General features: G+C 32.2%; 3 protein-coding genes across 4 annotated transcripts; 2 read left to right on the top strand and 1 right to left on the bottom strand.

Moving 5' to 3' along the window:
- The first annotated feature begins 26453 nt into the window (after positions 1 to 26453).
- LOC134723054 (uncharacterized) lies at positions 26454 to 30472 on the top strand. The gene is made up of 3 exons (XM_063586690.1): positions 26454 to 26460; positions 27550 to 27627; positions 29124 to 30472. The coding sequence occupies exons 1-3, from the start codon at positions 26454 to 26456 to the stop codon at positions 30470 to 30472; spliced, it is 1434 nt and encodes a 477-aa protein (XP_063442760.1).
- A 9287-nt stretch (positions 30473 to 39759) lies between these two features.
- On the top strand, positions 39760 to 46226 carry LOC134722015 (ADP-ribosylation factor-like protein 2-binding protein). 2 transcript variants are annotated; one of them, XM_063585425.1, is made up of 7 exons: positions 39760 to 39832; positions 41276 to 41330; positions 41978 to 42039; positions 42807 to 42913; positions 43509 to 43594; positions 44313 to 44409; positions 45162 to 46226. In XM_063585425.1, the coding sequence occupies exons 1-7, from the start codon at positions 39802 to 39804 to the stop codon at positions 45294 to 45296; spliced, it is 573 nt and encodes a 190-aa protein (XP_063441495.1). In that variant the 5' UTR covers positions 39760 to 39801; the 3' UTR covers positions 45297 to 46226. The 2 variants fall into 2 exon arrangements, with proteins under 2 accessions (XP_063441495.1, XP_063441496.1); XM_063585426.1 differs by lacking the exon at positions 39760 to 39832 and adding an exon at positions 40129 to 40364.
- A 4221-nt stretch (positions 46227 to 50447) lies between these two features.
- On the bottom strand, positions 50448 to 59861 carry LOC134722014 (equistatin-like). Its single transcript, XM_063585424.1, has 4 exons — positions 59695 to 59861; positions 52917 to 53034; positions 52377 to 52456; positions 50448 to 50653 (listed from the first exon to the last, which is right to left on the bottom strand). The coding sequence occupies exons 1-4, from the start codon at positions 59771 to 59773 to the stop codon at positions 50466 to 50468; spliced, it is 465 nt and encodes a 154-aa protein (XP_063441494.1). The 5' UTR covers positions 59774 to 59861; the 3' UTR covers positions 50448 to 50465.
- Between the last annotated feature and the right edge of the window lie 12228 nt (positions 59862 to 72089).

Raw genomic sequence — 72089 nt, 5'->3', positions numbered from 1 at the left:
TATATGTTAAGTATACTATTTTGAGAATATATCATGATATATATAATATAATAGTATTTAGTATGATTAGAGAATATTCAAAATACACCAAATTACTTAACAACCAAAGTCAATACAGATCAACAAACCATGATAGTTAAAGTACAAAACCTGAATGTGAAAACGACACATTTTTAAAATAAGTTCAACATTTCTGAATGGTAATATCAAAATGAAGTTAGGGTTTCGTGTTTACTTTGTAGGAAATAATTTCTTGCTGCTGTTTTAAGCAACTATCCCAAATTCATAAATTGATATATTGGAAATATTTACCCGTACATATATTTTATAGGAAACTCATCCCTTACTTATATATTTCCTAGCTATCATGACATACAACTGACATCTGAACTAAAAAGATGTTATAAACGACATGAATCTTTTAAAATGTAACATAAAAAAAAACAGGTAAAATGTATGCATAGTTTTTGCAGACAACTTAATAGAGCATTTATGACCCATTGACATATATTTTACTCGTATGATATGTTATCGCCTTTAAGTCGCAACCCATTGACATTTTCGACTTAAGAAAAAGTGACCTTAATGTCGGAAGAGATATTTTATTAGCATTAATTATTTATCAAAATTAACTACCTGATAAAATTGAGAATGGAAATGGGGAATATGTCAAAGAGACAACAACCCGACCAAATATAAGATAACCGACACGGCATTATATATAGCCAGGTAAACCTGTAACAGGGCAATTTTTTCTTTGATCTAGTATCGTTATGATATTGAATATCCATACTGTAATGTTGTCCATATTGGATATAATCTGCTGTCTTGGACATGTCCAAACTCTGTGTCTTATTCTAGCAAATACAATCTTTCTAGCATCAATAGGGAATCAATTAGAGCCGATATTTGTGAAGTTATTATTTCCGTAACATTACCTATGTAATTTTCTTGTAATCTTCTACATGAGACATAAGTTCTGACAAATTAAATAAAGTGATTCGGAATCGTTGTAACCAATAGTCGACATCGACTGTCAATGATCTCTCTACATATTTAAAACAAGGACACATCAATCAATATAAATTCATAGAGCAATGTGGATAATTAAAAAAAATTACCGCCACTGTAAATAAGTTGTGTTTGGATCATAAATAAATGCAGGGGCTTTGTAAACAACATATTAACCGTAAAAATTAGGATCTGATATCCCGTTTATAATCAGAATCCTACAGAAAATGTTAAGTTACAAAAACAAACCCTGACATAGCCAACGAGTTGGGACATGTATACACAACGAAAGCGGAGAAGAAAGTTACATTATCGTCAAAAAAGGAAAACTAACAATAGGGAACGAAAAATCATCTCCTATAATCCGAGCAAAAACAATCCAACATTTCAATCTTACACATTTAAGTTCCTTTGAATATTATACATTTGTAGTTGATTTGCAGGTTAAAGTGAGCAGTTCATCAATCAGTGTCCTGCATCGTCATCGTCTTCGCCAGTCGTTTTAGTTAAATAATGTGTCCGATGAGGCAAGTTTTGTCTATTATTTTGAAAAATGTTATGAATAGACATATGAAATGTTGTTCAGAATGATGAGCTACATGTACACTAATTGGCCATGCACGTTAAAATTGTCAGACGACTTATAGAAGAAATGCGATTTTTATCAATTTTGCCGATTATTTTGAAATACTATAATAGATGCAGGGAATCATTTAAAAGCAAAAATGATAAAAGCTGATTTACGTAGTGGACTGTCACTCTTTATAGGAAAAATAGCCCTTCAATTAGGATTTGTGTTGCCCTATTTTGTCTTTTGAGTAAAAACTAATGAAGAAAGTGAGACATAAACAGACTAAATGATCAGCAATTCAAGATTTTTGTCGTCTTCAATTGTGGAGAGCATCTTTGTTGAATATGCACTTAGACCAAGATGAGCGACACATACTCTTTTTAAAAAGCCTCTAGTATATCGCTGCTGCTAAAAAAAAATCGATTCAATTCACACCCAATCAAGTTCAAATGTTACCGATCGATCTTCAGTCGTTCAAGGTTCAACTTGTCTCGTTCCTACAGGTTGATACATACATTGTCATCAATTTTTATATGTTTTCTGAATTGATTTATTACAAGAAAGATGAATGATACTCCAAGGTAAAAGAATTCTAACCGTCATTACATACTCTTATTATTTCGTTACACTGGACGTTGGCTATGAAAACCTGGGAATAATATATATGTTCCTGTGAAAACATATGAATAATTTTACAGTAGTCATTCAAATCCCCAACGTGTGTATATTTGACCTATCAGAATTGTAAGCAAAGTTAAAGTACGTTGCTGTTTGACATTGATTGTAGTGTTTTGTTGACTTGTATTTCGTATTTTGGTTTTTGCCATGGGATGTCGTCTCTCACCAACTTAGGACCTTTGAAGGTCATCTTGATATCAACATGTGAATTTTGCAACATTCAGAATAATAATGTTTGAACTACACAATGTGCATGTACATACTAAATTTTTTATTAAATACAAAAGTGGAAAAAAAAGAGACTAACTTAAACAATAGATGTTACGTAAAAAGACAAGTAGACAACAATAAAAATGTGTCTATTCCATACAAGAGCCACTTTTAAGAATAATGAGAGACTATCGAAAATGTATATGCATATGTCGTATCTTATTTATTTGGGTCAAAACATTAAATTAAGGAATGCCTGTAATTAATAAAGTCACTTGCATTTTTGTAGAAGAGATATTTGTAATGAGACATGTGATGAAGATACATTTGTACTAAACGTTAGCTGTTCTTCGGTTTGGAATAAATTATCATTGATCCCTTAATATCTTACTATAAGTTTAAGAGTACGTCTATTGTCTCAGGCCTTATGATGAACTCTTCCTATTTCTTATATTTGTGCTTTCTATGGAAAGTTGCTTCATTGATAGTCGTACCACGTCTTCTTTGTTATTGCATATAGTAACACATTTAATTGATCTTGAAGAAGACAATTACTGTTACAGATGCGAGCAAGTTGAAGGTTATATTTCGTCTGAACAAATCTGCTTTTTTAGGCTGATCTTAGCAAGCAATACAATAAATCAATTATTTGGTTGTAATTACTAATAAATGTTGATTAACAATAGATAATTAGAACAGTTATCAATCCAGAGGTAGTTAACATGCATATGTATAATTATGACATCATTTCCCTGAGAGAGAAAAATCTGAGACAAGCTTCGTAAGGTGTGTTGAAAGCCTGCAAAACACTCATTTGAATGACAACTACCATCGAACAGCAGTGTCATGACATAAGGCCGGCACATACAAAATGTGGTGCAGTTGAACATGTTTGTTAAAGAGGGACAAAAGATACCAAAGGGACAGTCAGACTCATAAATCTAAAATAAACTGACAATGCCATGGCTAAAATTAAAAAAAAAAACCAAAAGATAAACAATAGTACACATGACACAACATACAAAAACTGAAGAATAAACAACACGGACCCCACCAAAAACTAGGGGTGATCTCTGATGCTCAAGAAGGGTAAGCAGATCATGCTCCACATGTGGCACCCGTCATGTTGCTTACGTGATAACAAATCCGGTAAATAGTATAATTCGGTAGGTCACATTCATGAAATGGAAGAGGATTGTAGTTACGACGTAAGAATAGCTTCCTTGTGAGCAGAAACCCTCTACCAAGAAAATCACGTTAGGAAATGCAAGCACAGAAATATCGTATCAATTTGGAGATATTAACCCCGTTTGCAGGTGCTGCTGGAATGTTGCTACTTAGAAATGGAAAGTTGACAATTGGAAAGCTGAAATCATCTCGTTTGTCGTAAATTTTTGTTTTCAACCGACCCTCATTGTCAATTTCTATATGTAAGTCAAGAAATGAGGCCGACTTTGCTGTATCTGTAGTATCCTTTATCTCTAGTTCGATGGGATATATGCGTTCCACAAAGTCACCAAATTTTGAATTATTTAGTGAAAGAACATCATCTATATAGCGGAACGTAGAGTTATAGGATATTGCTAACTTCTTTTCTTTCTTCCTAAGAAGTGCCTGCTTGAAGTCAGCCTCATAATAATAAAGAAACAAGACGGCAAGTTGAGGGGCACAGTTTGTTCCCATTGGAATGCCGACATTCTCTTGAAAAACACGTCCTCCGAACGTAACAAATATGTTGTCAATCAAGAAATCAAAGATCTTGATAATATCAGTTTCAGAGATCTTTTTGTTTGAATCAGAGTGACCATTTACAAAGCAGAATTTATCTCTTCCTAAGACAAGATACTTGTATCTACGTTGGCCATTCTTTTTTATGAAGCAAAGCAATACCAACTCTTTCAATTTGTCTTTTAGTTTGGAATGTGGAATACTTGTGTAAAGAGAAGAAAAGTCAAAAGTTTTAATACTGTTACAAGATGACAGAGAGTTAGATTGTATGTACTCTAAAAGATCTTTGGAATTTTTAAGAATGCACATCTGATTAACGCCACCTCTAGGCAGTTTCCCAATAACTTTGAAGACAATCTTTGATTGCTGATAAAATAGATGTTAATAATTTAGAAAGAGGCAATAAACCGTTGTTTGTAAGGACACTTTTGTAGTTTAAGTGTTATACTTCCCCTTCAAATAAAGAACCAAAATACAAACAAAACACAGTTTGGTGTATACACTCAAAAAGATGTGATGTGTACCAATAAAAATACAAATGGACATTGAGTTTTGACTGCAAAGTTCAAATCATTGACTTTATTTTAATACATTTTCTTGTTCACCCCATAAACTATCTTTAAAATAAATAAGTATTTCGGGACACTTAACAGTCTCCATTATTCGATAATGTGTGCTAGAAGATATTCCATTTGAATTGTCTTCTTAAATCAATCAATCAATTAATTAATCAATTAACCAATCGACTGAACAGTTTTGGTTTTTTTTAGTTTATTCATTGCAGTTTTGTTTTAAATAACTTCTAATTTATATATAGGTTCAATTATCTATTAAAAGGTTATATTCATACTATTGTAAATATGTTTGAATGAATGAATGAATTTTATTTCTCATAAACTACAAGTTACATAGTTACAGAGAATATATAAGCAATTACATAAAATATTGAAGCACATGTGAACAATACAAACATAAACATTAAATTACAAACTAACCAGGAGGAGTGACCCTCACATTTATAATTTTTATAAATCTACAAAGTTTTTCAAGAACAATATGATTATTAGAGCTCATTAATTGTTGATATTTATAAATATTTGGACGAAGAGTACAATAGTTTGGTAACAACCTCTTTCTTTCTTGGGTAAGAGCATTACATGACATAACATAATGATATTCATCACCTACGTCACTTGATTCGCAAAGATGTCACAACCTATCATTTCTTGATATGTTATTCCACCTTCCCGTCTCGATAGGTAATCGGTGACTTCCACATCTAAATTTACACAATAAAAATTGATTATATATTGACAATTTGGAAAAATAGCTTTCTAATTTAATATCAGTTTTAAAAATTCTATAACATAAGCATAGAGTTTAAAGGTTTAAAGGTACCAGAGAAACAGTCAAACTCATAAATGGAAAATAAACTGAGAACACCATGGCTAAAGAATAAAAAGACAAACACACAAATAATAGTACAAAAAAATAAATATAGAAAACTAAAGTCTTAACAACATGAACCTAACCAAAACCTTGGGGTGATCTGAAGGTCTCTGGAGAAGGGTAGGCATATTCTGCGCCACATGTGAACTCCATCATATTGCTCATGTTGTTACAAACCCGGTAAATAGTCTAATTCGGTAGGTCACATTCGTGGTGAAAAAGAAAGTGGATTGTAGTTTAGACACAAGGAACATATCCAATATCCTCTGTGAAACGATTATTCCATAAACGTCAACCAACTCGTGATGGCGTCCGTGAAATAACGAAGAGGAATTTCAATTTCATCATTTGAAACTCTTGGTTTAAAAGCTTCCGTGCGAGCAGCAACCCTTGATCGAGGAAATCATGATCGGAAATACAAGCCCGGGAATATCGTATCAATTGGAAGATACATATTCCGTATAAAGGCGCTGCTGGAATGCTGCTACATAGAAATGGAAAGTTCACATTAGGAAGCTGTAATCATCTCTTTTGTCGTAAATTATTGTTTTCAACCGACCCTCATTGTCAATTTTTAGATGTAAGTAAAATATGAGACAGACTTAACTGTATCTGTTGTATCCTTTATCTCTAGTTCGATAGGATAGGTGCTTTCAACGAAGTCACCAAATTTTGAATTATTTAGTGAGAGAAAATAATCTTTAAAACGCAAAGTAAAGTTAAAGGATATTGCTAACTTCTTAACTTTCACCCTAAGTTCCTCTATGAAGTCAGCCTCATAATAACAAAGAAACAAGTCAACAAGAAGAGGGACATAATTGGTTACCACGCCGACAGTCTGTCGAAAAGCACGTCCTCCAAACGTAACAAATATGTTGTCAATCAAGAAATCAAGTATATCGATAATGTCAGTTTCAAATATTTTTTTGGGTTTGAATCAGAGTGATTCTTTACCATGTTTACAGAGAAGAATTCATCCCACCTTTAGACAAGATACTTGTTTCAACGTTCGCCATTGTTTTTTTTATGAAACAAAGCAATACCAACTTTTTCAATTATTCATTTAGTTTGAAATAAGGAATACTTGTGTAAATTGTAAAAAAGTTAAATGTTTTAATGATATTGCAAGATGAAAGAGTCTTAGATTGTATGTACTCTGAAAGATTTTGGGAATTTTAAAATTTCCACATCTGATTAACATCACCTCTAAGAACAGTCAGTTTCACAATAACTTTGGAGCCCGGCTTTGATTGCTAACAAAATAGATGTTGAATAATTTAGATAGAGGTTTCGTATAGCACTTGGAAGACCCAACAATATACTGCTGTTTGTAAGGATGTTTATGTAGTTTAGGTATCCAATACAGTATGGGAGATCCAGTTCTTTGGTTGAAATTCCAAATAAATACGTGCACAGAACAGACCTTTAATTATCTAGGCTTTCCACTTTTGTGAGTGTTGTAAGGGTATATTTTGGGTTTCCAAGTGAATTGTCAATACCTAACTCATTTATCAAGCAATGCCTTCAATGATATTTACTTACACAAAAATGCTGTTTGGGGCTTTATCTGCGGGGACAACAACATATTTGTCATGGAGGCAGGACAAGTGTTTCGCAATATTTGGGTCTTTAAAGATTGACGTAGAGTGGGTAATGATAGACCCATTTAGTTTGTTTTTAAATTTATTTGTACCAATGACCTCACAGCCTAAAACCATTCGGAAAGAATATATACGTCTTTTTTTCTCTATTTTAGCCCATTGCCTGGCATAATTCACGACCGAATCCATCAGCATTTTGAAGTTGTATTTCCAAAAGATAGATTTAAGCTCACGATATTTCGGACCTTTGGATAACACATTCCACAGTAGAGTGTTATCGACAGTGTTGAGGTCTCCGGTATTTACGTGACCAGCCGGATATATTTCAGTTGAGAACTAGCACAGGTACAATCAGGAGGTTTCGACTTAAAGTCGTCAATATTGCGAACCTGCAAAACTTGTTTGTAATTAATTTTTTTAGTTGCAATTGGTTTGGTGTAGGTAAATATAAAGGCAACAGTAGTATACCGCTGTTAGAAATTCATATATCGAGTGAGAAAAAAAAATCAAATCCGGATTACAAACTAAAATTCAGAGAAACGCATCAAATATAAGAAGAAAACTACGACACAAACAGAAACACAACATGCAAATGTAACACACAGAGAAACGAACTATGATATTACAATAGCCATATTATAAGAAATTATTGATACAGACTGATCTTTTAAATAAGGAGGTATTTTCGACTGATCTTATTTATGATGAAGAATATTACCAAGTTGACGCCATCGAGACTTGTTTTGGCAAAGGAAAGTGTATGAAATTTTTTTTTCTCTTTTTCATCTTTTCATAGCGAACTGGTTTGAAAAGTCTGTGGCTTGCAATATCCAAAATGATAGCTTTCCAAGTTTGTATTGGTTTGATTGAGGGTTTGTATCAGTGTTTCCAATTCTAAATTGAACTAAGAGTATTTTAAAAGGGATAGTGAATAAAGCTTCATGCCTATGTAATGAATACCTAACGGCTTTTGTATAAATGGCAGCTAGTCATTTATAGAAACATCTTGCAGAGAAGGTGATCTATAATGACGACCACCATGACTGGGTCTACGTCGAGGTGTAGGGTTGAAAATATTCATCACCTTTACGGAGCTATAGGATGGACTAGATATATTAGATATTTTATCAATTTTGTCATTGCAACCATATGGTGTCGTAGTTCCCAATTGTAGAATTCAGAAGTCCTCTTTTTGTCCAAGGAGGGGCGTTGCAAGTTGAGGATTGTTATTCTTGTGGTATATTTTTTTGATAATGCGAATTGCCATAAGATTCAATTATTTAAAATATGATATGAGTGTGGAAAGCTTTTTCTAAAAATACAGTACAGTTGAAAATATGTGAATCAATATAGGTTTTTATTTCTAAAATTTTTTGTTATATCTGTAACTTTTTGTTTCAACATTTATTGTTATACTTTAAAATTATCAATACTAACTAAATTAAAATGATTTCATATTTTTGTTCAAAACAATTACATACAGTGACAGTGAATTTTGTTTTATTTGAAAATATCAATCTTTATCTACTGTGTAAACATACTAAAAGCTTGTTTAATATAGGCATTAAAAACACATTTTTGCTCAGATAATCTCAGTTATTTCAATCTTTTGAAAATGCATAATTTTATTAATTAGGTAATTTTGAAGTTTAAACATGTCGATAGTAAATAGTCTGAAATATTTACTTTTCTTTTATAAATATTATTTCAATAGTGACCAAAGACTACAATAATGTTTTCGCAAAGGGATATATGTATAAGGTCTACATAGAAAACTGGTATCAAGTAAGGGGAAAAAGATACCAGAGGGACAGTCTAACTCAAAAATCATAAGATGACATAGTAAGATGTCAATTCGTCTGTCGGACTCATACAAATGTAGAGTTGTCCTAATTTGTTTTGTTCGATAATTTAGAACCTTTCTTTCAGTATTTCTCAAAAGTTAAGTTGTCTAAAAATGTAAATTGTAAATTCTATTCAAGATAGTGCCCAACCTTATTTTATCATGTCGACGGTGACTACCGTCGCATGATATTTAGACAAACGCAAATCTATTTCCCCTCCATAATTTGTTTCGCTAACAGGAATAAGTTCTAGGGATTCATTAGTACTCCTTAGTTTTGTTTGATTAGAATATTGCAAGACTTAAAATATGCAACAGTTATTGAAATATTCAAAAATTCACACTATTTAGAGTTATGTACTTTTGTAGAAAACAAAATTTATATCCTATAGCTATTTACTACAATTTTATCATCGAAGGACAAACATAACATAACTAAGGTGAACAAATAGAATTATAAACAAACATGATTACGCATTAAACAGATGACACGATTATGTATTAAGCAAATCATATTTAAGAATTGAATGCATCTTTTTGTAAATTCATTGGGGGTGTAAAAGCGTAATCATTTTGTATGTCCGCGCTTCATTCTAAAGATGTTCGCCCTAAGGAATGCTCAAACTTATAAGTTGAAATAAAATTTACATCGTCATTGCGAAAAACGACAAATCGATGACAAGACAAAAAAAGTCCTTACACACTTTTATTTTAATCAAAGACTTCTCAATACGAAACCAATAAAAACAGCGTTGATATCAGAGCACCTGAAGGAGAGACTTATAGATTATCGTTGATTATCTCAACGAGATTGATTTTCTCGCTTGAGCTGGTACAGAGATCTGTTTATCGCTATTTTACCTATGACGACGTTGTCAATTTCAATGTCAATTTCGTTAGCAACGCCACATGGCGTCCTTAGTTTCTAGAGATAATTTTCCATCTCAAGCGAGAAGCATGATATGAAAATTATCACAAAAAAAGATCAAAGGAAATGCACAAAATAGCGATACATATGGTTATTTGTGAACTTATATTTCAGAACGGCCAAACAACTCGCAATGGTGTAAACTTCTAATTATTATTTGTCTTTTATCAAGCATATTAAGATGGACAGTTCGAAATCATTTTTGACCAATGGCAACGCCTAAGGCTTTTTCAAAAACAATATTACGACAAAAATAAATCGTAAGTTATAATCAATTTTTCATAAAATTTGACTGCTATTACTGAAAGCAAACTCACTGTAACCTTCTGATTAACATAATGTGATTCTTTACACTTACATCGACGCCTTAACTTAAGTCAGATTTCTTTCAACTATGTCATTGATAATACCAGTGTGTTAATTTTTGTTTTCTTTCCTGCTGACCTTATTCTTTAATCTATCTCGATAGAAGAGATGTCTGATATCAAAAACCAACAATGAACTCAAGAAAAGGCTGCAGGAGAATACTTTACCAACTTCTATATGCTTTTTGGAGCACCTTCCAAATGATAACGGCAAAGATTTCACAGCTAATTTTGTATAATAACTCTGAGCCCAAATCATTATGGTCAAAGCAAGACATCCACGAATCCACAAGATATTGGATCTGATGCCCTATTATGATAGAACGTAGCTGCATATTTGTACATATCACACAACCAAAATAAAACTGTAACACAGTTCGCATAATTCAATGCTGTACTGAATAACCTACAGTTCGGTATTTTTGTGATTTCACTTTTTGCATTCGTTATCAGATGAACGAAGATCCCAGATGACTAATACATAGTTTTGATGATACGGTCATCCTAATTTCCCTTTATTAGTACCAATTAGCAAGTTAGGAACATAATGATCATGCATATCTAATTAGCAGCCAGATCCTTAATTCATATTCTATAAATTATTATTATATATATATATATATATTTATCCAGCAATTATTTATCAATAAGCAATTTATGTTTCTTCGGATTATAATTCACTTAAACCTTCTTTAATTCGTGTGCACATGATCATACATTTCTAATCTTTAGTCACCCTAAGGGAAGTTCTATGTAAAGTGTTCATATTTGCACATAGACAACAATTCTGTTAAGTTTTATATTATTTTCTCTTGGAAATTGAGAGGATAAGGTCAACAAATAAAATAGTAATACTTATATCTGAAGTTATTGCCAGCAAAGCTCACAAAGTTATACCCTCTCTACGATCATGATAATGTTTCAATAAATTGTGATTAGAGAGTAGTACAAGTTGCGGATACACAACGAAGCCATAATAAAGCCATGACAGAGCCCATATTTTTGTAATGAAAATTCAATAAATTATCTGACCATGGACAAAATAGGAAATGAATAACATAGTTATATGGTCAAAATAGTGAGAAAGTTTCAACAACTTGAAAGAAGAAGTTGTGGATACAATATTGGCACTAAGCAGTAGTACAGTCTATGCTTTTGTTAGAACAACTACAAAACAAATTTGGACAACAATAATAGAAGGTTCAATGTGGTATTATATGGTAAATATTCTAAGAAAGTTTCATGGAATTATGATTCAGGACTACGGAAAAGACACAGTCATAAATGTTATATTTGCCTTGACACATTCCCCATTTCCATTCTCAATTTTATACGTATTTCAGTAACATAGTTTGCACTTATATCATACACAGACAAAGTTTGCTCACATGAATTTCACATCAATCTCGCGTGAAATTCATATGAAAATTTCACGTGAGATTCACCTCAATCGAACTTATACATGAAACTCACGTGAACATTTTCTTGTGAATTTCACTTGAATTGAGATTTACATGATTCTGATGTGAAAATTTTCACATGAATTTCACGTGAATTTAACAACAATTTATTTTTTATATTTTTCATGATTTTAATTAAATTTGAAAATTTATATGTTATTTGAATTACTCTATTTTAAAAATTCATGTGAACTTCACATGAAAATTTTACGTGAGGTTCATGTGAAATTCACATGAGTTTCACATGTGAACTTCACAAAAAATGTTTCACGTGAGTTTTATGTATAAGCTCGTTTGAGGTGAAATTGATGTGAATTTCACGTGAGATTTACATGAATTTAAATTCACGTGAAATTGATGTGAGTGAAAGTTGCCTGTGTACTAGATGTCATGTCAAAGTAATTAAATTTCAGATTTATACATGCAAATAGAGGTGCAAGTTTACATCATGTTCTGTCGACTGGTTCGAGAGCAGTTGCGGATATAGAAGTTGAGTAGAAATTCGAACAGTCGCACGATTGAATAAAAGAACGAACGGATGAACAAACGGGCAGATGGACTTAACCATAACTATGATATCCGTGGGAGATGTTATAGTAATAAATGAAGTTATAACAACTGAACATTTGACAAAAGAGTTTTTTTTTACAGTTTATCTCTCTGCGTGGGAGGTATAATGATACTCAGTCGGTCAAATAAGAGTAATCACACAAAATATAATATGGACAATTTGGGAAACAAATAACTGTTTTCCGACATGTCTGATGTTTTTGTCTTGAATAGAAATTTTTTAAAATGTAAATTTCCGATACTTGCTCAGATCGCTAATTTTTGAAATTAGCGTGTTTCCTTTGTCTAGCTTTGTGTTCATTAGATTAGTCCATTTCGTCTGATTTTTATGTGAGAGTAATCTAACAACGGAAGCCCACTTAGGGCTACACGCGGTCATCGTCAACATCATTCCGGAATCTACATACTATGTAGAGTTCTAAAATTATGCCACTTCTCAGTTACTACGGCCTTATTGAATAGGGGTAGATGTCATGGATAGAGGTAGATATATTATGCAAAGTATGAAAGTACTGTGAATTCTATGCATGTTTCGAAGCAACTGTTCTGTATCAATTATGTTCTTCCGTATTTCAAACCCTTTTTATCTCTATCATGATCATTATTCAACATGGCTGTTATAACCACGAAAGAGCCAATTGTTCCCAGTACTATAAATAAGGCATCAGTAGTATACCGCTGTTCAAAACTCATTCATCGACAGAAAAAACAAATCCGGGTTATACTAAAAATGAGGAAAAAGCATTAATTATTATAACAGGAAAACAACGACACACACAAAAATACATTGAAGAACTGTTGTTTACACTAAGGTATTTACTTAAGGAAAAACAAAACTCAACAAGAAATTACATTGGACGACAAATGATCTGATTACAATGGAGAAGTTTTAGTGATCAGACCAAGTTTCAAAATGAGAACATGGTTTGCAGTCAGAATATATTTATATTCTTTCATTTGTGTATGTAATGACAACCATAACATGAAATTTCAGGAATCTTCTGGGGAATCTCTTAAAATGTGGATTTAAAATGTTGTTAAAATGATCCTTTATTTTTTTATAGATAGTATATTACTAATTTCGAGTTCATGATGACAATGCAAATTCAAGATAGCAGCCGATATCGGACAAAGTTTAACAGAGCTATGAGAAATACATACACATACATGCTTGCCAAACCTAAACATGAAATGTCTTTGGAACATTATAACTATTTTGATATGAGCGTCACTGATGAGTCTTATGTAGACAAAACGCGCGTCTGACGTTCTAAATTATAATCTTTGTACCTTTGATAACTATTATAACACAACACGATGCTTCTCAATAACCATCTCTCATGTAAAACCAAATCGTACACCTAGGCTGCTCCTCTACTACTTTTGAGTTGTTGGTGCCTTTCCGAGAAAAAACATAAATTATTTTGTAATACTATAAATTAAAAATAAATTAAATAGAACAGTGCTAATCTTAAGCTTTTGTTACTAACCTTAAATCCAAGAACCAGTCGCCGTGGACACAGATTTACATAGAACCCTATAAGAAAGACATTAAAAAAACTAACACCCAACTACTATCCACATTAAACTTTGTTTTAATGAATTGATGTAAACACAACTGTCTCATATTTTCTATGAAAATAGAGCCGATTGCATGCTTACATTCATATGTAACCACACCATATTCTTTTTGTACATGTTCTTAGCAGATCGTTTGTAATTCGATAGAAGTTGTCGTTAGCTGTCATTCATTTTCTTTTCTAGTTTCATCAATAATCGGTGATTTGATTTCTTTTTTTACTTTTCAACATCATATTTGTATATTTTTCATGTCAATATGTTTTCAACAAAGTTTTGAAATTTTATCCATTTAATAAAATTATAAGCAAAGATCTATAGAGAAACAATGAAATTCGTCGTTTTTGGATTGATGGTAGATTTAAAATACATAATAATTTGCTTCGAGTTGCGGAACGAAGATTTTGATTAAAATAATATTTATGAGTTTAAGCTAGCTATAAATCAAGTAGAGTCCACCATATTTTACAAAATAAAATGCCTGACAGTGTGGAATATGGCAGTTGTTTTCCGATTATTTTTATTTTGTTTGACCTTATGAATGGACGTTTTTTTTTCAATATATCTCATATGTATTCTTCTTTCACTTTTGGAAAATTGTCACACGAAGAAAAATTATTTAGAGAAGGCAGTAGTAGTGAAACCCATTGTATCCAAAGAGTTTGACGGTCGGGAGCGAAATCATTTAATGAATTTCCAATTAAACTCAGATGGAAACTATAAATTTCTTTTTGTGTACCTAAATCACCTAACAAGAGTTTGTAACTTAAGATTTCTAACGTATTATGTGTTTCAAAGGTGGCCATTGATTTAAAGAATGGTTTTAAACATTTTGGTACGACAAGTATGGTCGCACAGCTATTGTTCTATCCGTGTTGAAACTTAAGGTAGCACAATACAAAGATTTGTTTACTTCCAATCACTAACCTTTGAAATGCTGTAACTTTCTTATGAATGCATAGAAAATAATAAAAGAGGTATATATAGATAGATAAACGATTAATCTTTTAAATGAATGAAATATTTTTATTATGCAATCATTAGGTAATCAATTATTATATAATTAGTGGCAAAATCTGGGTAAGTTCACTTGAAAAAATTTAGCTCTATCATCTCTTTAACTATACAGAAAATTTTAACGAAATCTTAATCAACACATCAAGGGCTTCAAAAGGGTGTCTCAGATTTATTCTATGGTATTCCATTCTCTCATAAATCTCTAATTAGTGTAAACATCCTAACCACATAAAAGAAGATAATGTTTAATTAGGTGTACAATTTGTTCTATACATTAGATCTGAAATATGAGACACCCTTTTGTAGATAATGGCCATAGGAACAACATATTATAAAATCAACCCTCTAGGGATACCTATGCAGAAGCTAATTTCATTTGAAAGTGGAAATTTGGGGGAAATATTTTTGACACAGTTAACATTATAATTGGTTACATAATTGTTGCATAATACTAACATTACATTAATGCGAAAGAGTAATCTGTCAGCTATCCAAAACTACCACTTTTATAAATTTTCAAGCATTATTAAGAAAGTTACAGCATTTTAAAACTTGGGAGTTGGAGTTATAAAATCTTTGTATTGTGCTACCTTAAGTGGCCAGAACTAGTAACTTTATTTCAGATAGTTGAAAATTTAAACTTTAGTTCTTATTATGTTACTAATATTATGTTCCAAATGTATTTTGACTTCGAATAATTTTTTGTATACATTTTTCCGAATTGAAGTTCAACCCTAACAGTTATAAAAAAAATTTCATTAATCAATTTAGGTTAAATGCTTGCAACCTTAGCTTAGCTTAGGAGTTAGCTTATTGCCTAGGATTTAGGCTAAAAGTTTAATTTCACTTGTTACCGATAACATTCATGTAGAGATGTTAAGGATTTAGACACCTAATTGTACACCACATATACATGTATTAAAGATCTTGACATCAAATGACTCTCCCTACTCTAAATGCATGCATCTTCTTTCTTAAAATGATCAGACTGATCCTTTTAAGGATGCTTGCATTATAACTGGAGTTCAAATATTTTACAGTTTCTGAAAGATTTCTGTTGCCGAAAGCTTGGAAAAGAAAACAAACTGCTTAATTGTATTTGTTAAGTGACCTATATCTAATTGACTCTCTTATAATGTCAGAAGTTTGTTTTTATTTATTTATTTTATTTTTCATTTTTCTCCGTTTATTATGTGTCAATCCCTTGATTTATTTGAATAAACATGACGTATTGGGATAAAATATATAACTACCACGTGTATATTTGACACCTTTTCAATAAAATTAGGTGAGAATATAACGACCTAATTTCACTGATGTACCAATACATTGACAATAACCTATTTAACATTGACAATAACCTATTTAACATTGACCTTACAACGGAAATGAGATCGTAATGACATTGTGTGTTAATGTAGTGTATTTTGGATTTTGGTTTTCTTTGTTCCCTTATTTTTACACTTTTATAACAAATGTAAGAGACAATTATTACAACTAAATACCTGGTGTATTGTTTGTGAAAACTTAGCGGAATTATTGGTCATTGCATTGAAAATGTTATATGCTTTTGGTGTGGTTCGGGTGGTTTTTAATATTTGGTTTTCGATGTCAAGTTTTATGAACTGTTATTTTTTATTTATTCGTTTTTCGTTTTTTTTCCCAATTAAATTGCTTAATTAGTTATCAAAAGTACCAGGATTATAATTTTATACGCCAGACGCGCGTTTCGTCTACATATGACTCATCAGTCACGCTCAGATCAAAATAGTTAAAAAGCCAAACAAATTCAAAGTTGAAGAGCATTGAAGACCAAAAATTCCAAAAAAGTTGTGCCAAATACGGCTTGGAAAAGAAAACAAACTGCTTATTTGTATTTGTTAAGTGACCTTTATCAGATTTTATTTTTTATTTTTCTCCGTTTATTATGTGTCAATCACTTGATTTATTTGAATTAACATGACGTATTGGGATAAAATATATAACTACCACGTGTATATACACGTGGTAGTTAAGTTTGTTTTCGACATATGACTTTGAATATCCTTTTACATCTTTCGTTGCATTTATAAAGCATTGGTTTTTTTTGTTGCGCCTCATATCTACGTTTAGAAAAAGACAATAAACATCTTTGTTTTTCATCTTTAAATTATACTCTGATATAAAAACATGAAGATGTGGCATGGTTGTTTACTTGCATACGAAACAACTGTACACTGGAGACCGGCGGTTGAGGTATTGAACAATTTTAGGTATAGAACCACCAGTTCAAGCCAGAACATCAATAAAGTACAAAACCAATGTTGTTCATATTTTAAACAACATATGCCATACACATAGCTGTATCGTTGTCACTATGTGAAATATGTGGGCACTTTTTGTATAAAATGGAAGCTTCGGGACATTGGATCATCATAGAATCCTTTTCAAAGCTTCTTTTCGATAATAAGGAAGTATATCAAAATCTCAAAAGGAGGGCACATTTGCCGTGTTGTTTAGATTAGATGTACATTTTTCTGTACCATCAACAAATTTCTGCGGACCAGTACGCTCTTAAATACAATTAAAGGCGTGTTGAATTCAAGTACAAGTCAGGCACTGCAAGGTCTATAGCAATGAACAACGCACAAGCTGTATGATGAGCTATAAAACTTCATTTTCTGACAAAAATGAGATGGAATCAAAAAGAAAAATACGATTGTCTTATCTAGATAAGTTAGTTATCTGACAAACAAATATGATAGACAGCAACCAACCAGCGCATGAATTGCCATTAAACAATGAAGTTTCAAATTAAAAACAATAAGTTATCAATCCATTTGATTTATTTTCTATCATCATTTTGTTTTTGTATACACATTTATCCCAACAATCATTACCCAATAAGAAGTAGTTATCGGACAATCAAGGTGGCAATGGTTTTGGTATACTGCACAGGTTGGTGATCTTGCGTGACCCTAAATGACGTCAGGAGTCATCGGTCATATACTAACATAACACAGGTTCTTTTAATTCATATATAATTTAATCCGTGGACAATTTGGGGATAATTCTGAGGTATATGGAAAAAGGAAATACACATTGTAGAAATAAAAGGTTAGTTTCAATGAACCTTTGAATGAATGAATATTTTCATTAGCAGGTTTCTCATCAATGGTCATATTTAAATTTTCGTCTTATTAACCCAAACCAAAGGTCAAAGATATAATGTATTAGAAGACTTTCCGAATTGGTTATCAAATGTTATAGAAAAAATGTATATATGTTGGTATTTGTTTTGTTGCACTTCACTTTTTCTGTTATGCCATAATTTTCCTGTATTAATTGGTGTGTTTCCTGCTGTTTTGGTTTGTAACCACGATTTTTTTTCTACAACTTTGTGGACTTTTATTTCATTTTTCTGTTTTCATTTTCAAAATAAATGTTCTATCTGCTGATTATAGTGTTCAGCTTCTCGACAAAGTGGTTTCCTTTATATAAAACTAATCATTATATGTAATACAATTTAACAAATAAAAACATATAACATAAACAATGAAAAGCACCGGCCCCATTGGTTCTATAAGTCACTTTCAAAATCATTAAAAGTATAAACAAATATTATCAAGACAGTTCAACATCGAGATATATTTTCGGATAATTATAGAATTACTTATCGAAAAATTCAAAATACTAAACAATTATTCAACGAGTGACCGAACAACACATTAATTTTGGTCAAAATTGGCCTTTCTAACTTTTTTGTATTCGAGCGTCACTGGTGAGTCTTTTGTAGACGAAACGCCCTTCTGGCGTAAACAAAAAAAAATAATCCTAGTATCTATGGTGAGTTAATTTATTCACGAGTTGAATATTTGTCTATATTTGGATTCTTCGATTAGTTATTCTTTTTATTACATTGGCATATGGCTTTTTTTATAATAAAATCAAAGTAGAAAATGTAAGGAACTATATCTTTTTCTATGCATCCCCTTTTGTTTTGATCCGACGTCTTGACAATGAAGTCAGAGGAGTGAAATACAAACTTTTATTTCACATGTGAAATTATCGGTTTTTATTTCACTTGGAAATCTATGTTATTCATATCAACAAATGAAATAATCACTTTAATATTGCACTTACTGATCTTCTTATCAGTATAAGGGTAACTTTTAATTAGTTTACCTTTCCTGTTAGTGCAAAGTAAAAATAATAATAAAAACGAACACCAAGGGAAATTCAAATCAGAAAGTCCTTAATCAAATGGCAAAATCGAAAGCCCAAACACATCAAACGAATGGATAACAACGTTTGCATTGCTGACTTCGTACATGCATTTTCGTATGTAGACAATGGTAAATTTAACCTTTGTTTAATGGCTATCTAAATTTCACACTTGTATGACAGTCACATGTTATGTGATATGGGTTTCCTCGTGGCTCTTGGCCGGACGGAGACCTATAGTTGCTTACTTTTATATCACATGCCTAATAGTGAGCACTCCTGTGTTGACATGAATTATCATTGATATGATTACATAATAATTCTTCTGTTTGTAAAATTTTTTTTTTTTTTACATATTAAGGCTTTTCTACAACATTATCACTGGACTAGTATATATTTGTTTAGGGGCCAGCTGAAGGACGCCTCCTGGTGCGGGAATTGCTAGCTACATTGAAGACCTGTTTGTGACCTTCTGCTGTTGTTTTTTATTTAGTCGGGTTGTTGTCTCTTTGACACATTCTCCATTTCCATTCTCAATTTTATTTTCTACAACATGAATAGATTACTTTAGCTGTATTTAAACTTTTTAATATTTGAGATTCACTGATGGCTCTTTTGTAGACGAAACGCGCGTCTAGCGTAAACACTTGCAATGCTGGTATCTATGATGAGATTATTTTACGTCATATGGTACCTGATTGGAGTTGTCTCAGTGACAATCATACTACAGATTTTCATTTTGATATTAGGGGCAGCGTATATCTATTTAAGACTTTCCTAACAATGTCTCGGAGTTCTGTAATTTTGTGATTTTATTTTTTTCTCTATGGTTTGACCTTAAATTATTTTAAACTTAAACATTTGTCCATTAACAAAAATATTTCCTCTTTCCTTGAGAGATTGATGTCTGTTGAGTATTGTTCTAAATTCAGCAAAATGCAGAAAGTACTTGTGCTTAAATTCTTAGTATGATTATGTAAAATATGTTATATCACCAAAACATAGTGCGTCACATCCGGTTGCATACAAAGAAAGGAAGAAAAAAATATTCCTTTGAATTTGACAGTTGTAGAAAATTAATCCTACATGGTTACTTAATTGTACAAAAGGTGGGAAAATTGGATTAGTTAATTTCTGGTTATTTTCTTATATGCAATGAATTGTTGTGATAGGTGTTGTCTATAGTACTAAACAGGATAAAACTTTACTTGTGCCAAGTATTTCTTCATTTGGAACAAAAAAAATATGAACATTTGTTTTCAAAAGTGAAAATTTTGTAAAGGCTTTTAAGGGGCAATTAATGGTGGTATTACACCTGTAAGACCCGCTTCGGAAAATAAAAGTAAATAGTTGTTATCAACTTGAATCTTACTGTGAAGTTCAATTTAGATAATAAAAAAAACAATTTAGGATTTTTGGCTCATATTGTGCGGTTCACTAAACATAGAAACGTAATTGCGCAAGGTAGTGACACATTTTCTTGTTGACCTCTATTTTGTAAACTTTGTATAAGATACCTTAAATTCAAATGACCTTGTTATGATATCAAAACGTTTGTTTATGTCAGTTATTTTTTAATTTCATTTTTTTATTATGGTTATATATATATGACTTATTCATATCGATGTTACGTATGCCGCCATGTGTATCGTTGACAATGTTACGTATGCCGCCATGTGTATCGTTGACAATTTTTTTTTATCTTAATGAGACCATATGTAACTACAATGACCCAACTATACCAAGACATTGTTGTTTACATATTTTACAGTAACTTTATAGCAGAATTGGGATCGCCATGTGGGCTGATGTAGTATGTTTTGTTGTCTTTTGTTTTTTTATCCCAATATTTTGCGTTTGGTAAAGTCAAATTAGAAACCTCTCTGTGTTTTTCACATTGTATGCTGAAACTATTTCGATATATAGCATGGGTTCGAATCCCGGCGAGGGAAGAACCAAAAATTTGCGAAAGCAAATTTACAGATCTAACATTGTTGGGTTGATGTTTAGACGAGTTGTATATACATTATGTACACAGCCATGTATCACCATCATTGATGGCGATCCGATGGATACATCTGTTGTAGGGTTGTCACTGACTCAGACGTACTTATGCATATAATTATTTTCTGTGACTGTATCTTACATTAATTTGTAGGATCCTTTACTATAGATAATTTAGCTGATCTGTAACAATAACATCTTCATGCCTTATATATCATGTACTGTAGTACGCCGCTAGATTAAAAACTGACGTGGAAAGGTAACATATGGCCACCGAAAGCTCTTTATTTGAGAGCCCAGGTGGTCGTGTGGTCTAGCGGGACGGCTGCAGTGCAGGCGATTTGGTGTCACGATATCACAGTAGCATGGGTTCGAATCCCGGCGAGGGAAGAACCAAAAATTTGCGAAATCAAATTTACAGATCTAACATTGTTGGGTTGATGTTTAGACGAGTTGTATATATATATGTCGTGTACAAGTTGCGATTTTGTACAGGTTATAACATGTACAAAAATATTGTACATGTTATAACTTGTATGATGCAAAAATACAAGTTATAACATGTACAAAAGTACCTCATACATGTTATAACCTGTACAAAATATTGCTTAAAAATGGTTTTAACTTGTACAAAATTTAAAATAAATCTTAAAGAAGTAAAACATACATTTGAATTCACCAATGCATAAAGAACAACAACAAATAGGCCTTAACGTGTCTTTTTCTGTAAAGGACAATGATCACAAAGTTTCATAAATATATGTTTCATGAATTATGTTGGCAAAATGTGTTTTCATGTAATTGGATGTTTTATGCAGTCCATCATGGTTTAAATAAGTGTGAAACTATTTACTAAAAGCTTGCATTCCTCAAATTACATTAGATACTAGTTTCTAAATTCTTCCAAAAAAATTAAAGAACGATTCTTAATGATTTTGGGAAATACTCCTCCCTCTCGTTTTTATAGAATGCAAAGACTAAAGCAATGTCTTATATGCTTACTCTGTAAAAGCAAGAGAGAGCTGAAATAGTTTTCATTGGACCACGCTTCATTATCAAAAACTTTGGATCTACTCTTCACAATTTTTGGCCTTCAGCATGACTTATGTAAATTTATAATTCAATTTGTGTTTATAAACTATAAGATGATTGCATGAGGCGAATGTCATTTTGATGTTTTAATTATATATCCTCTACTTTGAAAGCATTTATTTGTAGCTTTTGGATGTTGTCTGCTCTATTGGTGGGTTGTTGTCGTTTGACACATACTTGATTTCAATTCCCAATTTTATTTGTAGACACATCTATCCTGGATATCCTCTTATGTCTTTTAGTGTCAACTAGAATGAAAGTATTTTACTATTGCCTTCAAAGTGGACACTCACAATTATAATTCATCAAATAAAGATATGTCCAAAGATAGTCGTAAGAGGATCATCAGACATGTCTATATCTTAGGACAGGTCTTAGGAATGCTTCCTAATACTGACCCCTGGACATTGACTGTATCAAAAAAGTACAACATACACTTACATGAAGGAATAATAAAAAAAAGTTATGAAAATGTTATTGAGGTCAATATCATCTGTTGCCATAATAGAAAAATATCCGTATTTTTCGATTTTGTACAAGTTAAAACCATTTTGAAGCAATATTTTGTACAGGTTATAACATGTATGAGGTACTTTTGTACATGTTATAACTTGTATTTTTGCATTATACAAGTTATAACATGTACAATATTTTTGTACATGTTATAACCTGTACAAAATCGCAACTTGTACACGACATATATATATATATATGATAAATGTCTCTTTTGCGTACCTTTTTGCTAACTCAAAACTTTAGCTTAATGAATAGAAGAATAAAGGCAACAGTAGTTAACCGCTATTCGAAACTCATAAATCGATTGAGAAAAACAAATCCGGGTTACAAATTAAAACTGAGGGAAACGCATCAGATATAAGAGAAGAAGAACGACACAACAGAAAAAAAACCCATCAAAATGTAACACACTCAGAAACGAACTATAATATCACAATGGCTATATTCCTTACTTGATACAGGCCATTTTAAGAACGAAATTGTAGGTTGAACTGGTTGTGTGGCATGCCAAACCTCCCACTTTAATGGCAATGTTAAACATAACATAAAAATGTAAACATTACATGGCAGGACTACAATACAAATAAATGGGAGAAAATATAGGACAGAGAAACACATAAATAATAGCTAACAAACGGTTCCAGGTTTAAGATTTAATACTCGAGACGTGTGTGAAAAGTGAGAATTATTTGAAACAAGAATATGTCCATAGTACACGGATGCCCAACTCGCACTATCATTTTCTATGTTCCGTGGACCAAAAACATATATAATATTGTAATTCAATTAGACAGATCATATCATAGGGAACATGTGTACTAGTTTCAAGTAGATTGGACTTCAAATTCATCAGAAACCACCTTTACCAAAACTTAAACCTGAAGCGGGACCGACGGACGGACGAACAAACGGTACGACGAACGGACTCACAACCAGAAAACATTATCGTAGGTGGAGCAGAAAAAAAAATTACTAATGTATCCATCAAATGCAGATTAATACCTTAATGGATATGTCTGTGTTTACTCGTTATGGCAGATAATTATAAAACACAATATGTTATAGCTTTTGAACAATCAAGCCGGTAATATATTTTTGTTATATTGCACAGCTTGGATGCACAACCATGACCTGGGAGATATACAAAATTATAACCTTAGTACTTATATATTTTTCTGGTATACACATGACATAATCGACTCATATGACATATTTTTTTCATCATATGCAGTTGAATCTGCTGGCAATATTGACAATGAAGTGCTCCTGGAAAAGCTTGAATATTTAAAACATATACGGATATAATTGAGAATATAACAGTATCTCAAAATTGTATTCTCATAAATAAAGATTGATATATATGTTTTCAGTTCATAACAATTCTGTGTATTTTCCTGGATACCCAGAAAGTATTTCACAGGGATACTTTATGATAGCTTAGACAATGAGATAAAAGTGTAAACTGCGAGTTGAGGAATAAAGAATAATGTGCAAACGATACAGGTTTCACCTAAATGTTCACATTTAAAGTCCCATTTAATTAACTACAAAATTGGTTCGTCAAATATCATAATTTATAGGGTTTTTGAATCGAATGTAAAATAAGTATTAATTATTCTTTTCTCTTTATTACTCGAAAAAAATACCGAGAAAAAGTTACTGAGGAAATATGCATTTGATAAAGTAAAATGACAGAAAGCGTTGAGATTATTTTCCTTACATGTACATGTATATGATGTTTCTCGTTAATTGAAAACATTTAACTTTATTTCATATATGCCACATCTGAACGAAGTATGTTGACTGATTATGAAAATTGGCGTAAATCTATCCTATGAATTATATATCATTTTGGGTGTGATTTACTTTTGTTTTACAATAAATACTCATGTTAACTAGGAAATAATTATTACAGATTTTCAGGTAAAAATTAGAAATACAAATATACCGAACTCTGAAGAAAATTCAAAACGGGAACAGTACCCAGATAAGAAAATCTCTTTTCTATAGATATTATAAAAATGTTTTGGAAAATGATTTTATTTGCTGAAAATGCGTGTTAATCTTAACCTTTGAAAATTTGTCAATTATTTCACGAATATGTCACTTCGATTAGAAGAGGGATTTCTAATTCTGATTAAAATAAGCGAGCGAAAATTGAATGTTGTCGATTTTTCAGGAAAACAAATGGCTCAAAATGAGTTTTACTTAGTAATTTTCTATGTTGTTTTCAGCTTTGAATATATCCTGATTCAAGCATAAAATACCTTTGTTTATATTTGCAAATAAAGATATGCAAATTGAATTGTTTCCCTTTGCCTTGGTTTATTTCTAACTAACGGGAAAATGCACACACCCGAGTTATCAATCGATTTTTTAATATAATACACGACTCTTTTGTGTAACAGGGTTTTCTGAACCCAATGTCTTTAATTTTTAAGTTACATGTTTCGGGTTCAATTGCTTCATTTGCAATGGATCGATAAGTTAAATTGAGTTTTCTTTATTTGGCAAATTATTTTAAACAAGTAATTTTGTGTTGCTGAGTCTAGTTTTCTATGGTTTGTCTTCTGTACTATTATTAGTCTGGTTTTTTTTTATTTTTAGTCATGGCGTTGTCAGTTGTGTTTTTTTTCAATCTATGAGTTTGACTGTCCTTCTAGTATCTTTCGTCCCTTATTTTGAAAGATCTTCTGGTTTATCCATAACAATGTTTTATCCTATTGTGACAAAAGGCAATAATAATACGCCTACACTCTTATATTGGACTCCGTGATTATTTTGTTTCGAACTGATTGCATATATGCAATTAATTAATTGTTTTTTTTTACACAGTTTACATAAACATTATTCGTCTATTATTCAATTCATTCTTTGTTTTTTTTTATTTATTCATATATATATATATATATATATACATTAAAATTTGCGCAATACAGTTACCATATCTCGCCTAAATATGTGTTTTACCTATTTTTATAGGTTTATGTGTGTGTTGCATTTTAACGTTGAGTCGTTTGTGTTTTCTCTTATTTTTGAGATATTGAGATAAGACGTGGCACGGTCCATCCCAAATTCATGTATTTGGTTTTCATGTTATATTTGTTATTCTCGTGGTGTTTTGTCTGATGCTTGGTCCGTTTCTGTGTGTGTTACGTTTCGGTGTTATATGTCGTTGTTCTCCTCTTATATTTAATGCGTTTTCCTCGGTTTTAGTTTGATACCCCGATTTTGTTTTTTGTCCATGGTTTTATGAGTTTTTGAACAGCGGTATACTACTGTTGCCTTTATTTACCTAAACTATGACTTTAAAGTGAAATAGTATCAACCTTTATCTTTTACATAGTTTTTAAGAAAGGATAAGGAGAATGCATGAATTATAGACATCTCATAGCAGTAAATGGTTTTGTATGTCTTTGTTTCTGGTCATTAGATTTTTATGATAATTTGCATTAATTTAATTGGCAGATAATTTTCATGGAAAAGGTTTCATTTATTCATGTCACATTCATTTTCCATCAATATCTAAAACAATATATAAAGACCTAGGTGGTCGAGTGTTATTACCGTGTCAGTAGCATACTTTATCGCTGGCCAGTCGGAACCGACTTTGAGTTCGAACATCGTACATGGCAGGTACTTTTTACTTCAACCATTTAGGATTGTTGGTTTTCCTGTCAAAGTCCGATGGTTATCTCCGCCACAATAACTACTTCCGACAGCAAAAAATTACCACCACAATAAAGACAAACAGTGGTGACAGCTATTAACAGCAACAATCAATCTATCAAGGTTAACAATACGAAGAAATAAAATCCATAACTGTTCAGTCTCTGTTTCAAGTTCAAGAAAAGAAAAAAAGCTGTTTCATATCATTTCTATTACTTTCCATTTCTATTTTACATACTTCACTAATACAGTAAAACATTTGATTATGAGTTGAATAGCAATCATTATAATTGAGACAAGTTTAGATGTGCTAAAATGACTTTGCTTTACATTATCCAACAGTTGTGGTGCATATGATACTTCATTCTTAGATTTCGAACTTTCATAAAAAAAAAAACACACGCTTGAATTGTTTATACATTGACATTATAGCTGGTTTCCAATGAGATAGTTTCAGTAATGCTTAATGCCAAATGTGCATTATCCTTGTAAAACTACTATCTAGAATTACATCCACATTGCATAATATCAATTGACATAACTTTGCATGAGGTAGTGTCAAGCAAAGAAAAAGGCGCCTGCGAGGTATTTGATATATATATATATATATATAGAATGAAAATGTCATCTTAGAGGGGTTTCTGTGGAATTTTTACTGCCGTACCCCTATTTTTGAGGTATTTATCTATTTTGTCAGTTTCATTTGCTCACACATTGCTATCAATACAACTTTAAAATGAAATTTAATGAGACTATAATACAAGTGAGAGGTGTAGTTACCCATAAAACCAGGTTTTATCCACCATTGTCAACATAAGAAAATGTATGTACCAAGTTAGGAATAGGAAAGTTGTTTTTCATTTGTTTGGTGTATTTGAGCTTTTGGTTTTGCCATTTTATTAAGGAGTTCCCTGTTTGAATTGCTGTTTGTTAGTTGTATTATTTTACTTTTGTAAGGATTTGTTGGCTATAACATATCAATTGTTTGTAAACTGTAATTCAAAGAAACCATCGAACAATATAGTTCGTATTATCATATTGTTCTTTTTATTGCAGAACACATTCATGGAAAAATTAACTTCAGCAGTTTGGTTTATGATTATGTTTTGTTTGCAATTCCACTCTGTGGTGCAGGTAAAACAATATGGACTAGGTTAGTTGACTCAATTATAAAAATTCTTTACTTGAAAATTAAACGTATGTATTAGTCACAATGTGGTAATTACTGATACACTGATTTCTCTTTGCTGAAAAGAAAGTTATTCTAAGAAATTTATGTGTGTTTAAGTAATAACAGTTAATGAATATGGTGCATCCAAAGCACTTTTATAGATTAACCATCACCAGGGGTTGAAGTCATAAAACTTTGCTCAGTGCTCGGAGCACAAAAATCATGCTCGAAACATGAAATCCAGCAATTTGATTGGTTGATTTTCGAGTCTGAGTACAAAAATCATGCTCGAAAGTTTTATGACCGTGAGGCCAGGAGTGCCCTAAATCAAATATTAGAAAATCTTGGATGTAAAAATTATCGACCTTCATTGAATATAACCATAAGGAATTAAAACAAATCACATTAATCGTCAACCAGACTGTGCCTGAGGGTGCAAATCCCTTTGTTTTTTGGTACATAAAAAGTTCGTTAAGAGGAATGTTTAAAAATGAATGTTATGAATTATTTGTAAGAAAAGCACTGAATTTCAAGCAAAAAATATTCGAGGTGTCTAACTGTTTATTATCTAGTATTATCGACTCAATTCGATTACAAAAAAGAAACCTGCGTGCGAAGCGCTATGCTGGATTTATCTTCTTAGGACACGCTCAAAGCCCAATATTTAAAAAGTAATTCATCGTGAATATCATTTGGAGCCCCTGTTATGGCGTTTTATTTCTAAACCTGTGTATGTATATAAATGTGCATAACTACACTATAGTGTTTTTGTATTTTTTTAAATACAATCGGTAACACAAATTTTGGTCTAAAACTTCATATCCAACCGATCCATCCGAATTCATCCCAAGTATTGACGGGGTTAGTATTGCTAACAAAAGTTGTCTGTACTTTGTTTTATGAACTGTTGTTTGATTTTAAGTCGTGATTCTGTTGAAGGTACAACATCGGTTCACCTTGGTTTAGTGTACCTTTGTTTAATAAATTCTTAACATACAACATAATTTTATGAAAAAATAAAATCATAAAAATAATGAACTCCGTGGAAAATTCAAAACGGAAATTCCCTTATCAAATGGCAAAATCAAATGATAAAACACATCAAACAAATGGACAACAAAAGTCATATTCCTGACTTTGCACAGGCATTTTCAAATTAGAAAATGGTGGATTGAACCTAGTTTTATAGTGCATTGCAAACGGGTACATCGCAAATCAAAACATGATTGGGTTATTAAAGAACAAACAATAGTATATTGAAGATTTGCTTTACATCAGAGCGACAGCTGGAAAAACTTTAAATGTAAGGGGTTATTTAGTCTATATCGTACTCTCTCCTCAACTAGTATACTTCTAACCAGAACTATTTTTACTGCCGATTTCTTCTCATTAATGCTAATATATTAAAAGCGTAACAAATGACCAAAAAATTATCTGTTATTCTTTAATTTTTTGACAGAAGAAAATAGAATAATTATAATCGGAGCTGGTGTTGCTGGAATAGCTGCTGCAGCAACTCTACATGAAATGGGACACAGTAATATCCTTATCTTAGAAGGGTCCAGTCGTGTTGGTGGTCGCGTAAAAGAGGTTGAATTAGGTGAATATACTGTTGAGACTGGAGCTCAATGGATCCATGGTCTTGGAAATAATCCAGTTTTGGATTTAATCAGACAGTATAATGTATCATACCGAATCACAGATTACGAAGACTTCCTAATTTACGATGAAAACGGAACAGTGATAACCGAAAAAAGTCAAAGTGTATATGAAAAATTTGAGACAGTCCAAACAAATCTTGAGAAAATACGAGCTTCAATGTTGTCGTACCAAACACCAGATACAACTCTTAGACAAGTCTTGAAAAAATCTGGTTGGATTCCGAAGTCACCGTTGGAAGATGCTGTTGAATATTATGACTTTGATTTTGAATTTACGTTCTCACCAGATTCTATATCAGCTAAATACGGCGCTGATAAGCCAAATTATAAAGTTTCAAATAGCACCCCTGGTGTCGACGCGATGGTTAATGATCTTCGTGGATATTCATATCCGTTTCGTAAACTTTTATCAAAAACTTTGCATTCATCAAGTGACAGCGCAATATTATTAAATAAAGTGGTGACACATGTTCATCAAAATGGTAATCACGTGACTGTCCGAACGAGCGATGATAAATCTTACGTTGGCCAATACGTAATTAGCACAGTGAGTATCGGAGTTATGCAGAGTAGATCAATTCAATTTGAACCTTCATTACCAAACTGGAAAATGAATAGATTTGATCAGTTTCAAATGGGGGTATTCACACATATGTATTTCCAGTTCCCATTCACATTTTGGGATGATAAAGAATATCTTATATACGCAAGTTCGAGGCGTGGTTACTACACGATATGGGTAAATATCGAAAAACTATTTCCCAATTCAAGGATTCTTCAAGCAACATTAGTTGGAGAAGAAGCCAAAAGAATCGATAGAATGTCAGATGAAGATATCAAGAATGAAGTTTTGTCCGTTCTGCGAAATATATTTTTTAAGAAAAATATCGTTATACCTGAGCCTGACTCTTATGTCATTCCAAGATGGCTGTCTGATCCTTTGTTTAAAGGGTCGTTTAGTAATTGGACACCCGGATTCACGGAAGACATGAAAATGACATTATGTAATCCTTTTGGGAGATTATTTTTTGCAGGAGAAGCTTGTTCCAAAAATTCTTTTGGTTTTGTTCAAGGAGCGTATAAAAGTGGTAAATTGACAGCCAAAAATCTACTTGACTGTATGAATGACAGCTGTAAAACGTGTTGAAAACTCATACCGATTATAACAGGGGGTATCTTAATGATTGAACCGAAAAAACAATAATGATTGAGAATGTTCACTTCTTCAGTATTTCACCTCATAAGGAGTATAAATTAATTATAGTTATAAGCAAATTTTAATAATATCTTGGTGAGGCAAAGTATTCTTTTATTTGTCTCATGCATATTATTTTTACTGTTTATTTAGTTTTTGGTGATATCTCGATTTGACGTGATTTTGTAATTATACATCCCATGACTCTTTTTATTTTTCTATGATAATTTTTGTATTCTTTTCTTTCATTTTTTGCTAATGTGCTTTGTTTATATATTAAAAAAAGAAAAGAAGATGTGTATGATTGCCAATGAGACCACTCTCCACAAGAGACCAAATGCGTAAAAATTAACAACTGTATGTCACCGTATGGCCTTCAACAATGAGTAAAGCCCATTCCGCATAGTAATTTAAAAAAATTACAATATAAAATTATTCAAAAGAGAAAAATAACGGCCAAATTTATGTACAAAAAATGAACGAAAAACAAATATGTAACACATAAACAAACGACAACCACTGAATAACAGGCTCCATCTGACTTTGAAAAGACACATACATATATAATGTGGTAGGGTGAACATGTTAGCGGGATCCCAACCCTCCCCTAACCTGGGACAGTGGTGTAACAAAAATTTAAGAATATATGCCTTTTGTGCTTCTTTCTTCTATATTTGATTGATTTGTAGTGAGTGAGATTACAACACAATGTTGACTTCTGTACCCCTATTTTTGACAATTGTACCTAATATGTCTGTTTGTTTGTTCACACATAGTTGTCAATATTGTGTAATGTAATGCGATTTGCATACAAGGGCCAGGTTAAGCTAGCTACAAAACCAAGTTCAATCCACCATTTTCTACAGAAGAAAATGCCTGTACCTAGTCATGAATATGACAGTTATTTGTTCATTCGTTTGATGTGTTTGAGCTTTTGATTTTGTCATTTGATAATTGATTTTCCGTTCTGAATTTGACTCGGAATTCAGCATTTTTGTGATTTTACTTTTTAACATTCTCCATTTCCATTCTCTTTTTTACACGGGTTTGTCTACTTTTGCATGCAACTTCAAAGGTGCAGTAGTATCAGAGCAATACAGCTTTTGTATACAAACATAACTGAATTGTTTGAATACATATCATGTACATATGACGTCTTTACACTAAATTCATTTGATATACACAGCTACTTTTGCATAGGTACTTTTTCTGTACTAAAATAAATTTACTTTTAATATTCAGTACTATTGTGTTACTACAAAATTATGGTAATATTTAGGTACATGTACCTGTATTTTACAATGCTGTATTTGTACTTGAAATTTTGGTACTACAGATTTTTGGTTACTACCGTTTACTTACATTTTCAGCATTTTGTAAGATTTTCTATTTCAAATCTCTTAAAGTTATGACTTTAAAGCATGGAATATTGCATTATTTCTCTACAGAATTATTTAGTGCAAATCAAGTACTGTAAAATACAAGTACAAGTACAAGTACCTAAATATTACCATAATTTTAAAGTAAAGAAATAGTACTAAAAATTATGAGTAAATTTCCAGTACTGCATATTTTTAGTACAGAAATAGTACTTATGCAAAAGTAGCTGTTTAGGATGTGTACTGATTGGTAGATTTGTCTTGGATGCCTGATTTTCTATCATAGATATTGGCTTTAAACTAGCTGTCAGTAAATGTAGCTGCAAGTACTCTCAGATATGTAGTTCATGTCTTTTTGGTTGTGTATAAATACTCTGACATTTCTGTTCTGTGTTTAGTTAGATTTCTTTTATCTGTTTGATATCGATCTGATTCAGGGACTTTGACCGAGAGGTGAATATTTCTAAAACGAGAAAAGTGATTGTCACTCTATATTCATCAGTTTGTACTTTGTCTACCGTATTATTTACTATAATTTTCCAAGATTGCTTTGATCTCATCTATCCAAAAAAAAATTACCTGTACTTCCTATAATAGTTTTAAAAAGTTGGATAAATGAGAATTTACCCAATATTTACCCAGGGAAAACGGTAGTATTACATTTTCCCATTATTTGGTTGGCCTTTTGTGTACCCAAGACAGGTGAAGGAAATCAACGATTGGATGTAAGGGTACAATATATCTTTTTTGTAACTGCAGTGTGTAAATTTACAATATACATTTTAAAACCTATTGAAATATTTTTCTACAGAATTATTCGAAAAGGCTTTCAAAATTTCATAAATTTGGTGCAAAATGACGGTGGGCATGGAAAACATAAACAAGCTCCGTTGGAAATTGGTCATGACACTATTTGGCTTCAATTTTTAGAATACAGTAATAAAGTACTAACACCACACATAACTGTTTTATCCAGGTTTTTATTAACCCGAATAATTCATGCGTTATATTCCGCTGATCAACGAAGGCTACATTAACGTTAACATTACATCCTCGTGTGGAAGAAAATCGGACACGGAAAGGGCTTGAATTATTCGAGTTAGGTTTTTATTATAAAAACTGGTAAATTTAGACAAATGTTAATATTATCGCCTATGGCAAAATAAAGAGTACCGTTTTCCCTACCCACCGGCTCCCGATGTGTTTATATGCGGTGTATAATATAATCGCAGATACGTAACTTGAATTACTCGGTCAATCATGATCTATATTATACGAATTTTGCCGAATGCTAAACACATGACTATGATGGAATACACAGACACCCTTTGTCAAAATTTTCAAAAATTCTCTTCCCTTTTACGTTGCTTGATAGTGTTTAATTTATGTTAATATTCAAAAACCATGTACAAGAATTATGGACATTTCAAGGCGAGATAACTCGTGTTAATTTTCTATTCTGGTTCCCAATTTGTTCTCATCGCCAGTCGGGTGACCAGTAGATAAGAAAAGATAACTCCCCTAAACAAACACCCCACCAAAAGATGTCGATTTGCCGTTAGGCATATTGCGTAATTAATGATATTAGCAATTACACGATAATTCCAGAAGCAATATATTTTAGAAGGGATCCCCGCTATGACTTTAAAAACTCTAGGTCAGCCAAATAAAGGTTAATGATCCTTGATTTTAGAAGAAATATCCGAAGCAGTTATCCATTATAAATTATCTGTTGATTTTGTAAATATGAACAAGGAGGTTATGAAATACAGACCATTCTCTTAAATTGTATTTGAAAAGTAACGGTGTAAAACAAAGTTGTGGAATAGAGAACTTGAAGCTGTAAAGTCTGATTTTGTCATTGAAATTTATAAAATTATTTGCTTAACTATGTATTTATTGTTAATTCTATATATATACTTTATTTAAGACAAATGTATCAACAAGTTTCGATTCGTTTATTCTACATTTGCCAGAGGTACATTTAATGTATAGCGAGAGGGTTGAATTCTCACTAAACATGTTTCACCCTGCCGCATTTTTACACCTGTCCCAAGTCGGAAGCTCCTTGTCTGTCTTTTTTATTCTTGTGGGTTGTTTTTTAATTTAAATTCATTCAAGGATTTGTATAGTTCATTCAAGGATTTGTATAGTTCATTCAAGGATTTGTATAGTTCATTCAAGGATTTGTATAGTTCATTTATGTGTTTAATTTTTGGAGTTTAGTATGACGCCAATTTTCATTAATTCATTCACAAACATTCGAAACTCAACTAGACCCAACTCGAATAATTCAGTGCCCTCTATCTACTACTTTTCTCGAGGGTGTGATCGAAGTGATCGTAATATAACGACTGGATTATTTGGGTTAAACTAGACCTAACTAATTCAACAGTGATTAACACAGAGTGGGAAATTTTCTATGTTCGCAAGTTTAATAGAGAGAATCCATAGGCATATTAAAATTTGTAAGGGTTCCGCGGAACCCAGTGTCTCGCCTACTTTTGCTGTAACTCCCAGGCTCAACAAAAATTCAGAAAACAATCAATAAAACTATTCCTCTTGATACTATCTTTTGATTGTAAGAAGCTTCTGTCCAAGTTTGGTAAAAATTTCAGAATAGTTTATGAATCGAATAAATGTTTTAAAAACTTTAACTGCAGACTGTATGTAATGTTAATAACTGGAAGAAAAACTAAGTCCATTTATAAGTAAAATGCAGATACACAGTACAGGTACCAAATATTAACAAAAATATCCTTTCTAGATACTAGCTTTTGATCATAAACAAGCTTCAGTCCAAGTTTGGTACAAATTAGAAATAGTATAAGAAAGTTATTAAATCTTTAAAAAAAAATTAACCTCCATTGACCACAGAGTGTAAGTGTTGTTTCCTTGCAGAAAACCTAAGTCCATTTAAAAGAATAATGGATTTATTTTTTTACAAAATTTAATTCTGGATACTATCTTATGATCATAAACAAGCTTCTGTCCAAGTTTGAACAAACCCAGAATAGTTAGAGAAAGATATTCAAAATTTAAAAACTTTAACCATAGAGTGAATGTAGTGTTTCCCCGCAGAAAAACTAAATCCATTTATAAATAAAATACAGAAAAAATAGAAATTTTATTTTACAAAAATTACTTCTTGATACTATCATATGATCATAAACAAGCTTCTGTCCAAGTTTGGTAGAAATCCAGTATAGTTTAAGAAAGTTATTAAATTTTCAAAAACTTTAACCACAGAGTGAATATTTGTGGAGGGGGCTCATCGGGGGGTTCCGATCCCGGATACCGCTTACTGTTTTGTCAAATTCCCGTATCCCGCTTACACTATCTACGTAAGCAATTCTCATTTTTTGTCATTCAGTCCCGGATCCCGCAAGACCTCATTTCCCGTTTTCACGACACAATTATTTGACTTTCACGTGTCACGCTTACACAAAATCGGCAATCCCGTGTCACGCTTAGATCCCAATGAGACCCACTGTGGACGCCGCCGACGACGACGACACAGACGACGACGGAATGTAGGATCTCGTAGTCTCGCTTTTTCGACTAAAGTTGAAGGCTCGACAATAACCACATATACACGGAACAGAAATTTAATACATTTTATGAACGGAGAACCAGTTATGACCGCAAATAAACAGAAATCCTGACACAAAATTGTTGTGATTTAGGAAAGATTGTAACCCTCCTGTGGGTTTATTGGTCAAGTATTTCCAACAACCGCTGTCAGTAAGCAAATACACGGAAATAATTCAAAACAGAAACAAAATATCTAATAGCGCAAACGATTTGTCAATTAGGAATGTCATGACACCCGAAAGTCAGGTTCTCGTTTAGTTCACTCCTTTTTTATTGTTTGTTTAATCGATTTTTGAAAATATTCGTTCATATTTCAACGTTTCTAAAAAATTTTCACTTAATAAAATACGTTTTCTTTATGTATAACCCTCTGTATATTCTTATGTGTAGAAATAAGAATGCCCTTATACAACAGAATAGAGAACAACAAATATAAATAAGTATGGTTATATCGCCAGAATAAGAGTTATACAAGAAAGAAAAAAATGAAATATGAAAAGAATATTTTCCAATAAATTAAACTTAACCAAAATAAAATGAAAAAAAATGAGGGGGGGGGGGGGCACTCATTAAGAGGCTGTGTGTGAAATACTTTATTTTCAATATAATACTTCCATGATAAGATAAAATAGCAACATATGGTATTGATTTGGGATACAGCACTGGAAAGGATTTGTCGTGGCCCCTTGGACGCTTATATACTATGTAAATATTGACACATTTGTGTTTATATGGCAGTTTAGATCATGGAAAATACTTCCATATTTAGATCGATTATTATGGAGCTTTTCTTAAAAACGATTTTCGATGTATTTTGTCATTTTCATTCATTGTTTATGTTTTGAAAAACATTAAAATTTCACGTTGACATCTATATTCTATTTCAATTTAATTTTTCAGATTATGTAACCATTTTTTTTCAACAATACAATCATTGTGTATTCAATTAATTAATAACAAATTAATGCTATTGTTACTTGAAACATAATAAGTTTATTTAGACAAAGCCTTTTTTAGAAAAAAAATCCTTTTTCTGTACTTTTCTCAAAGATGTCGACAGAACCATACTACTTAACTTTTATGTACTTTAAAGACATCTTTGGTATAACAGAAATTATTTATTGCTTAAAACCTAACTAGCTATAGATATTTTAAATAATGGATGTAAAAAAAAAAGGAAATTCACATCATAAAATGGAGAATTCAACTTATAACACCAACCACAATTCGTCTTTAAATACGGTCAATCCTAGTTGTCTGAATATACGTTGTCTAACAAAAAAATACGAAGTTCCACTTTTAAAAGCATAGGGACACCAGTAAACATTATTTTAAAATGATGATTTTTATACCATTCGATAGGAAAACTTTTTGCCAATATTGTATAACGTATTAATTTAATTTACAATAAAAAATGAATTAAATATGATTTTTTTAGTAGACATGTATACCTCGTATTTGCTATATATTCAACCAGAAGGCATAGTATTCGTTTATCTAACTAGTGGTCATAATTCCCCGTAGACAATAACGTTAAAAAAAATCAATGATAACTGCTCTCTGTGGGATAGTTGATAAGGCCATCCAGCTGAGCTGTCCGCAATTCTTGTGTATGTAACTTGAAACAAGGATTTGTGTATCACTGTACAAATTCTTGCTTCAACGTTTCCATTTTGTTATTTTTTAATCAATTTAAATCATACAATTAATCCTTTCGTGTTGATAGAATGTGCCTCGGGCAGGTATTAAAAAAATTTCTTACATATGTTACATAAATTCGTTGTTTTGATCTTTAAGAAGCCGAAACAATATGACAATTCCTTTACTACAAAAACAAGATTATTATTAAATTTCATTATTCATTTTTAAGACATGTATTAAATTCTACCATTTCATTGGTCGAGAGCACTTTGCAATATTCTAATTTTTTAGAGAGGTTATTATAGGATTAAGTTGTTTGTTACACAACAAAGCTGTCATTTTTGACTTTCTGTTATCCCAAACTGGTAATCTGTATGGATAACAGTCGTTGTTTTAACAGTTTCACAGTTCAATTGAGGTTATACAAGACACACAAGATAATGTATGTTCCGGTAATATTTCATTAGATTGCATCTGTATACATCTGTATATTTTTCCGAAAATATACCTGCATCGAAATTAATAAAAAGGAATACCATATGATAAGAAAATTTTACTGTATAAAATACGAGATTTAATAATAAAAGACCAATGTTAATAACAAACAATATATTTTCCTCCTAAACAAAACCACATTTTCCCATATGAACTATAAAGAATAAAGAACATAGTAAGCACTGATTAATTATCCACAGTAAACACTTCATATGAAAATCTGACCAGGAGAGAACGACTAAAACTTTCTGGAATAATAAAAATAGACTAATCATTTCAACGTTGCATTTTTTATTTTTATTTCCTTAGAAAATTACATAATTTAAAAAAAAACCTTCTGTTATTTCATTGATATACATAATAAAGGAGAAAGTTAATTCCGTTATGGTGTGGTCTATACATTCTCCTTAGAAATCTCTGTTATCATGTGACAGTATGTTCTTAAATTTTACACATACCAATATATAATGATATTCGTTACCGATTTCGTACAATAATCTTTGTTATCAATGAATTGGGTCCCATCCTTTGCGGGGCGGGTGAAGAGGAGGGCACTGCATCGTAACCCATAGCAAGTGAAGATGGAATAAAACATCGATGATAAAGAGTTATAACAATAACTACCATCAGTAGCAAATGTATAAGTTATCTACCAGAGTAAAAGCGGCAATGATAATTTTTTAAAATATAACCTATCTATGTTACCAATTGTTTTGGACTAACTATTAAGAGAATTATTTTTTAAGTATATACACAACTATATGCGGCATGGTCTTGCAAGAATGTATCTTACAAGAAACAGTAATGTTCATCTCACACATTATGCATGGATAATACACCCCTAGACAAGGTTTTAGTGCATAACTGCATCAATTTTATGTTTATTTATTTATGTAAGATAATTTTCAAGAATGACATATTTGGAAAGTCAAACTTGTTTTCTTTCGAAAGCTTCGAGTTGCTGACTTTGGTAAAGTCTATTTTGTATTTTTGTCAGAAATACATTACAACGCCATGGAATTAACCACATTTTTTATTCAAACGATAGTTAACTCGAGATAATCATGTTCGAGTTATAAAAATATCCGCGTAAAATCAAGGAAACTGATTGTAACATCAGGGTTCTTGGTGTCCAACTTCGAGAGAACAAGAACCCAAATCATGCTAACTTTTTCTCTCTCTCTCTCGTTTGGGTATGTCGAATTCGGTTCGAAATTCGTTTTCAGACTGGGTTGATTTGTGGGTTTGAATGAAGAAAAGGGGGTAATACATAAATAAAGTAAAACATAGAATATAGCTCGCTAACGCTCGTACTCGACTATGAAGAACGAGATTATCATTCTCTTACATCTACTAATTGGAGAAAGAAAAAAGTTCATATTGAGAATTGTCCTTCATTTTAAATTTTCACACCTGTATACATCAAAGAAATCCAACTCGAGATAAGCGATTGGTAATAAGTCACATGTTAATTGTATAAACTTGTTCTTATCCTTAGGTTATTGTATTTAATAGTATACCACGTCTGTTATTAGTGATTGACTAATTGGTTAATTGAATTACAATTTAGATATTGTGCGGCCACTGACTTCAAAGGGGTGGGTGTATTTTTAAGAGATATATATATATATATATATGTCGTTATTCTCACTAACCAAATTTCAAATATATACATATTTCAAAATAATGATAACATATAAAAAAAAAAAAAGATGTTATATGATTGCCAATGAGACAACTATCCACAAAAGACCAAAATGACACAAACATTAACAATTATAGACATGCAGACATAATATTTTATTATATTTTTACATGATATGTCGACTTAACTTGTATAAAAAACAAAAATAAAAATGAATAATGAATGCAAGTTAATATAGTATAAAATAGTTTTAATTATATTTAGGCAAAGACATATAATACACACTATGTAATTTAAATCTCGAAAATAAAAACTTTGAGAAATACCCTTTAACTTATTTACATAAATATCCCGTAATAGAAATGTTTCAAATAATTGATTACTTCTCTATAAATTATATTTATGATTGTCTTTTAAAAGAAATATATAAGAATTTTCTCAAATGATATTTCAAATCAAAAGAAATAAGATTTGTTTTACAATAAAGCATTTTTGATTAGAGATTTAAGTTCCGGTGATTTAAAAACATGGCATCAAATGCCGATGAAGAACAACCGGGTTAGTGTTATTTTAATATTTTATGTAGACTTCCCAGTTGATTTAAAAATATATATGTAATAGTTCGGCTTCCCCATTCGTTAATTAGTTGATTTAAAGTTCTTATCCCAATAAATCAAGACGGAGTACATAGTTGAGTAATTAAATCACCATTGTTTGTTTTGAAATGTTCCATTTTCAGCGTAAATTGATATTTTTTTACCTGTGTAAGTTTATATTTTACACATTAATTGATTGGCTTGATGTGTGTTGATTACGTTAATACATGTCATATCCACATGAGTTAATTACATCTATAATTCATTGTCGAAACATGTTTATTGTCTCAGCATGAACAACGCGCCACATGAACTCTCCACTTATTCTATATAAGTAAACTTCCTGCGGGAAACTTCACCTGAACTTGTTTGGACACGCGATACCTTAACGATCACTCAAGTACATTTGGATCAGTAGTGAATGTAAACAGAAAACAAATACAAGGATAAAAAGGAACATATAAAATCATCTGCCAAAATGAGTGTCTGCATGTGTAAGTAGCTAACTTTGTCACACATTCTTTAATTTGTTGGTTTCTGTAAACTTCATAACAACATAACAACTTTTAAAAACTTTGACAAGTGACATCTCTTCCTTAACTGGCATTGTTATTTGCTTGGAAATTAAGGGGCACATTTTCTAATGAAGTATCCAAGCCATCTAACGAAACAGATTGTGATAACTTTTATGGAAAACGATCCATTCAGTCTTGCTACTGTATTTTTACACCCCCCCCTTTTTACATTCAATATACATTTGCATACTGCCATTGCTCAAAATTGATAAATTAAAATAATATGCCACTTTTCTTCTACTGGACTAACATGAATATAAAAACACAAAGTATATCACTATTATACTACTTACTTAAAATATTAAACACACTCTTTTAACAATGATTATTTAGATATAGTTTCAAAATAAATTCATATGTTTTCAAAATAAATGTTTGTGTTTTTTGTGTTTTTTTTTTTTTTTTTGTGGGGGGGGGGGGGGGTAATTGTACATGTATTTATGCATATAGCAAATAATAGAGGTGACACTGGACCACCATGAAGTTTTCTGCTGAGAAGTGCAGTATTGCAAATGCAGCATGTTTGGAATCTTTCTGGGCTCTTATATACATGTATGACTAAGTGTGAAGCTGTTCGTTTTCTCTATTTGATTAGCATGATTAGTTCTTGTATTCCTTGGGTCTATTACAGCTAGCCATACTGTTCAGGTTTAGCACCATCAGTTTTCAAATGGTCTTCATTGAATAGCACTAGCAGTAAGCTACAGTTGTCTGATTGTCTATCATACTACATGTACTACATCACATCTTCTTATTACTGCAATATAATCTTATCTTTTTGTTTCTTTTGAATATATTTATGAATATTATATGTTTTGTGTTTCTTGTAGATGGAATAGAGCCTATGGATTTTGCCTTCCATGATGAAGATTTGGCAATTGCTGTGTAAGTCATATATTTTAGTCATGTACATGTACATACAATGACATAATAAACAGAATTTATCATGTTTATAGTTTCATTGAATTTGCCAATAGAGAAAAAAAGAAAGCCTTGCGTTATAAAATTGAAAATCAAAGTTTGATGAAATTTAATTATGACTAAATTATGTCTATGGGCTCATAAAAAAATAACGTCGGCCAATCAGAAGACGCGTTATATCAAAAATTAAATACACTTTATCGCTATTTCCCCGCCATTACTGGATATCACACAGGTTCCCGTAAAATTTTGACGTCATAAAACAAAACATATGACGCCACTATGGAAAAGCGATTGTTGTATGCGTCAAAAGGTCAAGCGGCCAGGTCGGCCGGCAGAGTAGGCTAATAGCGATAATGTGTATTATACATGTTTAACAAAAATGTACATAAAATGTGCAATTTATAAATGTAATTTTAGTACATCTGACATTATTAATAGAATAATATCTTTTTTCTTTTCCAATCACACTTTAGTTCCTGGAACCAATCAAAAGGTTGTGTCATGTACATTAATCATATATATTTGTACTTTATAAACACACATACTGACATAAAGATCTGATTTATGTTTATAGATTAAAATTTGATAATTGTTTATGATTATTTTAGATCCAGTGATGTTGATACTAAATTTGATGAAACTATAGGACACATAGAAGATATTATTATGGGTAAGTACATCATTTCTGTCAGGTTGCTGTCTATTTGACATATCCACATTTATAAAAAAGAACGTCACTCTGACATCAAATGGATATGCAAAACTAAATAATTTGACAATATAGATAACTGCAGAATCAAACAGCTCATGACTTACACAAATAACTTTCACCACTCTCAGGCAATGTCCAGTGATTGATAGTTTTAGTGAATAGTTATTAACATGATTATGGAAGGTTGCTACTCAGTTTCAAAATAAATAGCTTTTCATAACACTAGAAAATATTAATAGGGGATTAATTAAGGAATCAAAACAACAAAAATTATGAAGACGTCAATCTGCTTGTTTTAAGATATTAGCCATTGAAATTTTGGCGGGAAAATGTTCCCTCTTGATTTTTCATAGCTTTATCATTGACAAGTTAAAGTTCTCAAAAACTATTAAAAAATAATTTAAGATTTTAGAAGACTTTTACCATGTTTACAAATGGCTTATTATTCATTTGTTATTATACAAGCAAAAGATTTATAAAAAGAAAAATGGGGTCATGGGCAATTTTTTTTTTAATGTTTTCAAATGGATTAAACCAGAGGATTCTGAAAATCTGACAAAAATCCAAAACACAGGTTACTGAAATCACTACTGGAGTATTTATATGGTATGAAGTAACATTTAAAAAAACCACACAATAAAATAGGTGAACATATCAAAGAACAATTTTAATCATGAGTAGTACAATAGATGCATCTGACTAAAATAGTAACCTTTATTTTTCAGAAGATGAATTCCAGACATTGCAAAATAATTTCTTAGAAAAATATTACCATGAATTTGAAGACACTGAAGAAAATAAATTTGTTTACACAGATATACATAGAGAATATGTAAGTATAGACCCCAGTATGCTGACATTCCTCATAGACTATATATCATGGATATGGTCCCTAAGAAAGTCAAACACTTAGCCAAGTTAAATTTGGAAAACTGTGGTTTTGCTACCAGTTTGTGTTTAACCTTTCTCATGGGTTTCTAGTTAACATTTATAACCTTACTCCTGAGAAATATAGTTAAAAAAATTAATAATACTTAAAGGAGACAGCCATTGTTTCTTTGCTTGCAAGGAAAGGTTTAAGGCTTCTTTTAACACAAAGAATATATATATAACAGTCTTATCAATGTATCAATAGGGTGTTTCCTGTAATTAACGATTACCATCATTGAAAAAAGTATTTAGTCTTTTAATTTATGACGAGTGAAAAAGTAAACCTTACAATGAATCAGATTGACCTATTTCTAAACATTATTTTTCAAATGACATTTAGCATGTTAACTCAAATTGGACAAACATGTTGGATACTGATCAATTTGATTGGAGAATTTTTCATCTATTTAGCAAGCAATATACATTACATTGTCTCATTAATATTTGAAGGCATAAAAGTAAGATAAGTTTATTAATCTAAATTTATTTATTTTCAGATTGAATTAATAGAAAAATACTTAGAAGATGAATTATCTAAACGAATACCAGAGTTTTCTATGGTAGAATTTACAAGACAAATAATGTAAGTACTTTTAACATATAATTCATGAGCAAAAGAAAATATTTATCATGTTTTAAAAAAAAATGGAAGTTGTTGTCAATTGTCAAGATTGTCAAGGAGAAATTTAGGTGAATTAAAAAAACCTTTAAAAAAATACAAAAAATATCTTTTTATTGTGAAAAATTAATTTGACTGACTTGGCCATATACCATGTATACTGTTATGGGTTCTACATCCTTAGTACATTTATAGATTAACTTTCCAGTGTCCATGCATGATGATATTTTAGTCTTTACTCAATTAACGTTAACATGCTTAATGAACACTTTTCTACTTTGAATGCAATCATCACCATCATATACATTATTAAGAGTGTCCTAAAAAAACCTACTGTTATATATACCCTGATACATGAATAGAAAGTAAGCATATGTCATGTATGTATCAAAAATACTTAACCTTGACATACGTGACATAGAAAGTAAGAAATACAGCATTAGGACACCATCTATTGTAAAAGTTTGAATGGTGTTTAATGAAAGCAGCAAGTATGCAAAACATGGTTTTATGTATAAAAAAAGAAGATGTGGTATGGTTGTCAATGAGACAAATCTTCACAAGAGTCCAAATGACACAGACATTTACAACTATATGTCACTGTTCATCCTTCAACAAAAATATTGAACCATTTTGTTGGTTCACATTAACTGTATGTAATGGTATATTTGTTTAATTTCAGAGAGAGAAGAAATGAATTAGATGGTGAAATATTTGAAATGTTATCAACCTTTAGTGACTTCATGGCATTTAAAGAAATGTTTTTAGATTATAGAGCAGTAAGTTGGTTTAATTGAAATGATAAATGATACCTTTCAAACATTAGAACATCAGTAATTTTTTAATGTTGAAAACTGTTACGCTGATAGTAAAACATCTAGCAAGAAAATCACACCTAAATGTACATGTACCTTGCTGTTTTCACGGAGTAGATTTTATTTTGTTCAAATTGGTTATGTTTTGGAAATGGATGATTTATAAACTGAGTTATCTTTTCATTATGTAAAGAGAAAACAATTTAAGGAGCCTGACTGCATGATCAAGTCCAACATCAACATACATGAATTATCCAATATTATAGACATCTGTATATATATTTAAAACTATAACTTTTGCTTGAAAAAATATCATGAATAATTAATAAATGGCTATTATCTATTTTGAATTTATTGAACCATAAAACTAATTCTTTACTCTTCACATTGATTTGTGGATTATGTAAAATGTGAAGAGTCAAAAATTAGTTTTATGGTTCAATAAAATAAAAATAAATTATTGCCATTCATTATAAATAAATTACTATCAAAAATAAGACTCAAAGAACTTTTTATATTATTATATTATAAACAATAACAATGTACACACATGTTGGCTGATGAATACACAACGTCAGAGTGGGCATGTCACCATCAAAATTGACAACATTGAAAATAAAACTAATATTTTTAACCAATCAACAGACAGTAAAAACACCAAATTTATTTATTATTCAATAAATCGTTAAATTTAATATATTTGTTTTATCTTTTAGGACAAGGAAGGGCGATCAGTAGATTTAAGTTCTGGTATTACAGTTACACACGTACATGAACATGACCAAGGAGGCAATGGAGACGGATTCTCATTTGACTTTTCACTCACTGGACAATCGTTTGGACCTAAGTAAATCTTCCACAATATCAGGAGAACTGTTTTAAGTATTAGATCTGTGTCTGTTTACCTCAGCTTTAAGACATGGATCTCACTCTAACCATTACTTTGATGCACAAAGTCAGGGTCAACTGAAGACTTCTCTCCAGTCAAATGATTTGTCCATGAAAAACACTTTTAACAGTCTTAGTTTTGCTGTATTTATCCTTATCTGAATCTATTGAATGCTTGAAAATGATCTGTATTGGAGGAATGCATGAATAGTATAGGTGTTAAACGTGTTGAAGTGAATATATCACCATTAAGAATTTTAAATGATAACAGATAAGGTCACACACTGCCAAACTCTTTATTTCATATATAAATGCTCTTATTTACATTGTGCATTAATTTATACATAATGAATCTGAAATTGATCAACAACAAAAAGAAAATAGTACTTTATAGATATTTTCACATTTTTCTTGCTTATTATAAATAAAATTTATAACTTTTCTCATAAACATTTTTTGTCTAATCCATAGAGGATTATGGTTGTACACATGGTTTGTTTTGTTCCTCTGTTTTCTCAAAGATTTACTATGTACTTACTTTTAAAATGTATCAAACTTTGCCATTTCACATATGTTATTTACATTCCTATAGCACATGTGTTTCATGTAAATTCAGTATCACTATATATTTATTACCACCAACTTGCGAAAAGCTGTTACATTTAAGTCTGTTTAAAAAATGTGCATGTGTCTTGTGATATTTCAAGTTGATGTAATCTGAGATGAGATTCATTTAATATATCATAATAGTTCACCAAATTTATGGTATATTTTTTAAAAGAGGGCAAATTTCAAAACAGTAATGAAAAGAAACCAAAATATGTGCTTCCTTTAAAAGTGTTAAGATAACATCATAGTTGTATACTTGGTTGTAAAGTGCTACCGTCCAGTTAGATATATTGTTTGAATGAGAGGTGCTACAAGAAATGAATGATCATGATGATGGTTTGTTTGTTATTTTAATGAACGATATTGATATGAAATAGTCACAGGAAAAGTGTTTCTATGTTCATTTTATTATTATTTTAATTTGTATTTGTGTATTTGTGATTATATTTATAATAAAAGTTAAGTATACAAACATTTCCGTTTCTGTCTCGCCTTACAAGACAACAAGGATAACTGTCTTGAATACACTAGTCTATCAGTTTATGCAGTTTAAAGCTTTATATTTGAGAAGGTGTCATACAATGTATGCAGATGCCTTATGTTACGAAGTCAGTTTTAAATGTGTGTTACTTGTTCCTGACCTCATGTTTAAACGCCTGTTTACAGGAAGTATTTATAGAATAACTAATAGAAGAATTCAAATTAAGAAAAATATTCAAAGAGTGACCAAACAACACATTAATTCCCGATTGCATGTAGAGCATGAGTTCATTATCAGTGTTGTTCGGTATTTTTGGTGAAAGAAGACTTCAAGTCTTCTGAAGACCTATGGTGCCGACTTTAAAATCATTGAATACCTCCGTATGCCCCATCCGATCTGTGCATTACAATTTCATATCAACACCGATTCCATGACACCAAATTTTACACATGATAAAGCATCTGAATCATGTAAATTAGGATTTAAAAACAATCACTATCGTAAATATGTACCTTTTATTTATGTAAATTATTAGATTTCATCTCATCTACATGAACATTGTTTGTTTACTTGTAACCGGATGTTTTTAATGTAGATATTTGTAGCACGCATGTGTCAATTTGGTATCGGGTCGACTAGCCCTGTTTCCATGGTCGCCCTTGGTCTGTTCGTCCTGAGTTCTTTCGACCACATAGTACGTTCACCCTGTGTTCATTCTCTTCACTCTTATCAAGGACGTTTTATAATAAGTCCTTGGATTTATTAAAAAATATTAATATTAAGGGTATCGTTAAAACCCCCTCTTAAAGACGATCTAGTGATAATCATCTGTTCCATATTTTGTTCCTGAGGTAAAACAATCGTGTTCGGCCAATCAAATTCTGTGTTCTAATGATTAAATTAATAAGCCAATCAAAAAGGCTTTCTCTGAAGATTATTCTAACATGCTAGATTTTGAACTTTGTTGTTTTCATCAAGTCGTGGCTTTTCGGCAGGTAAATTTTCATCTGCAAAGAGGTTCTTACACAGCTTAAGGATAAAAGCATGGCTGATTGACAAAATTCAATGATGCAGTACCACCATAAAGATAATACTGAATAGTATTTTTTTTCGAGCCTGCAACTTTTGTTTAGAAAGATCGACATAGGGATAGTGATCCAACGGCGGCATTAGCTAATTTCTTAAAAGCTTTATATTTTAAAAGGTAGAAGACCTGGATGCTTCATACTTTGTATATAGATGCCTCATGTTAGGAACTTTCTGTCAGTCACATGTCCAATGTCCTTAATGCCTCATATTACGAACTTTCCGTCAGTCACATGTCCAATGTCCTTGACCTCATTTTCATGGTTCAGTGACTACTTGAAAAAAGAATAAGATTTTTTGTAATGTTAAATTCTTTCCTATTATAAGTAATTGGAAAACTATATTTGGTATGTGCGTACCTTGCTCGGTCCTCATGCCCGTCAGACAGTTTTCATTTGACCTCGACCTCATTTCATGGATCAGTGAACAAGGTTAACTTTTGGTGGTCAAGTCCATATCTCAGATACTATAAGCAATAGGTCTAGTATATTCGGTGTATGGAAGGACTGTAAGGTGTACATGTCCAACTGGCAGGTGTCATCTGACCTTGATCTCATTTTCATGGTTCAGTGGTTATAGTTAAGTTTTTGTGTTTTGGTCTGTTTTTCTAAAACTATATGCAATAGGTCTACTAAATTTGGTGTATAGAATGATTGTAAGGTGTTCATGTCTAACTGACAGGTGTCATCTGACCTTGACCTCATTTTCATGGTTCAGTGGTCAAAGTTAAGTTTTTGAGTTTCGGTTCATTTTTCTAATACTTTATGCATCCGGTCAACTGTATTTGGTGTATGGAAATATTTTATGATCTTTATGTCTGTTACGCAGGTTTTATTTGACCTCAACCTCATTTTCATTCACGGTCCATTGCTAAGTGTTAAGTGTTTGTGTTTTGGTCTGTTTTTCTTTATTTATAAGCAATAAGTCAACTATATTTGTTGTATTGAAGAATTGTTAGCTGTACATGTCTGCCTGGCATTGTTCATCTGACCTTGACCTCATTTTCGTGGTTCATTGATCAATGTTTCGTTTTCTTTGTTAATGTTGAGTTTATGTAACAGTTGTAATTAAGCTTTATATTAAGGACTATCAACATAATATCAATGATTAGAAGGCGAGATATTTCAGCGTGTGCACTCTTGTTTACTATAATTTATTGACATAATACTTTATTTTCGTATCCAATTAAATCATTTAAATGACAATGTACTATACTTTTTTTCACAAAGACCAACAAACAGGTTGGGACCCCCCCCCCCCCCCCCCCCAGTATGAGTGGTGTCCCTTAAATGAAGGACTGTCCCTAAAAGACAAGGGGTCATTTTACTGTTGAAAAAAAAGAAAGAAGATTTTTAACTCAAAAGTGGGAAAATTCATTATATTTGGTACATCTTTTCTAAATGAGTGGTCGAATTAATAAAGAAGATATAAGTTTAGAAACTTCACAAAATTCTTCTGAATCGTTTTGACCATTTTAAAATACTTGATAGATGCATAGTTCTTGGTGAAAGTTTCATCAAATAATATGAATATCAAGGTGCTCATTTTTATATGTTCTTCCAATGAGGGTTACCACTCATTTGGAGTGTTGTTCCCAACCTGTAAAAGGTCCATCTTTGTGCATAATTCAAAATTGGAAATTTCAACAAGCATCATATATTCTCACACAAGAAAATAAACCCTGGTCTGCTAGCTACATGCTCATCTTTTCTACTGATTTAATAACTAAAATCATTCAAACAGACTTAAAAAAAAGGCATGTAAGCTCATCATACAAAATATGACACTTTTTCTAGACAATCCAGATCGTGCAAAATACTCCGCTTAAAATTTTAACCTTTAAGATTGTTGTTGCGCATTAAAAAAAACATGGGAACGTTCAAAAGTTGGCAGGTATGTAACAAGTCTTACTATTCTTATGCCCCAATTCTTGGCATTATGTTTTCTGGTCTGTCAGTCCCCCCCCTGCTTCAGGTTAAAGTTTATGGTCGAGGTAGTTTTTGATGAAGTTAAAATTCAATCAACTTCAAACTTAGTAAACATGTGTTCCTACTGATATGATCTTTCGTATTTTACTGCCAAATTAAAGATTCTACCTTATTTTCACGGTCCACTGAACATAGAAAATGATTGTACGGATGGGAAATCTATGTATGTCTGTTGGTCGTCATCATCAATGGACATGTTTGACAACAATTGGAAACATAGGTATGCTATTTCGGCACTGTGGAAAATTTTCATTGGGTTCGCAATAATGCAAGCGGGGGCATCATCTGTGTTCCATTGAAACATTCCCTATTCATTTTTTTAATAAACGGAATGTTAATATTTTTTCTAAGGACCGAATATACGTCTCATTGATGTGTTTGTTTGGCTCATATGTGTCTCCCTTCCTTACAGATACTTCATCTTAGCGTAATACAAAATCTAATCCTGGTATCTATGATGAGTTTGGTCCATGCCACTGCGGGCGGAATTTTAATTCCCTGAGGGTAGAAAAAGCCCAGTAGTCTGTGCTGACATGGATTATCATTGATATGGTCGTATTTATAAATAAACTGTTTACATTTCTTTTGAATTTTTGAAATACTAAGGCTTTTCGACTTGAGGAATAGAACACCTTAGCTGTATTTTACAAACTTTTAGGAACTGTGTTCCTCAATGCTTTTCAAATTCGTGCTTTATTTGGCCTTTTAAACTTTTTTGGATTCGAGCGTCACTGGTTAGTCTATTGTAGACATACAAAATTTAATCCTGGCTTCTATGATGAGTTTATTTAGATGTATTTGGCTGTTTTGTTAAAGTCTTGGTTTTCATACTTTTTTCAAACTTGTGTTACAACAGTGTTTGACTTTCAATTTGAGCAGAGCAGTAAAAAATAAAACCAAAAAAGGAAATCAGTTCTGATGCTGGCTACACCAAAAGAAAAATAACAAAATCTATCTATTTTCTTTAATCAACAATTTAAGCTGTGCATTTCGGTGATATGAGCTGATGATTGCCCAATCTTTTTGCCATGCTGATCTGCACAATAGCAATATGGACCGGTACACTGGATCGAGTCGTAGCTACCATCGTTAGTACAACGAAACCATTTACCAATAAGTCCAGTTGCTTTGTACTCTGCTTGTTCACGTGCACAATCTAGCAATAAAAATGGTTACTATAGTAAAGACGTTTCTGAAAATCTATCAACAGAAAAACAAAACTATTTACAAATGTATAAAGACCTAACTATTATCAATGTTTGCGCTTGTTATATCATATGGTATATTTCAAGTACGATATAATCATTAGCACAATTGATGACGGATAGGCTCTAACTCTGTCTTTATGCCCCACATACGATAGTAGAGAGGTACTATTTTTCTGGTCTGTACGTCCGTTCGTCTGTCTGTCTGTTCGCTCGTCCGTGCGTCCGTTCGTCCCGCTTCATATTAAAGTTTTTGGTCAAGGTAATTTTTGATTAAGTCAAAATCAACTTGAAACTTAGTACACATGTTCCTTATGATATGATCTTTCTAATTTTAATGCCAAATAAGAGTTTTGACCCCACGTTTTGTTTCACGGTCCACTGATAAAATGATAGAAAATGATAGTGCGAGTGGGGCATCCGTGTACTGGGGACACATTCTTGTTTCATTTTATTTTTTTCGTTTTTTCTTCGACTACCTTATTAGAACCTTTATATGTTTAAATAGTATCACCGAGTATCAGGTAAGTTATCATAACCGACAACCGACTTAAAACCTCATAAACAATCTTTAAGCATCGGTCACACCTTACCGTATAGCACGAACGGACGACTAACGGATAAAAATAAAAGTTGCCCGTTAACAAAATTGTTATCCGTTGGGAATTCGTTGATTTATTGACCGAATAAAACGGACGTGTAACGGATGCATAACGGATATGCAACGTACGAGGAACGGTCACGTACCGGACAGAATGGATGTCGAACGTACATCCAACGGACGAGTACCGCATAAAACGGACACATAACGAAAGCGTACCGGATGATACGGATGAACAAGATATACGGAAAAATCAAAGGCGACAATAATAATACATGTAAATTGCATAAATATTCAAAATGTTTCTGTGTAACTGGTTTTGGTTTGTTCTTCAAAATTCCGCCAAAGGGCAGTGTCTGAAGAACTGATTGATTGTGAAGACGTACCTATACTCTAAGATCGATAATGAATAATAAGAATACATGAACCTTAAAAAATCTGACATACCACTAATTGGCATTTCTGATGCGAAATATTCAATTTGCATTTATCGTTTCAGATCCGTTCATGATCCTTTTTATCCGTTATACGTCCGGTAGAAGTCCGTTTCTCATCCGTTTTATCCGTTAAACGTCCGGTAGAAGTCCGTTGGTGAATTTATCTTCCAGACCTCCAACGGATGTATAACGGACACATAACGGATACAAAACGGACGAGTACCGTTCAAAACGGACGCCTAATGGACGTTCAACGGACATTTTATCCGTTTGACACCGGACAAAACGGACGTCGACGGATAAAACCTAGGATTAACGGACATGCAACAGATATGGACGGACGTCTAACGGATAAGAACGGACGTCTAACGAACATAAACGGATTGAAAAAAAAGTTATCCGTTAGGCGTCCGTTTGAGCTATCCGGTAAGGTGTGACCGACGCTTAACAGACTTAATTTTCAGTTATAATAGACTTTTTTTTCGCGTAATTTATGGTTTAATTGATATGCTGTGCTGTGTCTCTTCAACATATTTTTTATGTAAGAGTCTGAAATTTACAATAGAGGGTTATATTATAATATTAATTATGCATTTGAATATGAATATAATGCTTCACATTAATGTATTTCCTTACAACAAGTCTGCTGTTCAGCCTCCCATACATTGACATAGAAGCCTGGAATGTGTGTACCATTTTTCAAAACACAGTAACACCTTGAAAGACAAATCATGTAGCCAAATAAGGATTAACATTTCGAAACTTTCAAAGATAAATATAAATTGTAACCATCTTTTAAGAACAAACACAAATCATACCGTATTGGAATACATTTATTAAACTTATCTTAAGTTTGTGAGTTTAAAATGTGTACAACTCACCTTCGTTAAAATTGAAGTGTACCGCACAATTGTTGTAAAACATCAAATACGATAGACCATCATGATAAAAGAGATTATACTAAAGGGGGAAATCAAACTGACAATACCATTTTTGGGGCCGTACAAAAAGAAAGAAAAACGATAAAAGACAAACACAAGTATGCAAAATAAAAAACCCAAACTAAAGACTGAGCAAAACTCCAGGTGCTCCAGGGGGATAAGAAGATCCTACTCGAAATGCCACACCCGTAACTGTATTGATTCTCCTTTTAAATGTTAAAATGGTAGTTCTTACTGAGATCCAGAACACTGTTTATGTGCATAGTTCCCTCTAGAATCACAGACAGGTATTCTTCTTCCTGGTACATTTGGTTCCTGTTGATATATCCGTAACTCGCGATGGCAAGCAGTCTCTGCAACGATATACATGTAGCATTATTATAAGTTTATCAACTTTTGATTATGTTAAATACAGCTAGTTGGATAAGTTCTAGTTTGTTCTCATTACATTGTATATAATTACTATGAATACTTGTATCTTTTCCAATGATGCTTTATGTATTTTCTGTTTTTTTCCTTTGGGTTTTATTTATTTAAAATGCTAACATTATGACAAAGGTAAACACATGTGTAACGAACTACTTTTAATGCTCTTCAATGCTCTTAAACTTCATACTTTCTTTGGCCCTTTTAATATTTTTATATTCGAGCGTCACTGATGATGTTTTTGTAGACGAAGCGCGCATCTGGCGTATATATAAAATTTTAATCCTGGTATCTATGATGAGTTTATTTAAGGTAACAGGTACGTAAATGGCTTGTCCTGCGATTTTTTAAAGAAATTGTGTACACGTAGAACTTTTAAAAAGATAATTAAAAATTGAAAAATTTAATATGGTAACCGATATAGTTTTCGAGTTCCAGACATTTGAAAATGGTAAGGAAACAACATAAAGTACATAGACATAACGTCAATTTTGAACCAAAAATTAGAAATTTCAAGCTTAATTTATTCTGCAGTTAAAACCAATCCTACGATTTTTCTATAAAATTAAATGTTTTTAAGGTATTATTTTCCTTTCTCTTGATATATAATTTTCAAGGGGTGACCGAACTCCTTTTTCATATATTATCCGTTGAAAGGGTGTTGCTGACGCCGAAAAGAGGGGGAAATCATGACGTCGCCGAAAGGATTACGCAACGTCAATGCTATGTCAGCAGAATTGTCAAGACAACGACCGCTTCATTATTTTTTTTTCAGCACTGCTAATGCGCTATAGAGAATATTATCATGTCTGAAAAAAGGACGAATTACCTATTATTATTTTTTCAGTGATTATACAAGATCCTATGTATTTATTTGTATATATGTAGTTTAAACTAAATCTTTGTTAAGCATTGTGTATAAGTTTCCTAACATTTGTTTGAGGCAAAGTAAAGTAAAAAAACGGAAACCAATTTTGGGGCGGAAGGACTGACGGACAAGTGTAAAACGTAATGCTCCTCCGCTACGACGGGTGCATAATAAAACACTACAGTAAAATTTTATTCACCCGAGAGTTGCAGAAAATCATGAATATAAAATATATAAAATTATGTTTCAATGGCACGAGAACAGAACACAAACATTAACACATATACTTCAATCACAATAGACTAGTATTCTAACTGATGTGTTTATGACACGAAAGGAGATGTGGGATAAAATTAAATTTTAGGCAAAAGCAGAACAAAAATAGTTTTTGAAGTTTGATGAACATTATCCCTACTTTTTTCCCTATCGTCGGTTGTGTTCCATTATTATAGTAACCGCAATGCATAAATCTGAATACTTAAAAACAAATGTATATACATTCCAACTTATTTATGTTTTGATATTTTTGTTAGTCGGGGTTTCCGTCAAACTGTTCTGTGCGCTATTCGTGTACACCATCAACACCTCCTTTTTTCCCCAAAAAAATACCCTTTGAAAAAGCATTGTCAACCTTGGCTTCTCCGCGGTTGATACTGTTATCCCGGGGTAACAGTCTACCCTACCCCCCCCCCCCCCCTTCTCAGCTATGTGTTGTTTATAGGCAGTGGCTATTCGTCCGGCCAAATGAATTGATTGATGCACGCAAAAATTTCTAAATCTTTTAAACAGTATAATATATATATATATATATATACTTAGCAAATTATTTTATTTTTCAAGTGGAGGTATAAAGAGTAATTTTCATGCAGCGGAGCTTTATTTTTCCCTTACCGGGTTTTCATGCTAGAAGCTTGTTATTCAAAATGTTCCATTCAATTCAACTAGAGTGACTGAAAGCAATGTGAAACATTTTTTACTAGTACTTTCATTTTCAAATTCTATTTATAAACCATATCGCGGACGTGAAAGAAAGCACTGTTAAGAAAGATTTTTTTTGTATGAACATCCATATGTTTATATTTAAATGCGAAAATAGTTATACAACAGGAATATCAAAATAAGAGTATCAGAGTTAACTTCTTTTTTGTCGAAGATTGAATACGTCCTATAGTCGCCGTCAGCTAAAATTCGTAGCGGTTATCGGTAAAAATAATCTAAACTATCAACCGCGTTCTCTCGAGATATAGTTTTTCTCATTCCATTCATAAATCGCAAAAAGAAAAACCACTACTGACCTACCTTTTAAGTGATCGCACTGTAATAATCCTGACCTTCACATTTTCCAGAATGTTTTCCATTGTAATTCCGCCATCTTCGTTTCTATGAGGATCATTTGTTTACATGTGAAATTCGTCATTTACATTTAGTCTCTGATGCATGATTTTTTACTATTAATTGGTTTTGGCTTTTAACTAGCTGTCAGTAACTGCGAGTACTCTCAAATCGTATTTTCTTGTTAATTCGACCTGTTGATACTGTTTATAATGCTTTTTTGTCATTTTTTATTTATATGGATCTTGGCTGTATACCAGCTTTGATTATTTGTAATATCTTCAATTTTTCACTTATTCTTACAACATTTGTATAAACTTCAAGATTATAAAAAAACGGTTTTTTTCTAAAGTGAACATTGATTGGTTAAATATTTCTCAGTGTGTTTGAATTTATTTGATAGCCTTTTGGTCATGACTGTTTGTCTCTAATATTTAATTAACTGTGCATTTGTATTCAGATATCGCAGATCAAATTTATTCGTTCTTTGTGTAATCATACGTTTTTTGATTGAGTTAAGTCTGCTAATTGATATTTTATCGTATGTTTTTATATGTTGTGATGTTATGCTATTGTTTCAGAAAAAGGGAGAAGGTTTGGGCCCATTAAAACGTTTAATCCCGCTGCAAATGTTTGCACCTGTCCTAAGTCAGGAATCTGATGTACAGTAGTTGTCGTTTGTTTATGTAATATATACGTGTTTCTCGTTTCTCGTTTCTCGTTTTGTTTATATAGATTAGACCGTTGGTTTTCCCGTTTGAATGGTTTTACACTAGTAATTTTGGGGCCCTTTATAGCTTGTTGTTCGGTGTGAGCCAAGGCTCCGTGTTGAAGGCCGTACTTTAACCTATAATGGTTTAATTTTTAAATTGTTATTTGGATGGAGAGTTGTCTCATTGGCACTCAGACCACATCTTCCTATATCTATTTACGCAGTTTCCTGAAATGTTCTTTTCATTGATGTGATACGGTTTCCCGCGCTTTATGCAAATGTTATGAAATTGAACTCCAGGGGAACACTTCCGGAAAAAACAATGGCGGATTCCACCATTGAAAATAGTCTTGGAAAATGTGAAGGTCAGGATTATCACAGTGCAATCACTTAAAAGGTAGGTCAGTAGTGGTTTTTCTTTTTGCGATTTATGAATGGAATGTGAAAAACTATATCTCGAGTGAACGTGGTTGATAGTTTAGATTATTTTAATTGATAAACGCTACGAATTTCAGCTGACGGCGACTATAGACGTTTTCGCAAATGATTTGAGAAATATAGATTAATTTCTTTGAATGCAAGTGCATGACTGAATGTAAGTCTGTGCCGGACTACTTTAGCTATAGAATTTCCAAATAATAAAATACCACCATATAGAGTATGCTTTAATTTGTTATTGTATGTGTGTAATGCACCACGGTACGTGCTTATAATATTCTTATCAATACTACATTTGGTTTTCACGTCCTGTATCAACATTCCCGATTTTCAAGTCAAGTCTCTGGTCTCTGCCGTTTACAGCATGTAGTAAGTTAATGTATGTACAGTTACCCCAATGCATATACAAAATACTTCCGGGACCGATTCTTTGTTCTTTTGAACAGTTTTGTAGAAACATTATGGTGAAAAGCAGTTCTTGCAAGCTTTACGTTGGTCAGCTCACTCTCCGACTATCATGTAAAGCCAAGTTACTTTATTTTCATGAGAGGGAAGCACTGTTTAACTGTGACAAGATATTTCATTTATATACTTTAATAAATTTTGATATATTGTGATGAGGTGCATTCAATACTTGACCATTATTCCGACGAAGCGGTACATATTCCGACATCTTGAAAACATTTGTTTCTGGTGTACGGGAGCTAACTCCCATAACAACAGACGTCGATTTTCCCGTATTCCGCTAGAGGCGTTCATTTACGTACCTCTCACCTGAAATTCAACATTGCAAAAGTGTATTGTTTGACAATATTTTAACTACTATGAATAAGGACTTTGAAGTTGTCGGTAATTATATTTTCTCTAATTTTCATGCTATTTTCACATTTCCTGACCCGTGTGAGAAAAATATGTCTAATCTTTAGTAAAAATTTTGTTCTCAGCCAATGATTGGTCGAAATTTTATTGTGACATTTAATTTTCTTTGTTTCTTCTGAATTTTTCTATTGTGACGTCATGAAAAAAGGCGACCATGCCTGATGACGTCACATAAAAAGTACACAACTTTCTTCCCATCTCTAAAAAAGAAGGATAAAAATCATTAGAGAAACAGATTCCACCGCTATAACTCGTGTATTATGATATTTCTTCACTCTCGACAGTTACATTTTTAACTATTTAAAAAGCTCGGCAAAGACTCGCGCTTTAATATCAAAATTTAACTATCTCGAGTGGAGAAATATTGTAACACACTTGTTGCAGTTGTGGAATTTATATTTTCGCATCCGACCCACTATATGCCTTCTATTATATCTTCCCAATTACTTATAAGACTTCACTTAACAGCAAGGATACATTTGTACTTATAATTATAATGTATAACCATATTGCAAACGCATATTACTAAAACTTTCATAGAAGTTATAAGTCAGCCTTTATTTAATTACAAAATTTATATACCATATTTTCAAGAAATGTAAAAAAAAAGAATTTTTGTTGTACAATCATTAATGAAAGCAAAAAAGAAACATTGCTGATGAATTGTTTTACTTTTACTTTTACGCCTTAGTCACAGTTTGGTTACGCATGTTTGAGACAAATTCAGCAATTCAAAGGGAAAAAACTTCAACATGTTTAACCCCGCCGAATTTTTGCGCCTGTCCAAAGTCAGGAGCATCTAGCCTTTGTAATTTTTGTATTATTTTTTAATTTTAGTTTCTGGTGTACAATCTGGAGTTTAGTATGGCGTTCATTATCACTGAACTAGTTTATATATTTGTTTAGGGGCCAGCTGAAGGACGCCTCTGAATGCTGGAATTCCTCGCTGCAATTATGAACTGTTGTGACATTCTGCTGTTGTCTGTTCTATGGTCGGGTTAATGTCGCTGTGACACATTCCCAATTTCCATTTTCAATTGTATTGAAAGTGAATTAAAGTTTATACTTGTTTGGATTTATAACTATTTTGATAGGAGCGTCACCGATGAGTCTTATGTAGACGAACCGCGCGTCTGGCGTACTAAATTATAATTATGGTACCATTGATAACTAGTTGAATAAAATTGAGAACGGAAATGGGGAATGTGCCAAAGAGACAACAAACCGACCATAGAGCAGACAACAGCAGAAGGTCACTTACAGGTCTTCAAATCAACGAGAAATTCCCACACCCGGAGGCGTCCTTCAGCTGGCCCCTCAACAAATATATACTAGTTCAGTGATAATGAACGCCATACTAAACTCCAAATTGTACACAAGAAACTAAAAGTTGAAATAATACAAGACTAACAGAGGTCAGAGGCCAGAACCCTTTCGTTTACTGATTCGATCCATAAAACTCACAGACACTTCTTCCTATACCTAGTAGTTGGCCATTCGTTTTTGATGTGTTTTGTTAATTGTGTTTGCCATGATTAGGGACTTTCCGGTTTGATTTTCCTCTTAGTTCAGTATTTTTGTGATTTTACTTTTTTCTTATAAAGGTTGAAACGGCGAATAACTTATTTGTTAGTCTGTATTAAACATGAAATCAGGCAGACCTAGAAAAATAAAATTGCATGTGGTTGCAATCTATTGCAATCATGTTTATTTTTAACTTTTAAATCAGGCTATGCGACCGTCGTCAGCCTTCAGAAGTAATCTCAATGGTTTATTAGATGGTGCCTAGACTTAAATACCAACGATATGTTGAAATATTTTATCGAGTTTATGCATTTTTGAATGCTAATTTCTGACTTATAAATGTTTGTATGTTATAAATCAAATATTTTTATATGAAAATTTGAGTCAAGATAATCTGCAATATTTTACGTCCTTGATAGAGAGAAAGATTAACAAAACCTCATCGTCAATACCACAACCAAGCTTAATATGAAGTGCAGTAATGCATTTTGTGAACACACTAAATTTGATTGCAGTATAAAAGGCAACTACACTGACTAAAAGATCGATAAAAAAAATTCAGGAGAACAAATTTAAACAGCATCTTCTCGAAAAGAAAAATTGAGTGGCCTCGGTAGTAGAGTGGTCTAGGTAGTTCAAATACTGTATTACTAGTCTGTCAACACCGCTGTTATGATTCCGGGCAACGCAAGGCATTCCTCAATCAATAAAATCTGGCCACCACGAAAAGGCCAACAGTTCTTAAAGCAATACAAATTATTCAAACACTCAAACTTTTTGAAATTAGAAATTTTAAAGCGTGGAACCTAACAAACTAATAATTATTATATATACCTTTGTTTGGATAGTAAGACGAAGTAGTGCCATCCAGAAAAAATAAACAGAACAGAGTAACAATGCAAAAATAATTCATTTCCACTTTCTGCAGCTCGTATATATTTCTCCTAGGGCGATACAAATGTCATCAAGCTCATGCACATATTATATAGCCGTGTTGCAGGGGCAAGGTTAGATTGAATTTACGTAATACAATTGATCTTAAGTCTTTATGAGCAGTCACATAGGTTACGAATCATATCCGCCAATAGGATAATGATAAACCGGATTATTCAAGGACACTTTAAATGCATGTGCATACAGTCTGTCACTGAAAAGTGCTACGAGGATTTTGAACATCATTAAAATTAAATGAATTATTCATGCCTAATGCAAATTTTACCAAAAAAAAGTCCATTCTCTTTAATGCATGACAAATTGACATTTTGAAATGCATGCGAATATAGCTGGAAACTTGCTAATAAGATGTTGACATTGTCCATTTTACTACATATAGCCCGTTAAAATTTTTCTATTTTTTGTCATATTTTAAGGTCAGAGCAGCTGTTTTATCTGCGTTAAATATAAATTTAAACCACAATTCACTTAAGTAATGCATTTTTCCATCGCCATATCAGCTGATGTTACCGTATTATTTTTTTTTCTCTAAAAATTAAAAGTAACAGCTGCCCGGAATAGTACACATAGACTGAACACTCTCCTTTCTTCACTACCCGTGTTTATTGAATATATTATTTTAGACTATTTGACAGTGAAGATTCTAATTTTGAAATCCATAGTAATACTTTTTTATAAATTGTTTTTTTTTTCATTTCTTTTATATTTGTTAAATCAGAGAAACGATTTGAACGAACGAAATTTATGAAGTGCTTACTACATTGTTCTCGCATTTATCATATACACTCTTATACTCACGAAAGTTTTTATGCATTTATTAACAAATCCATAGTGTATGCACTTTTGAAAATTAAATGCTCCCAAAATGATGTTTGTTCCTTCCAGATGTAGATACAGGAAGGTGGATTACGGGTGCTAGTGAGACTATCCACCCACTCACAAGTTATACAAGTATACCATTATAGGTCCGGCACGGGACGTTTGCCCTTTTCTATTTGGACACTTGCGCTTCAAATCATAGGACATGTACGCTTTTTTATAAAGGACATTTGCGCTTTTGCAATATTTGGTTTTTATGACTATTCGTTCTCTTTTAAACGGACTTGGGACTAGTAGGTTTAACCTGGTAGAGTTACAGTCATATTTTCCTTTATGATTATAAGCATCAAAATAACTTCATAGCACATTTCATAGCACATTCATGTCATAGCACTTTGGCATAAGTTTAAAGGTTATATCGAGTAAATATTGTAAAGACATCAAATCACGTATAGTTATCACAGATCAGTTTTCACTTGATATCTGATATCCAAAGAGTGAACAAATTTAGCTGTTCTGACTGGTATTGCGCCAACATTTCAAATAAACAATTAAATTTCTCTTTCTCAATTCTTGACTGGGGTGCCTGTTCATCATAAGAACGAATCTTTATGTAATTCGCCGACTGTTGTTAAACGATACTCTTCAAATATATATTTAAAAAATAAATTGGATGAGTTGAGTAGAACTGTTCATTATAGTGGACATGGCAGGATTCTGGACCATTTGTCTTACTATAATGAATTGATAAATGCTTGTTTAAGTTAAATTCATTTGCAGTTAGACGACTATAAGGAAAAAGCGCAGATGTCTGGTCAATTTATTACAGGTGAATCAAAATTGAGAGGTCAAATGTCCAAACGTTTTACAGGTAAAAAAGCGCAAACGTCCTGTTCCCTATACTAGGTCAAGGTACAATCTTCAACAGGGAACCTGAAATCAAGCAATAAAGGGCCAAACATAATTACTAGTGTAAAACCATTCAAACGAGAAAACCAACGGTCTAATCTAAATAATAAAAAATGAGAAATATTTTATAACACTCTGACGTCATTAATACATACGTTGCACGGCTGAAAAACCCAAAAGGTAAATCCAAACTCGGATAATGAATTACAATTTAATTATAAAGTTTAAAATCTGGTTTAAGAAATGGATTGAAAACATTAGAACCAAATCATTTATATCCTTTTAAAATCAATTTCATACTGGTGATACCTTCGTCCCCGAGGATATCACCAGCCCAGATATATATTCGTACCAGTATATATCACAATCATCAAATCACAATCAACACAGCATAAAGCTATATATGGAATCAACATGCATCTTTAATTAAGAACCACGCATAATTAAAAACAAGGAATAAAAAGTTTCCAAGAAAATAAGTTATGTAAGTTAAAGAAATGTTAGATTTGTAAACATTAAACATCGATTATTTCATTGCGAGTATAGTGGATGGATGCACAACGAACAAAAACAAACACTGAAGGGCTACTTATTATAATAAAATTCGTATTATGAAATAAATCAACATTTTATTACCAATGAGTAATCAAAGTTGTCAACAAGAAACACCGGATGCTAATACAAGTCAATTTCTGATAAACTCTGAACCTGACCGTATGTTATCATGCAGGAAACTCCGGATGCAAGGGACAACATGGATAACAATACCGGATACTAGTAATATCAGAAGAAATTGACAAATCATAAAACAAATATTTTCAAATTGTACACATACATACAGATGAGGTTATTTAAGTTGTCATAGTTCATCCTGCATATCAGTAATGCAAGGTTTAAACTCTTCTTATGACGGTAAATCTAGAAAAGGACTTCAGATGTAACACATTCATACTATTGAATAAAATATAAAAAGCATATATTACATTTGTAGACCTGTTGTGAAAGGTTCATTTGTGAGACAATTAATCTTATATTGAGAAAACGTAAAGTTTTCGGTTCAATAGTGTCAGTTTTAATAGTGTGTAAATTGTCCCACCTCATGCATGTACCAAATATCTAAGCGACATCTTTCGAAAGAACAATACTGCAAAGGAACAAAAATTAGTCGGAAGAAAAAAAACCTATCAGAACAAAAGCAATAGGTCTTTCCACGAAAAAGTGGAAGGACCAAATAAGAGTTAAATAAGTGTTTGATTTAAGCCAGTAAAGTTGCATATGTGTTAAAGACATCTATTTTAATGCAGCGGATATATATTTCTACTATTTACGTGTATGTTTCTATTTGGTGCGCAAAATTAAAAAAAAAACACAATTTTAATTGCTGAAGAGTTGTTAAAACCAAAGGATATCAATAGGAAATCCAAACTCCGATAATGAATCAGACCTATATACATGAGGTATGATTCCTCAATTAGGATTTATTAAGAAATGTTTAGATTCTAATCTATAACAAAAATCTATTTTCTCAACCTGATGTTAAACTCCAAATCTGAATTATGCGTTTATGTAACAGGGACTGCAATTTAAACCAAGTGTCGTTGGTATCTATGATAAGTTTATTTACAGCCACTGGGTCGATACCACTGCAAGTGGAGTTTGAATATCCCGAGGGTATCACCAGCTCATTATTCAGCACTTCGGTGTTGACCTGAGTAATCATTGTTCATAATTATGAATTAACTATTTACAAAATTTAAATTTTGGAAATAGTCCTAAGGCTTTTCTACCTCTGGAATAGATTACCTCAGCTATATTTGGCCAAACTTCTAGGATTTTTTTGTCATCAATGCTCGTCAATCTTACTTTATTTGACTTTTTACATTCGAGCGTCACTGATGAGTGTTTTGTAGATGAAACGCGTTTCTTGCGCAAATACAAAATATCAATCATACAATCCTGGTATCTATGATGAATTTATATTCAAACATCCCTGTCATTATATATGACGATTATTGAACTTAAAATACTCAACGCATAAAGCCGTACACACAACTTAGACCTGTATTTTAAATAAGGAACCACAGACCATCATAATCCAGTAAGATTGTTTTATTATGATGTTGTAGATTAAGTTGACATGAATATCAATTGTATGGTTGTTTTTATAAATAAACTGTGAACTGTTAAAAGTATTAATTATACCAACTACAAAGGATGTTCTTATCCCAGGCATATATTATCATGCCGTATTTTTAGAATGTTTGAAGTCCGCAATACTCTTCAATCTAATTTTTGTTTAACATTCAAAGTTAATTTTCTGAGCGTCACTGATGAGTCTCATTCATACGAGATGCGTGTTTTGCGTATCAAATTATAAACCTGCATGGTATCTTTGATAACTAATTAAGTTATAAAAAGTTATTTCATATCTTGTACTCCAAACATACTGTTTATGATTATTAACAAATGTACATGTTGTATACACATCGTTTCCGTCCAGGCATATCCAACACAATAAAGCTATACAGGTACACATAAACGTCACTCTCATTTTATTTCCAGTACTGTATAACTATATATTCAGCTTTATGAATGAATACTATCAAAGAACAAAAATTGAAGACTATGTATATGCCTTCCTGTGCTGTGTTGAGCTGGTAAATTTGTATTTCTGAATAATGCAGTCAACAATGAGTATTCAAGTTGTCAACTCCGAATATTATTGAAAGAGACTTTGTGATAAACACCGAAATATAACATAGGCTGATATGCGAACACTTCGGATACTAATGCAAGTGACTTCGTTGTTAACTCCAGAATCTAACGGTTGTTACTAAGCAGAAAAGCTCGTAATCAATTACATGGTTCGCATATAAGATAAAGCATGGCAAATCTATTACACACAATTAAAAAACAATTTGTATGAGCTTGGTTAAGAGTAACATAATACCAAGTTGAATAAAACGACGAAAAAACAAAAGTTCACAAAATAGAGAGAACAACGTTAACTAAAACAGAGCAAGATGAATTCAGAAAAACACATGAAACATGCAATGAAATCACGTCTAGAAAGACTCAGCAGTCACGCGTTTAGAGGCTAGAGTTTTTTTTCAAATGGTTGACAACAAAGTATCAAGCATGTTGAGCAACTAAAAGTCCATTGATTCGTCAATGAAATTAAATGTTCATTCACGATGACTTATTTTCTTCTATGGCTACACTATATGTTAAAGAATAGTAAGGAATCATTACGGTATTATCATAGTTTATATATAAATGTTTCTAAGTGAGAACTTTTACCCAAATTTAATGACTTTAACATATTGCACACATTTCTAAAAATAGGATGCATTATTGTAGTACCGCATTGTTAACAGATTAAGTGTGATCTTATGTGTAATTAACTATATAACACCTACCAATTTCTACAAAATACAATATGAAATAATTAGTCCAAACCACTTCTATCATAACTTATAACTAGACAGTATATATCATATTTTAACTGATAAAAAATTCTCTGAAATTCAACTTATCGCAATTTCCACATAACAATTCATTTTATTGAATCTCTATGACCACGATGTTATGTTTGGTGTGAATCATAAACTATGCATATATATTATATTCCAATTATTGATTACGCGGCAATGTGTTTAAGAAAAAAATGTATATGCTGTATACAAAAAAACACCCATGAAACGTTATGTGAACGCAATCACGAGTTGGAATATATTCCAAATGTCGTAACAACCATTTTACTTCCTTTCATTGATTGTGGCAGATTGTGGCATTAATGAATGAGACTTCTCTAGGTTTGTACCTAACATGATCAACAAGACTGGTAGGACTATCGAGTCTGCGTTGGCTTCCTTCTGGGTCATATGTCATCAAACCTAGTTAATGATGACGTTAAAAGTCAATCAAAGAAAGCAATAATGTATACAAAATTAATATGCTGAGATCCATATAACCAAATTGCACAAAAAAAAATGAGTACATTTATCGAAGGTCAACTGTGAATTTTGACTGGTTTGAACGATTTAGATATTTATACAATTTGTTCCATATTTGGTTGACACAGATAAGAGACATGTCTCGCAGTTTTGTTATTTTAATAGTAAAATGCAAATGTTGAAAATAAAAAGCGATACTTTGCACGTATTAATATGTACGTTATGCTAAATCAATGTACCATGACTCAAGGAACTGGGTCAATCAATCTCCATTGATGTGAGATGCACCAATGTTAATACATATGCAGACCAAATATTAGGTACCATCAACTCGTGGTATCCATAACCTGGCATTATAAAAAAATATAATACATGTAAAGGTCAGTACACAATGACGCAGGGGGCAGGTCCAAATACTCGCCATAAAAATGAGATGTATCCCTGATAATACAACTGCATACACCTGCATACAATATATCATTGACCTAGAGTTTCCCATAAAGGTGGACGAAAGATACCAGAGGGATACTCATAGATTGAAAATAAACTGATAACGCCATTGCTAGAAATAAAAAGACATACTGACAAATAATAGTACAGAAGACACAACAAAGAAAACTAAGGACTAAGCAACAAGAACCCAACCAAAAGCTAGGGGTGATCTCATGTGCTCCGGAAGGGTAAGCAGATCCTGCTCTACATGTGAAACGCGTCGTATTGCTTATGTTATCACAAATCCGGTTAATAGTCTAATTCGGTAGGTCACATTCATCAGAAAATTTCAGGCCATATAGATCTTGACCTATTACACAAATTTACCCAATGTTAGATTTGCTCTAAATGCTTTGGTTTTTGAGTTGTAAGCCCAAAACTGCATTTTACCCCTATGCTCTATTTTTTGCCGTGGCAGCCATTTTGGTTGAATGGCCGGGTAACCAGACACATTTTTTAAACAAGATACTCCAAAGATGATTGTGGCCAAGTTAGGATTAATTTGGCCAGGTAGTTTTAGAGGAGAACATTTTTGTAAAAGATTACTTAGATTTACGAAAAATGGTTAAACATTGACTATAAAAGGCAATAACTCCTAATAGTTATCAAAGGTACCAGGATTATAATTTAATACGCCAGACGCGCGTTTCGTCTACATAAGACTCATCAGTGATGCTCAGATCAAAACAGTTAAAAAGCCAAACAAATACAAAGTTGAAGAGCATTGAGGACCCAAAAATTCCAAAAAGTTGTGCCAAATACGGCTAAGGTAATCTACTCCTGGGCGTAAGAAAATCCTTAGTTTTTGAAGAATTCAAAGTTTTGAAAACAGAAAATTTATAAAAATGACCATATAATTGATATTCATGTCAACACCGAAGTGCTGACTACTGGGCTGGTGATACCCTCGGAGACGAAACGTCCACCAGCAGTGGCATCGACCCAGTGGTGTAAATAGTTATCAAACGTACCAGGATCCTAAAATAGTCAACTGACCATGTCGGTCATGTTGACTTATTTGTAAGTCTTACTTTGCCGAACATTATTGCAGTTTACAGTTTATCTCTATCTATAACTATATTCAAGATAAAAACCAAAAACAGCAAAATTTCCTTAAAATTACCAATTCAGGGGCAGCAACCCAACAACGTATTGTCCAATTCATCTGAAAATTTCAGGGCAGACAGATCTTTACATAATATATAATTTTATTTGATGTCAGATTTGCTCTAAATGCTTTGGTTTTTGAGTTATAAGCCAAAAACTGCATTTTACCCCTATGTTCTATTATTAGCTGTGTCAGCCATCTTGGTTGAATGGCCGGGTCACCAGACACATTTTTTTAACAAGATACCCAAAAGATGATTGTGGCCAAGTTAGGATTGTTTTGGCTCAGTAGTTTTAGAGGAGAAGATTTTTTAAAAGATTACATATCTGAAATCTGTCTTTGAAATCATACTTCCGGTAATATCCAAAATGGCGCACATAGAAATATCAATTCATTATTTTAATATTCAACATTTTTTCAAGTACAAAGTTGAAGAGCATTGAGAATCCAAAATTTCAAAAAATACGGCTGAGGTAATGAATAATATAAACCTAAGTTTTTCGAAAAAAATCAAAGAAATTTATAAAAATGACCACATGATTGATATTCATGTCAACACCGAAATGTTGACTACTGGGCTGGTGATACCCTTGGGGACGAAACGTTTAATGTTTGTATACAAAGTTGACTTTCGGGAAAAAAAAATATGGCGTAAATTTCGAGTTTTGGATAGATCGATTAAAACAAAATAAAATCACTATAATACTGAAACAGTTTTAAAATTACTATTATTTGTCCAAAAATGCATGTTTATTTCACAGTCACCACACCATACACACAAAGCAGTGCACAGGAGACCCGATTTTCCACATTAACGACGACCGCAACATCCTTTCTTACATCCACAATGTACAAGCTTCTGACAAAATGATAAGACGTCGGGAAGAGTTTTTGTCCCTTCATTAGCGCTTGGACTGGATAGCATAAGAGCCAATCCAAAACTCGTCTTCCTAAACACCTGCCCTAGTATATTGTATGTTTTACATACTGGAAAAGACTACACCAAGTTGAGGAAACAGCCCCAATTAGCCTTCCCTTTTGTGCAAATAGTTATTTTCTTGCTTCGGTAACTATGCTAGCCCCATCTGATAAGTTTGTGCGATCTCACAGTAAAACACCGGTAATTTAGGTTGATCATACATCATTCTTTATGTTAAAGTCACATCTTTAAATGCAACCAATGCCTCCCACGCAGTCTTTTTTCTTTTCAAGCAAAGAGAGAACCGTATCACAACCGGTAAAGGCATTGATCACAGTAAGTGGGTGTGAGCACTCATTGGCTTCTACATTTGAAAGGCCATTGATAGATATTAATCCAAAGTTTTTTTGCCTTCCCGAACACAATCCATATATTGTCTACCCCTTTGTCACGGAATAGCGAAACAGTAATGACAGCATCATCAGTAACGACGAATCATGGCTCGTTTGAGTTCGTGTTTCACTGCATCAGACACATGCAATATGATTCTAGTGTCTGCTTCCGAATGTGAACATGGTGCTAAACTTGAAATACATCCCGTAGTGGATGACACTGAACATCCTGAGCATTTGTTGCTACAACTGCCCATGCTCATCAAACATTTCACCCACTCCTGTTACAGTTTCAGTGTATTTTATTAAAGTAAAAACATAATACCCAATCAGCATACTCGTTATGAAACACCTTTAAACTGTATCAATAGTGGATGTAGTCTTTGATGCGTACATAAACAATACTGATAGTTTGAAGGCTGCTACAAGGAGCAAAAGCTATATTTTTGGGAAAGGGAATTCACAGACGAATCCAGGGTAAAAACAATTCCTCAAAATTGGCAAAGTATCTGAGAGAGGACGACAATAACAACGAACTTTTTAGTTTTCATTCACAGCAGCTTGCTTAATAAAATTTTGAGGAAAAGTAGCTGTAGCAACACTTGCTAAGGATGTTCAGTGTTATCCACCACTTACTGTTGTTTAAAGTTTAGCACCATGCTTACATGAAGAGACTTACACTAGAATCAAGATGGATGTGTCTGATTCAGTAAAACACAGACTTAACTAAGTCAGGACTCGAACAGTCGATACTGATGTCATTGCTGTTTCGTTATTCCATGAAATAGGGGCAGACGAACTTTGGTTTGCATTTGGAAGTAGGAGTTTTTTTAGATATATATCTATACATTGCCTTTCAAATGCACTAGGCATTGAGAGATTACACGTTTGCTGAAAAAAGAAATGCGTTGGTAATATGGATGGCGTTTGAAGATGTGACTTTAGCATTGAGAATGATTACAAAACAAGAAAACATGCGTTTTTAGAAAGAAAAGACTTATTGAGGCTCTTCCCACGACTCGGTCTAGTCTTTTTCAGAGGGCAATATACCATGGTGGGTATGAATGAGAAACAATCTTTAAATTCGTCCCTATGCTAACTAGTCCATACGCTTATGAATGGCGAAGGAAAAAAATATGATTCATGGGAACCCGTTTGGACAACTCTTAGTGAGGTCTTTTCATCTTATTAGGTGCTAAGATATATAAAAAAAAAAAAAAAAGAAGATGTGGTATGAATGCCAATGAGACAACTATCCACAAAAGACCAAAATGACACACACATTAACAATTATAGGTAGCCGTACGGCCTTCAACAATGAGCAAAGCCCATACCGCATATAGTCAGCTATAAAAGGCCCCGATAAGACAATGTAAAACAATTCAAGCGAGAAAATTAACGACCTTATTTATGTAAAAAAATGAACGAAAATAAAAAATGTAACACATAAACAAACGACAACCACTGAATTACAGGTTCCTGACTTGGGACAGGCACATACATAAATAATGTATGTTATGAATGTAAGAAACAATACCAGTCTTTATAAATGTGTGCTTGTAGCAGGATGTGCACAATTTTTCACAAAGCCGCCGTACTAAAATAAAATGATACACCAGTTAAAGTGTATAACTTCAGTTTAAACTGAAACGTTTAGAATACTTGTCATTAAAATGTATTTTGTAATAAAAATAATATCAAGAAATAATATACTTCTGGTCGATATAGTGCGGTGACAGATTTGTATAAAGCCGTCTAGATCGCGAGTTTAATCTCCCCAAATAACACACGGCTAAAAATGGTCTTAGCTTAAAGACAAATATATCTTCTTTATTTTTTGCCCTGTCGTCAGAATTTCGTACGGTCACTTTTTTGTTTAAAGTCGTTTTAATGACTAGTAGTACATTGGAGAGTTTCAACCCCCTTTTTAAAAATAAAAATTGTGTATGTTTGCATACATGTAATCGAAATAGTTTTTCGTGAAGATATTTTTATATGCCAAAATATTCTTTTCAGTATTTTATTTTCTTCTAATTTATAAAATTTACCGAAGTTTGAACTGTTTAAAATTGAGGTAATTTTAGTTGCAAATTCAGACACAAACTTAAGTTTTTTCTTCGTAGTTGTGATAAAAATTATTCCATAACATTTTAAGCATATAGTATTTCATAAAACTAATAGTGATACAAATTTCGGAACCAAAATATGAAAAAAACCTGAAGAAATAAATGGAAAATGAATGGAGTGAAAAACGTCAATTTCACCACGGAACTTAATCACTTGCCTTCCGTCACCTTTTGTGTATTAGTCCATACTTTGCTCTCAACTGATATATGAAATTACTACCATTTTTGCTATTATATACACATATTTTCAATAGAAGTGTACATACTTGTTTGTATATGTTTATATTTTATGTTTTTTTGTTATAAAACATCAAATATACTTTGTCAGAAAAGTCTTATTGTAAAATCAAAATAATTGACGGATAGTTTCAGTAACTATACCATGATATGTCAAGTCCGTTGCAACTTTCTTCATTAACATGATTAAGTCCAAAGGAAAGACAAAAGCCGTTAATTTTTATGCAGTGCTTAATATGCACAAAAAAAATCGTCAACTAATCAGTATAGGGAAGTCGATTTTTGTATCTGCAATGGATAAAAGATTGATGAGGTGAACATCAAGATGTTTCATGCGATAGCTGTTAATTTGAAGAAATCCGTGCAGGCAGTTTATCATTGTTCATGCTACAGAAGTTACACAAGTAAACATTTTTGTTTCCCCTTTTAGAGCAAGGAAGCTTCTAATCTATTATCGGACTGTTGTCGCTCAGTTTCGGGTATTTGTACGCGTTCTACAATACAGTCGTTCAAAGAGAGCGCTCGTATATTTGGTTGCAACATACCGTTTTAGAAAGATAAAAAAAACTACTCAAGTTTGAATCAGATGAGTGTACTAAGAATGTTTTATCCGTGTCAGATAAAGTAAAAGTTGAAATAGTTTTATATAACATTTAATATTTAGTAGCAAAATATCAATTTGAGATGCCATATCAGCTGCTAGTCAATTGAAAACTGACCTCAAAATTTCAATGTCAACTGTAATAGACACAAATAACGGACAGATATTTCATTCTGCTTCAAGTATACTTAGAAAAGACATCGAAACTCTACAGAAGAATACCCAACTTCGGATGAATTGTCTCTTCCTTCTTCAATTCAGTCAATGCATTCGTATTTATTGCAATTCATTTTATGGTTACTCGATGAAACTGCATACAACCAAAACTATTCTCAGGAAATGGCACCAGAGAAATTGTGTAAATGCTAGGCAATTGTTGAGTCAATCGTTTGTGTGGCCAATTTGTTTTTACTCCTTTTCGTTTAGGATTGGCTTTACAAATGTACCATGAGTTTGGTTCAAAATACATTGTTGAAACATTAAATGCCAATGGATTTAATGCACCGCGTTCTAATGTGTTACCAACCATGAAATTGAGCGAATTTAAGATAGTGTGTACGTCTCGTATGTTTCCCCAGCATATGTGTAGACACGCATAAAGATGTCACTACACCTTCCTAAACCCCCTTTTAGATTTCTATTAAATCTTTGATGAATTGATAGGGGGGTTTGAAGCTGGTATTTTAAATAGGAACAAAATTTTAATTAAAATGTCT

Source organism: Mytilus trossulus, chromosome 6 (assembly GCF_036588685.1).
Source record: "Mytilus trossulus isolate FHL-02 chromosome 6, PNRI_Mtr1.1.1.hap1, whole genome shotgun sequence".
NCBI classification, from domain to species: Eukaryota; Metazoa; Mollusca; class Bivalvia; order Mytilida; family Mytilidae; genus Mytilus; species Mytilus trossulus.
The sequence above is the reverse complement of the archived record's forward strand: the minus strand, read 5'-3'. Positions and strand labels throughout refer to the sequence as shown.

What these genes read in the sequence shown, in the direction of transcription:
- LOC134723054 (XM_063586690.1), top strand. An exon ending in AATTCCACTCTGTGGTGCAG is followed by an intron (nt 27,628 to 29,123) that starts GTAAAACAATAT and finishes ATTTTTTGACAG; the next exon opens with AAGAAAATAGAATAATTATA.
- LOC134722015 (XM_063585425.1), top strand. Translation starts at nt 39,802, where the DNA reads ATGGCATCAAATGCCGATGAAGAACAACCGG. An exon ending in CATAGAAGATATTATTATGG is followed by an intron (nt 42,040 to 42,806) that starts GTAAGTACATCA and finishes TTTATTTTTCAG; the next exon opens with AAGATGAATTCCAGACATTG. An exon ending in GAATTTACAAGACAAATAAT is followed by an intron (nt 43,595 to 44,312) that starts GTAAGTACTTTT and finishes GTTTAATTTCAG; the next exon opens with AGAGAGAAGAAATGAATTAG.
- LOC134722014 (XM_063585424.1), bottom strand. Translation starts at nt 59,773, where the DNA reads ATGAATTATTTTTGCATTGTTACTCTGTTCTGTTTATTTTTTCTGGAT. An exon ending in GTCTTACTATCCAAACAAAG is followed by an intron (nt 53,035 to 59,694) that starts GTATATATAATA and finishes ATATCGTTGCAG; the next exon opens with AGACTGCTTGCCATCGCGAG. An exon ending in GGCTGAACAGCAGACTTGTT is followed by an intron (nt 50,654 to 52,376) that starts GTAAGGAAATAC and finishes TTTTATTGCTAG; the next exon opens with ATTGTGCACGTGAACAAGCA.